Here is a 59828-nt window from a genome sequence, read left to right as displayed (position 1 = left end):
AGTGGGGTCCCTGAGGGCTCTCGGTGGAGAAGCGGGGACTCTGAGAAGAATGCATGTACTGCGGAGAAGTAGGGGGTGCAAGCCTCAGAAGCCTAAAGGAGCCGGAGTTGCACTAACTCAGATTGGAAGAGGGTGAGAGTGGGAAGTGCCTCCGCAACACCCGAGCACGTCCTGGGCGGTTGGCAGGGGTCAGTTCGGGGCGTGTCATGGGGGCGGTGCACGGAGCCTGGTTGGCTGACAGGGACGTGGAGGCGTGTCTTCAAGGTGCGCAGCGGTATGTGGTTGGCTGCCAGCGAAGGGGGCGGAGTCCATAGGCAGCGGCGGTTGGCTGCGCCGCCCGCGCGAGCGCTCTAGGCCCGGCGGCTCCTCCTCAGCTCCCCCCTGGCCGCGCCGCCCATGGACGCCCCGCTGCGCTCGCCTAGCCCCGCGCAGCCACCACCTGCCCCGCGCCACCCGCCTCCCGGGCCTCCGCCAGGCCCTGACACGAGCGACGTCCTGCAGCAGATCATGGCCATCACTGACCAGAGCCTGGACGAGGCGCAGGCCAGGTGCTCCTTGCGGGCTTGTCGGGGGCCACTGAACGGGGCGGGCCGACGAGGAGGACTGGGGCAACTAGGGCGAGAAGGGGACTGGGACCAACATCTGGGTGCGGAGGAGGTGCAGACAAATATGGGGGCTTGAGAAGGCCTGAAGGTTTCCAAGGACGAGGGATGTAGGGGAATAAAATGGAATGGGTTGGACGGGCCTTATGGGACTAAGCAGAGGGTGAAGGGTTTAAGGAGCTGGGTCCTGGAGCGAGAGGGATGTGTATAGTGAAAGAGAGTTTAGGGGTTACTGGAGGGAGGGAAGGGCCGAGAGATGGGTACACTCCGGATTGTTGAAGGGCGAACGAACGTCTAAATGGATCGGTTGGTGGGATTTAACAGGATGGCAAATTTGGAGGGCAGATAATGGTGGGGAAAGGGGTTCAGAAAGTCTGTGTAGAAGACTGAAGTTAAACTGGGGTGAATTTGTGTGGGAACCATTCAGAGCTTTGGGGAGAAGGATTTGTGAGGGAGATGGGTGGAGATGGAGGACCCCGCCTTTTTTTTAAAATGAATTTGGCAAATATTTATTGGACATTTACTAAGTGCAGGTCACTAAACCAGGTGCTGACATAATCTTTGCTTTCAAGTTCATGGTTTGGGGGAGAGAAAGTAAGTATAAAGAAGTATATATTCTGGTAAAGCTGTAAGGAAAGGAAGGCATATTGTGGGATGCCAGATGGAGAAGGCAGGCCCTGGAGAAGGGATGGAACCTTCAGAGGTCCTGGGATCCAGGGAGAGAAAGTTCCTGGTCAAGGAGAGCCAGGGAAAGAGTTGAGTTTGGAAAAAGACTGGAACCTGATTATAGCTGGAGCCTACAAGTCTCAGTAAGGACTTTGGATTTTATTCCAGTTGCAATGGGAAAAATCAAAGCAAGTTTTAAGACCACCTGCCCATTTACCCCATCCACCACTTGTCAGACAGAATTGGTGAAGTCAGCTTCACAAGATAGTTCACTGTGTTTGGGGCTTGCTGGAATTATTAGAAAATAGGAAAGGACTGAAGTCATTTTGGAAGATGAGACTGTAATTCTAAGGGGCCTGTTTTGAGGTGAAGGTTGTTCCTTAGGGATGGAACTAGGATCTGTAGGGCAGACTGTACAGCCACCAAAGTCATTCATAAAGATGGATTATAAAGCCAGGTAAACAGCAGCCCCAGGGGCTGGAAGGTGTAGCACAATAGTAGAGGGATATGCAAGGCCCTGGGTTCCATTCCCAGCACTGCAAAAAAAAAAATAAATAATAATAATAATAATACAAAAACAAAAAATCCAACAGCTTCAGGAAGAATGAGGCAAAGAAAAAGATGCAATATGCATTTGGGTTTTGTTGTTTAGTACCAGGGATTGAACCCAGTGTCTCTTTTTTTAATATTTTATTTTGAGACAGGGTCTTGCTGAGTTGCTGAGGTGGGTGTTTTTTTTTTTTTTTTTTTAAGAGAGAGAGAGAGAGAACTTTTTTTTAATATTTATTTTTTAGTTTTCGGCGGACACAGCATCTTTGTTTTTGTATGTGGTGCTGCACGCATGCCAGACGAGCGCGCTACTGCTTGAGCCACATCCCCAGCCCTGAGGTGGGTTTTGAACTCACAATCTTCCTGCCTCAGCCTCCTGAGTTGCTGGGATTACAGGTAACGTGCCACCATGCCCAGCCATGCATTTGTTTTTCAAACTTTATTTTCTTTTCCTCTTGTGGAATGTTGACTCTGCAGTTGTATAGCTTCTATCTGCAAAGTTAGGAGTACTCTCATCCTCCAACTATGTTCATTCTACTTTTTGGAGCACTGCCAGGTGCTAGAAAAACCAAGATGGCTAAGATGTTCTTTGCAGAAAAGTAGGGGGTACAAGCCTCAGAAGCCTAAAGAGCCGGAGTTGCACTAACTCCTCTTGGAGTTAATTCGGAAATAAGGCATATGATAGACTTGACATAACAGGAGTGCACAGTTTAGAGGTAATTCACAGGCTAAGCCAGAAGAGAGTACCTTACTGTGATGACCTAACAAAGTTTAGGCTTTGTTATACTTTTTCCCTTTTATTCCCAGGGCTATGCACAATGCCTGGCACCTAGCAGTAAAGTGTCATGGCACTGAAGAGATTCTGGAAGGATTAGAAGGAGCTGGGGAGATATATGCTCTTCACACCTAGGAACTGTTACCACAGAAGCAACACTGGTTTCCTGGGAGCTGCTTATGCTCCTTCCAGTCTGGGAGGGGAGCTGCATGAGGGGAGAGCTCTGCCCAGGTGTGATCTTCCTTAGGTTTTTCAGGCATCTGTGGACCCAGCACAGCCCCAAGGCCGCTGTATTTTCCTTGCAGTAATCCCTTGAGATTCTAGTTGCCCTAGAGAGTCTTTAGAAGGGAATGTAGTCACTCAACTCTTCTTTGCTGTTTTAGAAGGCAGTTTTTTGTTGTTATTGTTTGTTTGTTTGCAGCATGAGAGATTGAAGCCAGGAACACCTTGAAATATCTTCTAGAGCTTTTTTTCCCCCTAGACAGGATCTCATAAAGTTCCTTAGGCTGTCCTTGAACTTGTGATCCTCCAGCCTCAGCCTCTTAAGTAGCTGGAATTACAGGCATGCACACTATCCCCAGCTTGTTTGTTTTTTTTAAGGCTAAGAAATTAAATGGGGGTGGAGAGTATTATTCATGCTTTACTTGATAATATAGTTGTTACTTAGCTGTTTGCTCATTCCTGGCTTCTTTCTGAAGTAGAAAGACCCCTGGAGTTTTTATTTTGAAATTTCAAAATTTTCAGATTCCTTACTTCATTGAACCTAGCTTGTAGACAAACTCTACAGTTTCTGAGGGTCACCCAAGTCCCAACAACAATCTTTAGTCCTTAGATGAGTCACTTACTCCAATGTGAAAAAAACACAGCTGGATGGAATCTCTTCCTCACCGTATCCAAGCTCTCTGTACCCAAGGATTCTGCATCCACAAGATCTAACCAACCTCAGATTGAAATATGTTGAAAAATATATTGAAAAAATTGCATCTGAACAAATTACATTTATACTGTATTAGGTGTTATAAATAATCTTGAGATGATTTAGAGTATATGGGAGGATACATAAAGGTATATGTAAATACTGTGCCATTTTACAAAGGAAATTGTGATAGGGCAACCCATTCTAGTCCTGGACCTTGAAAAAAGAGGACTTCCGAGAGTCCAGAGGAAGGAGAGTCAGAGAGAACTGGGATAGAGCCTCAAACACTCTACTAAGGGGTTAGAGAGGGTGTTTTTGAGGCAGGCCATGAAATGCCATTTCATATTTCTGATCAGTAGACAAGAAGTTGTGGTTTGTTTGTTTGTTGGTTGGTTTTTATTTGTTCTAATTGGTCATACCTGACAGTAGAATGCATTTTGACATATTGTACACAAATGGAGCACAACTTCTCGATTTTCTGGCTAAAACATGGTGCAGAAACACTCAGGGTTATGGTTTTGATAAGAAATATAGTTGTGTTAGTTGGACCCGTCAATGGACAAATTAGGAAATGACATTGTAGTGAGCTTTTTACAGACTTACATTTGTTCTGTCTGAAAGATGCTGTTGTTGTTTTTTCCAGTCCTGCAGATTTTTTCTTGTGTCATGTTAAACAATTTTTCTTCTTTCTTGGTTCCAAATCTAGTTCCTGGTCCAAAGCTTTATTTTGCTTAAATTACTGTAATAACGCCAATAATTGAATTTGAGAATCCCTACATGTTCTCAGTCTTTGTTTGCTGTCTTTCTTTCATTATGGGTTTGTTTTTAAAGTGACCACTGCAGTTGATTTATGGCATTTATTACACATTGATCCTTCCCAATTTCACTATTATTAAGAACCTTATTTTGAAATGACAGGGCATCTGCCTCCTGAGCTATATTCCTTCCTGAAGTTTAGGGTCCTCTGTGACAATCTAGGCTTTATATCAAGGTTTTTTGTTGTTTTTATTTTATTTTATTTTGGTGCTGGGAATCGAACCCAGGGCCTTGTGCATGCAAGACAAGCACTCTACCAACTGAGTTATATCCCCCAGCCCTTCTATCAAGGTTTTATTTCTTCATTTCTCTATTTTTTTTTTTCCTTTTGTATCAGGGATTGAACCCAGGGTCACTTAATCACTAAACCACATCCCCAGCCCTTTTTGTTTGTTTGTTTTTGTTTTGATGCTGGGGATTGAACCCAGGGCCTGTGTATGCAGGCATGCACTCTACCAACTGAGCTATATCCCCAGCATCCCCAGCCCTTTTTAAACTTATTTTTAAAATTTGTAAACATTTTTTTTTAATTGTAAATGAACACAATACCTTTATTTTATTTATTTATTTTTATGTGGTGCTAAGGATCAAACCCAGTACCTCCTACATGCTAGGCAAGTGCTCTACCACTAAGCTACAACCCTAGCCCTATTTTTCAAAATTTTGAACAGGATCTCACTAAGTTGCTTAGGACATTGCTAAGTTGCTCAGGCTGGCTTTGAAACTGTGATCCTCCTGCCTCAGCCTCCCAAACTTTTGGGATTACAAATGTGCACCACTTCTCCCAGAAAGGTTTTATTTCTTAAGGGTAGAGAACATGTCTTCTAATTTTTGTTTTGTAAAAGAGATGCATAATGTTATTAGGTTCTTTATAATAAAAATAACCTTTCTAGAAATTAGAGTAATTATAGAGGTTTGATTCTATCTTTGGTTCAGGTGTTAGATCATTGATGTCAAGGAAATTTTTTTCAAGAAGTATACTGTTCTACAGAGACAAGGTCTCTGAATATATCTCATATGCCTATGTAATTTAAAATTATACCTGTGGGCTGGGGTTGTGGCTCAATGGTAGAGCATAGAGCGCTTGCCTAGCACATGTGAGGCACTGGGTTCAATCTCCAGCACCACAAAAAAAAAAAAAAAAAAAAAAACAAACAAACTAAATAAAGATATTGTGTCCATCTAAAACTAAAAAAAAAAAAAAAAGTTTAAAAAAACTAAACTAAAATTATACCTTGCTAAGTAAAACAAGTTGCTTCATAATTGCTTGGAACTGCTCAGAAATTATAGCCTAAATTAGAAGCTATAACATATTGTTAGTAGACTACAGAATGTGGATTATGTTCTATTCATTTCTGGGTTCCTTGTTCCTGAACAGTGACCAGAATATAGTAGTTGCTCAATATTGTTTGTCTCATTAATATCCATTAAATTAGACTAGCAGAAATACAGTTCATTACTTTCATTTTCTGGCATTATTCTGTGTGATTCTCAATATTTCAGAAGTCTTGGGGTTTTTTTCTTTTAATTTGGTTGTTTTGTTAATTTAGAAGCATCCTCAAAATCTATTTATTTAAATGATTTATTATTTCTCATTGATTGAATTTTTTTTAAAGAAATAATTTTCTCCACATTTTTTATTGGTCATTGATTGAAATTGTGTGTGTGTGTGTGTGTGTGTGTGTGTGTGTGTATGTGTGTGTGTGTGAGTGATGCTGGGGATTGAACTCAGGGTGATGCCTGTGCTAGGCAAGTGCTACCGTTGAGCCACACCCCTGGCCCTTATTGTTACTATTGATTTAATGCTGATGCATGGATTTAATAGAGTACGTTTATATATTTGTTAGCAGGGCCACTATCAGCACTCTTTTTCTCCTAGTCGCCAATCATTGATTTATAATCACTTAAGTAGTAACAGCTGTCTATTGCTATGTAACAAATTACCATAAACTAGGGGCTTAAAATAACACACTTATGATCTCAACATTTCCTTAGGTGAGGAATCTGGGCACAGCTTAACTGGGTCCTCTTCCCGGTGTCTCAGAAGGCAGGCTGTGTTCCTATCTCAATCTCATGTGGTTGTTGACAGAATTCAGTTCCTTCCAGTTGGAGGACTGGGGTCCTTGTATAATTCCTGGCTGTCAGCTGTGGGCTGCTATTAGCTTCTAGAGGCCACCCAGAGTTTCCCTATCACCAGCCCTTACTGCGTGGCACATGGCTTCAAGGCTAGCAGGTGACTTTTCAGTCAGCTAAGGTTTGAAGTCATAGGTAATGTCACATAACCACAGGAGAGACTGTACCATCACCTTTGCCACATTGCAAATCACAGGTTCTGCCTGAACTTAAGGAAATAGCATTATATAAGGGCCTGACTCATTGGTGGTTACCTTAGGGTGTGTCCACCAAGTAGGTGACTTCATCCCCTTGGTAACCTTCTGGACTCACTGGTCAGTAACAGTTTGTTTAAGCAGTGCAGTCAGCTCCTCAGTCTACTCTAGGCCAAGAACAAGTTCAAAATTTAGGCAATTTTCTTTTCATCATAAGTTGTAGAAACACTGTGAAATTATTTTGCATGCATTAAAATTTTCTTTATACTGTATTTAAAGTAAGATGTTTTATAAATAGAAAATTGATGAAAAATAGTCTTAGAGTCTGCTTTAGGGAAGCAGAATAGCCAACTTCACTCTCTTTCCTCTTCTTGTTAGAATGAAATTTATAGGGAGGAAAAAGAAACTCCAACTGGAGTCCATTCTAATTAATGGCAATACTGCTTCTGTGGCTTGAGCCTAACATTTTAGGCTCAGTATCCTCGGTGGTCGACTACTGCATACTACATCAGAAAAACTAACACTTACGTTTAGATTTACAGAAGGTAAATCTCATCCCCCACATTCTCATATTTGGAGTTCAGAGACATGGATTTTCATGCTGTACCCCAGCCTTTTGAAAAGCATCCCACAGGGTGCATGGTAAATTTAAAAGGCCCTTGAAAAATCAGAAGACTCATAGCAGCATAGGGTACTATGGTAATGTTTGACCTTCCTCATGATGTTAATCACATCTGATTTCCATTATGAAATTATTGATTTTCAGATGTATTATCCATTCAGCCGTGGGCAGTAGTTTTGTTTTTTGTTTTTTGTTTGTCTGTTATTGTTGTTGAACAGAGTTGGGGATTGACTCAGGGCCTGCCACTTGCTAGGCAAGTGTTCTACCACTGAGCTACACATTCAGTATCTTTTTTTCAGTGATAGTCCTGGGTATTGAACCCATGGGCACTTTTTCCATTGAACTGCATCCCCGCCCCATTTTTTATTTTTTATTTTGATATAGGGTCTCACTAAATTTCCCTGTCTGATTCTCCTGCCTCAGATTCCTGAGTTGCTGGGATTGTAGTCATGCACCACTGTGCCTGGCCTGCAGTATCTCTCTCTCTTTTTTTTTTTTTTTTTTTTTTGTACTAGGGATTGAACTCAGAGGTACTTAAACACTGAGCCACATCCTTAGCTTCTTTTACTTTTTATTTTTGGGATAGGGTCTTGCTAATTTGCTCAGGGCCTTGCTAATTTACTGAGGCTAGCTTTGAACTTGTGATCTTATGATCCTCCTGCCTCAGCCTCCCAAACTGCTGGGATTACAGGCATGTGTCACTGCGCCTGGCTGCAGTATCTTTTAATATTGAGTGCTTGGATGACAGAGGTACGGAATTTAAACTTATCATAATAGTAAATATTAAAATAATGGCATAGTATTCATCAAACTTGCTCACAGAAGTTCTGCTACATGTACACACCATTGCAATTTCAGTTACCCTCACTGCCTCTTTTTCATTATCATGTTCTCCCTCTAGACTGGCTGTTTGGCATATAAACATGTGTTAATGTCTCCTACCTTTAAAAATGCACACACACACACACAAAAAAAAAGCCAGGTGTATTGGCATACTCCTATAATCCCAACTACTAAAGAGGCTGAGGCAGAGGATCACAAGCTCAAGGCCAACCTGGGCAACTTAATGAAAACCTATCTCAAAATAAAATTAAAAAGTCTAAGGACGTAGCTCAGTAGTAGAGTGCTTGTCTAGCATTTGTGAGGGCCTGGATCATCCCCAGCACTATAAAAAAACCAAATGAATGAACCAATTAAAAACACAAGGAAGCTACAGCCTTCCCTTGACTCACCTTGTCTTGATTTGTACCTGGGATTTGTTTTAACCAGGCATGGCAAGGTGAGAGAAATGGAGACAGCTGCCTTTGAAAGAAGAGTTAATTTCTTATAGTTTTCAAGAAGAGGGGGCACACTGTGCCACACAAGGCCATGTGGAGAAGCTTCTGGTTCAATCAGGAGGCAAAAGGAACAAGGGGAAAGAATGGCCCAGAGACTTTGTAGTGATTTCCGCAAGAAGAAATGGACGAGTCAGGGTAGGCCAGTTTGAGCAAGCTTGGAATTGAATAGTGTGAATAATTTCAGCAAGCTCTGGGTATCGGGGTGGCCCTAGTCATCCAGGCCCTGGCCCTGGGGTGATTCAGGACAGGGGAAATATTGGCTTGCTGTGTGAGTTAAAGGAGGTGGTTGGGGATGTGAGCTTTGGATTGGTTGGCTTGCATGTGAAAGGCAAGGCGTGTTCACCACAAGTTATTATCTCATGGGAGTAGATAACTGGGAGGAGCAGTCTCGTTCTCAGGCTGTCACATTTAAAAAACAGAATATAAAAAACATTATTTATACACCATTTCTTTTAGCACCTGCTGTACTTCTTTGCTCTCCTTCATGATAAGACGTCACAGAGTTTGTGGTTGCTGCTTCTACTTCCTCTCCATTTCCTCTCTAACCTTCTCCCTCCATGAGTCACCCTTGGCCTCTCATTTCTCAAAGATTATGCCTCTCTCCTAAAATCCTTTTTCTTGGTTCCCCAGTTTGGTCCCAGTCTCCTTTATGGATGTTTGTTTTGCTTGACATTTACAAGTCAAGTCCCTGTTCCTGGGCTGGGTCCCGATCCCCCCAATTCACATTCTCCTGTGGCGATTCCTGCAAGTCTTGGGGTTTTAAGTACCATCTCTAAGCTAGCAACTCCTCACTGTATATTGTATATTTCCAGTGTAGAGTCCACATCCATGTACCCAGCTACCTATCTGAGTCCTCCTCTTGAGTAACTCAAGGAATCTCAAATGTAACCTGATCAAAACACAGTTCTGCTTTCCAAACCTTCCTCCTGAATCTGAACCACTACAGTGTCTCCACTATCACGGTTAATAGGCCCACCATCCACTTGCTCAGACCTAAAACTGGTCTTTATACCCAAATCTCCTTTTTCCCTAAAACCTGATACCAGTTTATGGGAAATTCCTGTTGACTCCACTTCCAAAATAAAAGGTCTATTTTTTTTTTTAATGTCTACTATCATAAATCTAAGCTAGCAGCATTTCTGTCCTACTCAGGCTATAATAGCCTCGTCTGACTATTATTTTTGGTTCCACTCTTGCCTTCCTTTACTCTAATCTCCAAAGAGTGACCACAGTGATCTTTTTAAGATGCATTTTAGCCGGACTTGGTGGCCCACACCTAAAGACCCAGCTACCCAGGAAGCTGAGATGGGAGAATCACTGGAGCACAAGAATTTGAAGCTAGCCTGATCAATATAATAAGACCCTGTCTCAAAAGTAAATAAACTAAAATTAAAAGTAAGTAAATATGTAAAAATGCATTTCAATGAGAATAGGCAAACTGATCAATAGAATAGAATTGAAAATACAGAAATGAACCCAAACATCTGTGGCAAATTGATTTTTGACCAGTGTGTCAAGACCTTCAATGGGGAAAGAATAATCTCTTCAATAGTTGGTGCTGGGACAGCTGGATATTCGTGTGCAAAAGAATGAATTTGGGGGATTGGGGATGTAGCTCAGGGATAGAACGCTTACCTGGTATGCGCAAGGCCCTGGGTTCCATCTCCAGCATCACACACGAAGGAAGGAAGGAAGGAAAGAAGGAAGGGAGGGAGGAAGGGAGGAAGGGGAAGGAAGGAAGGAAGTTAGTTGGAGCCCTACCTCACACCATACAAAAATGTACTCAAACATTGGGCTGGGGGTGTACTTTAATGATAGAGAATTTGCCTAGCTTGCAGGAGATCCTGGGTTCGAAAACACTGGGGAGAGGGGATAAGGAATTGAAAAGACATTTCTCCAAAGAAGATATACAGATGGCTGATAAGCACTTGAAAAGATGCTCAACATCATTAGTCGATAGGGAAATGCAAATCAAAAACATAATGAGAGGGCTGGGGATGTGGCTCAAGCAGTAGCGTGTCTGCCTGGCATGCCTGTGGCCCAGGTTTGATCCTCAGCACCACATACAAAAACAAAGATGTTGTGTCCGCCGATAACTAAAAAATAAATATTAAAATTCTCTCTCTCTCTGTCTCTCTCTCTCTCTCTCTCTCTCTCTCTCTCTCTAAAAAAAATAAATAAATAAAATAATGAGAACTTTTTGGCCAGAACCACCATCTTTCAGTAATTCGCCAAAATGACAAACACAAAGGGAAAGAGGATAGGAACCCGATATATGTTCTCCAGGCCTTTTAAAAAACATGGAGTTGTTCCTTTGGCCACATATATGCGAATCTACAAGAAGGGTGATATTGTAGACATCAAGGGAATGGGTACTGTTCAAAAAAGGAATGCCCCACAAATGTTATGGCAAAACTGGGAGAGTCTACAATATTACCCAGCATGCAGTTGGCATTGTTGTGAATAAGCAAGTTAAGGGCAAGATTCTTGCCAAGAGAATCAATGTGTGTATTGAGCATATTAAGCACTCTAAGAGCCGAGACAGCTTCCTGAAATGTGTGAAGGAAAATGATCAGAAAAAGAAGGAAGCCAAAGAGAAAGGTACCTGGGTTCATCTGAAGCGCCAGCCTGCCCCAGAGAAGCACATTTTGTGAGAACAAATGGAAAGGAGCCTGAACTGCTGGAAACTTTTCCCTATGAATTCATGGCATAATAAATGTTAAAAAAAATAATAATAATGAGATACTACCTCACACCCACGAGAATGGCTATAATAAAAAAGTAGACAATAACAAGTATTATTGATGATATTGATAAATTGGAACTCTCATACATATTTAGTGAAAATGTAAAATGGTATAAATACTGTGCAGAGCGTTTTGGTATTTCCTCATGAAATTACTACGATTTGACTTTCTAGTTGTGTATGTATACAAAACCTTTTACCTGTATGTTCATAGCAGCATTACTCATAATAAACGGAAAGTGGGAACAACTCATATGTCCATCAAAAGATGAATGGGGGGGGGCTGGGGTTGTAGCTCAGTGGTAGAGCACTTGCCTTGCATGCATAGGGTCCTGGGTTTGATCCTCAGCACCATGTAAATAAATAAAAAATAAAGATATTGTGTTCATCTACAACCAAAAAAAATATTTTAAAAAAATGGATGAATGGGCCAGGCGCTGTGGTGCACACTTATAATCCCAGTGGTTCTGGAGGCTGTGACTGGAGGATCGAGAATTCAAAGCCAGCCTCAGCAACTTAACAAGGCACTAAGCAACTCAGTGAGATCTTGTCTCTAAATAAAATACAAAATAAGGCTGGGGATGTGGCTCAGTGGTTGAGTGCCCCTGAGTTCAATTCCAGGTACTAAAAAAAAAAAAAAAAAAAAAAAAGAGAGAGAGAGAGAGAGATGAATGGGCAAACTGTGTTCCATCCAATATAATGGAATAAAAAGGAATGAAATACTGATACATGCTACAACTTAGATGCTTAGATGAACCTTAAAATATTCTGTGGGTGAAAAGTCCAATATGAACTCAGTGGGCTGAAATCAAAGTATCGACATAGGGCTATTTTCTTTCTGGAAACTGGGGGGAATCTGTTTCCTTACTGTTCTCAGCATATTGAGGTTGTCTGCATTCCTTGGCTCAGAGTCCTTTTCTCCATGTTCAGGGCCAGGAACATAACATCTCTCTGATCTTTACATCATCACAGCTCTTCCTCCAACCACAACCAGGAAAGATTCTCCATCTTTAAGGGCTCATCTGATACATTGGGCCCACTGGGTAATCCAGGTCATTCTCCCTTTCCCAAGGTTTTTAACCTTAATCATATCTACAGAGTTATTTGTTCCATGAAGGTAACGTATTCAGAGTTCTGAAGATTAGCATGTGGACATCTTTGGGGGCCATTATCCTGCCAACGAGTTTCTGTCACAGGCAAGCGAAAGTTAGGTTTGTCCTCACAACTTACAAGAGTTAGCTCCTACTTGTCTCTTTAACTTTCCTCATAACTCACTCCCTCACCCATTACCCTGGCCTCAAATAGCCAGGAGTTCTCACAGGGCCTTTGCACTTTTTTGTCTTATAATTTCTCATTAAATTATATCTTTCTTCAGCCTTTTTTCTTTGTTGACTTAATGTCATTCCAATCTCAGATTTGATGTCACCTCAAAGACACACAAACTTCAATAAGCCACCCAACCATTACTCTGTCATGACCCCAATTAAAGTCACCACAAGGTACCTGCTACAGCTGATGGATTTCTTGTTTGTGTATTTGCTCTTAGCCCATCCGTCTTAAATGTCACATGAGTAGAAACTCAATTGCCTGTGTCTATGTGACATTGGAATGGTGTGGCACATAGTAGGTACTTAGTAAACACCTGCTCAGCTAATGTCATGACACTGGGGTAGGATGGCTAATGTTTCTGCTTATAGTGTAAATACATTTTTCAAATTATTGGACCTTGAAATTTCATAGTTTTTAATGAGTTGAATATTTAGACTTGCATTGTTTAAATATCTACCTATAAAGGGGAATGTTTGACTATTTGTACAGTTGTCCTTCAGATGTTCAATTACTTTATGTAAAATGATATGTGGTATCTGTATATAATCTACACACATCCTCCTGTAGACTTTAAATCATCTCTTGATAACTTATGATACCTAATATATTATAAATGCTATGTAAATAATTGTATTATTTAGGGAATAATGACAGTTTACGAGAGGTCACAAAATGACTATATTTTTGAAGCCAAAGACTGTACATGTTCACTACAAATGAAAATATTTTTTCAACTATTTTCCACCTTCAGTTAGTTTAATCTACAGATGCAGAAACCACAGATCTAGAGAGCCAACTATACATTGCTTTATTTTAATATTGCACAAAACAAATTCATATGAAGTGCTTTTGCCAAGTATCTTCACAAGAGGAGTTTTTAGTGGTCAGAACTGGCAGGATGGGTTTGATTTCTCAGTATGGAGAATCTTTGCTCTCATGGACAACCTGACCACTCTCTTGTTCTCACATGTACCTCTTGCTAGGAGCCACAAGCAAATATACAATGTATGGCACCTTTGGTTGTAAAGTGACGCCAGCTAGCCACTGAGATGATTATGTTAAGATTTACATTCATATGCAAATTGGACTCCCGCTGTTCACCTTGGCCTGCTACCGGACTCATGTTACGGACTCATGTTACCAGACTCTTGGAGAGTTCCCATTGGTTGGGGAAGGATAGTAGGAGGAAATTCCGGGGGAGGTCCGGGGGACCCCGGGGTTCCGGTCGGCGCGCGGTTCCGGTCGGACACCCTCGTGGGAGGATCGGTTTTTGACTTGCTGGCGCTGAGAGTGTTAGCGGCTTTTTCAAAATAAAGTTTTGTTCCTGCTTGATTGGCTCGTGATTCTGTGCCCAGCCAAGACTGCGGCATTTGGCGGCCCGTGCGGGGAACGCCTGAAGCTTAGAGGTGAGTAAATTGCTCGCCCCTGAGGGAAGGCGACAGGATGGATGACCTTCTCAGAAAACAATGTGTTCTTGTTTTGATTTATTTTGTTTTTATTTCGAGCTCCCTAGCCCTAGAATTTTCTCAGGCGAACTGGAAAAAATGGTTGGCTCAAGGTTTGAAGTTATTCAGCCCTGAGAAAGAGAAAATTGATACAACCATTGTCTGCTCCGTCTTTGTTTCATTCTGCTTCGGCTTTGTTTTATCCTACCTTATTGGGTTAGGTTATAGTAGATTAGAATCCAATAAAAAACAAACCGAAAAACTGTTAAGTAAATTGTTAGAGGTCCAGACTATGGTAGAAAAAACGCTAGGTCAAGCAAAAGAGAAGGTCTCTCAAGCTAGTCAGACAGAGGAAAATTTAAAAAAAGCAAGCTTAGAGGACAAGCAGCCATCAGGTGGAGAATTACAACAGGAGGTTGCTACCAACTCCGTTCTATCACCAGAGGGCGTAACTCAGCCAACAGCTCCATCTACCGCTGAGCGGCCCTCAATTCCCGTAGTTGATGGACGGAATTCTGAGGCAGGACCCCAAAGATTAGCATGCCCTGTACTTGAGCAGGCAGGAGGGCAACGAATTCACCGTGCTTTAGATTTCAAAACAATAAAGCAATTAAAGGAGGCTGTAACGACCTATGGGCCGCAAGCTCCCTTCACAATAAGCATGGTCGAATCTGTTACCAACTTGGACATGACACCAGCAGATTGGGCTAACATGTGTCGATCTGTGCTAAACGGAGGACAATATTTGTTATGGAAGGTTGCCAATGAGGAATTTTGCATGGAGACAGCTAGGCGAAATGCAGAAGCTGGTTATCCTCAAAGAAATATAGAAATGCTTTTGGGGAAGGGACCTTATGAGGGTCAAAGACAACAAATTGAATATGACCCTGGTGTGTACGCACAAATTGCTGTAGATGCAGTTAGGGCATGGAAAACTTTACAGGGGCATGGAGACTTACAAGGTCAATTATCTAAGGTAATACAAGGAACTAATGAACCTTATGCTGAATTTGTAGATAGACTTATTCAGTCAGCCTCTAGGATATTTGGAAATACAGAACAGGTAATGCCATTTATAAAACAACTGGCTTATGACCAAGCAAATCGTTGCTGCAGAGAGGTCATTAGACCATGGAGACATGAGGATTTAAACACATATATTAAATTATGTAGAGACATTAATGAACAGGGGCAAGTCTTAGCAGCAGTACAACAGGCTTTAGATGCCAGGCCAAGAACATGCTATAATTGTAATCAAACAGGACATTTTAAAAGGAGTTGCCCCATAAGAGGAGGGTTTAACAAAGCTGGATATCAAAGGAATAGAATACCAGGTATTTGCCCACGATGCCGTAGAGGGAGACATTGGGCTAATGAATGCCGTTCTCAAACCACCATAGAGGGTATTCCGTTATCAAAAAACGGACAAGGACCAAGTGTTTACCCACGATATCGTGGAGAAAGGTATCAAGCTCCATTGCCAAAAAACGGACTAGAGGGCCCAATGCCCCGGGGCCCCAAACCACAAATATATGGGGCAATGGAGGAACCCAACAGCCCCATCAAGGTAGTGCCCAGGACGCATTATCCATTAAATCCCTCATCAGACAAACTAGAGGGAGCGCAGGGCTGGACATCTGCGCCTCTGCCAGAGCAGTACTAACCCCAGAGATGGGAATTCAAATCATTCCCACAGGAGTAAAAGGACCTCTTCCCCAGGGAACAGTAGGCTTATTATTGGGACGCAGTTCTTCTACACTAAAAGGACTTATGATAAGTCCTGGGGTAATTGATCCCGATTATGAAGGTGAAATAAAAATTATAGCTAGTTCTCCAAGAGGTATATCAGTAATTTCACCAGGAGATAGAATAGCACAGTTATTAATAATACCCAGCCTGCATGATAAATTTTCCAGTTGTAATGTAGAAAGAGGTTCCAAGGGATTAGGCTCCACAGGTGTAGATTGGGCTATGCTGTCTTTGAATTTAGATTCTCGCCCAATGCTAAAATTAAATATTCAAGGACATGACTTTAATGGGCTGCTGGACACAGGAGCTGACCTTAGTGTCATCTCTCGTCAAGAATGGCCAAAATATTGGCCATTACAACAAGCCACTCAAACGCTTCGAGGCCTAGGAGTGGCAACAAATCCCCATAGAAGTGCTATGGTATTAGATTGGAGGGATCCTGAAGGATGTGAAGGAACTATACAGCCCTATGTATTGGATCATCTTCCTGTAAATTTATGGGGACGAGATGTCCTAGATCAATTAGGATTGACATTAACAAATAACATCAATCCTAACGCGCCCACTACTAGGGCTAAACAAGGCTTTAGGAAAGAAAAAAGATTAAGAGAACAAGAACAAGGTATGACAGCACCTATTCAAATAGATCAAGAAATAAATAGACATGAATTGGGTTTTCAGAAAGGGCCACTGAGACAATCAAAATTACTTGGAAATCAGAAAGACCAGTGTGGGTTCCTCAGTGGCCCTTGACTAAAGAAAAGATACAAGTAGCCCATGACTTGGTCAGACAACAGTTAGCGGAAGGACATATACAACCTTCCGTATCCCCCTATAATACTCCCATTTTTGTCATTAAAAAGAAATCTGGTAAATGGAGATTATTACAAGATTTAAGAGCCATTAATAATGAGATGGTTATTATGGGACCTGCTCAATCAGGGATTCCTCAATTGTCTGCTTTACCAAAAACCTGGCATGTTTTAGTTATAGATATTAAAGATTGTTTCTTTTCAATTCCAATTCATCCCGAGGATAGTCCACATTTTGCATTTTCTATCCCTGCACTGAATCATGAAGGTCCTGATCAGAGATATGAATGGAAAGTACTCCCTCAAGGGATGGCTAACAGCCCAACTATGTGTCAAATTTATGTTAATAAAGCAATCCAGCCACTTAGAAACCAAAATCCTGAACTACAAATATTTCACTATATGGATGATGTGTTATTGGCACATAAAGATAAAAACACATTACTAGAATGTTATGCCACACTTACAAACTTATTGAAAAACTATAATCTAGAGATAGCAATAGATAAAGTACAATTAAATCTTCCAATTAATTATTTAGGAGTTCTATTATCCTCAACCATGGTCCGTCCACCAAAAATTCAAATACGAGTAGATCAACTCAAATCACTTAATGACTTTCAAAAGTTATTGGGAGACATAAATTGGATAAGGCCTTATCTAGGCATACCAACAGGAGAGTTAGGACCTTTATTTGATATTCTAAAAGGTCCATCAGATCCAAATTCACCCCGCATGTTAACGCCTGAAGCAAGAAAAGTATTAAAAATCATTGAAACATATATGGAAAATATGCATTTGGATAGAATTGATATAAGTTTGCCTTTATTATTTATTGTACTACCAACAAAAAATATTCCTACAGGAGTATTTTGGCAAGAAGGTCCATTATTGTGGATACATTTATCTTATTCCCCTAACACTATTCTTACTAGATATCCTGAGGCTGTAGGACAATTAATACTCAAAGGAATAAAAGCAGCTAAGGGAGTGTTTGGGATTTCTCCCAATAAAATTATTACTCCATATACTATGGATCAAATTGATGAGTTAGCTAATGAGTTAAATACTTGGGCAATAATCCTGTGTAAAACTAGTGTTTCATTTGATAATCACTTACCATCTAATCCTTTGTTGTCTTTTTGGTCTAAGCATCCTGTAGTTTTTCCAAAAATGACAAGAAAAACCCCTATCATAAATGCTCCAAATATATTCACTGATGGGTCAAATAATGGTACAGCAGCAGTAGTTACTCCTGATCAAACTTTTACATTTTTAGTACCCAAACAATCAGCTCAAAAGGTAGAGCTTAATGCAGTATTACAAGCTTTTATGATGTTTAAAGATTCTGTATTTAATTTATTTTCTGATAGTCAGTATGTAGTTAATGCTATTAATTCCCTTGAAGATGCTGGTAGGATTTCCCCTTCCTCTACTGTTTTCTCTTTGTTTTCCGATATACAAAGTCTAATCTGGGACCGAAAAGATCCATTCTTCATAGGTCATATCAGGGCACATACAGGATTGCCTGGAGCCCTTAGTATGGGCAATGAACTAGCAGATAAATCTACACATGACATACATATTTTCTCCACAATAGAAGAAGCTATAAATTTTCATAAAAGGTTCCATGTCAATGCTAATACTTTACAAAAGCGTTTTAAAATAACTAAAGAACAGGCCAGACATATAATAAAACAATGTCAAAATTGTGTGACATTTTTACCACAAGTTAATCTTGGAGTCAATCCTAGAGGACTAATACCTAACCATATTTGGCAGATGGACGTCACACACTTGCCAGAATTTGGAAAATTAAAATATTTACATGTTACAGTTGATACCTCTTCCGGATTTTTGATGGGCTCCCTTCATGCCGGAGAAAAAACTAAAGATGTTATAGCTCATTGCTTACAAAATTTTGCCACTGTGGGCGTTCCAAAACAGTTAAAAACGGACAACGGTCCTGGTTATACTTCCTCCTCTTTTAAACAATTTTGCTCATCATTTGGTATTACTCACATAACAGGAATTCCATACAATCCACAAGGACAAGGCATAGTTGAAAGAGCTCATCAAACTATTAAAATGTACTTATTAAAACAAAAGGAGGGAATTGGAAAGGGGTATATATCCCCCAAAGATAAACTTAAAATAACCCTTTTTACTCTAAACTTTTTAAATTTAGATTCATCGGGACTTAGTGCTGCGGAAAGACATTTGTACCCCAAAAATGTACATAAGCCTAAGGTACTTTGGAAAGATATTCTAACAGGACAATGGAAAGGCCCGGATCCAGTGATAGTCTGGAATCGGGGCGCTGTCTGTGTTTTCCCACAGGATGAACAGCAACCGATTTGGATTCCAGAGAGATTAACTAAAACAATTTCTACAGAAAAAGAAGATGATTTGACTCAAATCCATAACAGCTGACATCCAGAGCTCCAGCTTGGCTATTCTTACATCTGCGACAGTGATTAACCAAGGTTTTTTTTTTTCAGTATCTATTTTATTATTGCATTTTTCCACATCATAAAGTTCTATTTTATTTTTGAGCTCATACAAACCTAGGTTAATGTTTTTCTGATCAGTTTTATTTTTTGACTGTGTTTTATTTTTTATTTATTTATTTATTTATTTATTTATTTTTTTTTTTTTTTTTTTTTGACTGTGGAGTTTTTAAACATTGCAATGGAGATTTCACCTAAGTATAGTTACAAGGCCTTTATTTACTATTGTCTTATGTGTTGTATGTTGTGTGCACACTTCTGTTTTGTGTTGTATGTCTGTATGTGTGTATGTCCATATTTCTTATATGAGGAGCGCTCATGAAAAAATGGATCCGAATTTTTTCTTTATTCACGTGATTTATATGGTTTAATTTAAATTAGGTGAACAGCTGTTTATGATTGTTGTTAAAGATGGTTAACAGATCTGTTTGTTTACTAATTTAAATTTGGTAAACGGCTGTTAAGGATTGTTTTTAAAGGAGTTTAACAGATCTGTTTGTTTACTTTCACCTTTTCTTTTTATTATATTTAATAATTCTGTTCAGGATAATGTCTCTTTACCATCATTGCCAGAATTTCCATCTCCATCCCAATTCCAGTGAAGACTGAGATAAAACCAAACTACAGCTTCTATGATAGCTATCACAGTAAACTGTATAAACTGATGCATCAATGAATATAACTCAACAAGTAATGCTATCAAGGACTTGATTTACTTTGGGAGGATATGGACATATTGATAGACTCCTCCAATTTGAACTGCTTGCAGAACTTGCCTGGACTATATATCAGTTGCATACATTGTGAAATATCATCTGGTGCACCGAATTGTGGTACTGCTGGCATATTTTTGCTGATGGTGTCACCAGTGATGCAATTTCCTTGCCAGCTCACCCCATGTTTATTGTGGTAATACTGGCATATCTTTGCTGATGGTGTCACCAGTGACGCAATTTTTCCAAAGGAGCCGTCAATTGGCTTGGTGTCGTGGCATTTCTGTATCCTCCTCCCTTCTACTAGTGATGGTCTAAATTTGGGGGCCAACAGAGGTGAGGCAAAGAACCTCACCCCCCCACTGGCACCAAGGCTAAATTTGGGGGCCAACAGAGGTGAGGCAAGAACCTCACCCCCCCACTGGTGCATAGGCCTATCCACAAGCATGGCTGAATGCTGGACCGGTAGTCAGCGACGGGTTGCTCTGATTACAGTGGATTCAACCTAAGACAGGAAGCTGACGCCTAAAGGTCAGTTCTCCCATGACGGGTAAGAACCATATGTTAAATTGGACAACCTACCAGGCACGGTCCCTAGCCACATTGCTTGTTGCTTAATTAAACAGAAGGGGGCAGATGCTAGGAGCCACAAGCAAATATACAATGTATGGCACCTTTGGTTGTAAAGTGACGCCAGCTAGCCACTGAGATGATTATGTTAAGATTTACATTCATATGCAAATTGGACTCCCGCTGTTCACCTTGGCCTGCTACCGGACTCATGTTACGGACTCATGTTACCAGACTCTTGGAGAGTTCCCATTGGTTGGGGAAGGATAGTAGGAGGAAATTCCGGGGGAGGTCCGGGGGACCCCGGGGTTCCGGTCGGCGCGCGGTTCCGGTCGGACACCCTCGTGGGAGGATCGGTTTTTGACTTGCTGGCGCTGAGAGTGTTAGCGGCTTTTTCAAAATAAAGTTTTGTTCCTGCTTGATTGGCTCGTGATTCTGTGCCCAGCCAAGACTGCGGCACCTCTGTTACCTATCTTTCAGAAAGTATGCTCTGAATTGCCATCGGATGAAGCCTGCCCTCTTCAGTGTGCTCTGTGAGATCAAGGAAAAGACAGGTAGGCCATTTCAAAGACACTTCTGTGTGAATCCAGGACCACAACAAGCATGAGCCTCAGGTTCTGGCTTATGTGTGTGGTAGGCAGTTTTACTCATTACATCTCTGGCAGCAGATGGTGGGTATGTTTTGTTTCTGCCTTATGGGTAGCTGGTCTCTGGTACATCACGGATTTATTTTGCAGTTTTTAACTAGAGAAATACTGTTACAAATAAGTAACAAGCAGCAGTGTTCTAGGAACTAAGAGGTACTATGACCTTCATTTGTATAGAAAAAAGAAAGATGGCAGAATTAGAAAAGTAGAATAATAACATTTTTTTTGCCTTTTTTAAGCATCCAAGATAATCCCCATGGAAGACTTTCACCACTGCAGATTGTTTTATTTAATATATATATATATATATATATATATCAGGGGCTGGGTTTGTAGCTCAGTGGTAGAGCTCTTGCCTCATACACATAAGGCACTGGATTCAATCCTCAGCACCACATAAAAATAAATAAATAAATAAAATATATTAATTAAAAAATTAAAAATTTTTTTTTGTTTTGAAGTTTTTACAGACTTACAGAAAAGTTGAAAAAATAATACAAAGAGGTATTGTGTACTCTTTTCCTAGCTTCCTTTAATGTCATCCCTTTAGAAATCATAGTATAATTAATGAAACCAGGAATTAACCTTTGGTACAGTAAATACTCTTTAACTAAACACAGACTTCATTCATAGTTACTCTTTTTTTTTTTTTTTTTTTGTGATACGGGGGATTGAACTCAGGAGTACTTTACCATGAGCTGCATCCCTACCCCTATTTATTTTTGAGACAGGGTCTTGCTAAGTTGCTTAGGACCTTGCTAAATTGCAGAGATCAGCCTCAAACTTGTGATCCTCCTGACTCAGCCTCTTGAGTCATTGGGATTATAGGCACAGACTATCACACCCACCTAATACTTACCTCTTTGGGCCCAGGATCCTGCCCAGCATCCCATATTGCATTTAGCCATGTCTCCTCTGATCTGTGACAGTTCCTTAGTTTTTCCCTCCATGATGGAGGGATATTGGATGAGAGCTGCTCAGCGATTTTGTAGAATGCCCCTCAAAGTGGTTTTCTCATGATTAGAATGAGGTTGTATATTCTTTGGCAGGAATTCCATGCTTCTTCAGTGCCTTGGGAGTAAGTGCTGTCAATATTTCCTGTCACTGATGGTGTTGACCTTGATCACTTGGTCAAGTTTAATTCTAATTTGAAGTTAGTTTATAAGAGAGATCACAGAATAAGATGAATATGTTATTGAAGCCAGAGTTCACTGCAGAAAGGTTGTCACTTGATTTCTTAGAATGAGTTCATCTCTTGAGGTCAGCTATTTGAATTTTGTATGTTAACTTAAAGCATGGCATTTCAGGTATCCTGGGGCTAATAGAAATGTGTACATTATACAAAAAAGTATTTTTTTTTTCTCTGAACACAATTTTAATGCAAGATTGACATGTACTTAACAGGTACAGTGGCTAAGAGCAATGATAGGGCCTGAATTTTGGCTTTGCCTTTAGCTGCATGATCCTCACATGTGACTGAACCTTTCTCTGTCCTTGCTCTTCCTTTTTGATTTGGGAACAGTGATTATAGTTTGCTCATAGTTGCGGAGAACTGTTGAGGATTGTGTAAGGTAACCTATGAAGAAATTCAGTTTTAAACCTGCATTTAAGTTTTCCTTAAATGCTACAAGGACATTATATTCTTTTAACCCCACATTTCAAGTATTCTTGGCGGGGTAAAGTGTACATTACATGCAATTTACCATTATAGCTATTTTTTTACTGTGTTTTAAGCACTCTATGCATACTAATTTGTTTAATAACTCTAGAAGTTACATAAATTATACAGATAGGGAGACTTGAAATAAGAATGGTACTTGCCCAAAAGCACATAATTAGTAAAAGGGGAGGGTCTAGAATTTCCACTCATTCAGTCTGTGACCAGAGTTGCACCCTTTGTGTGTGTGTGTGTGTGTATGTGTGTGGTACTGAGAATTGAACCCAGGGGTACTTTACCACTGAGCTACATCCCCAGCCCTTTTAACTTTTTTAAATTTTTGAGACAGGATCTTGCAGAGTTGCTTAGGTCCTCACTAAATTGCTAAAGCTGGCCTTGAATTTGCAATTCTCCTACCTCAGCCTCCCAAGTTGCTAGGATTGCAGGTATACACCACTGCACCTGTCTCAGAGTTGCACTCTTGACTAATTTCTCTCATTCTTGAATAAATATTCCTTTCAAGGAGAAAAAGCCAATAATTCAAAAGTTAATTAAACCAGTCAATTCTTAATCTAATTCTGATTAGATTAATATTGTGGGGGCTGGGGATGTGGCTCAAGCGGTAGCGCGCTCGCCTGGTTCGATCCTCAGCACCACATACAAACAAAGATGTTGTGTCTGCCGAAAACTAGAAATAAATATTAAAAATTCTATCTCTCTCTCTCCTTCTCTCTCTCTCGCTCTCTCTTAAAAAAAAAAAAAGATTAATATTGTGACATTTAGATAGATGTTCAGTATACAAGAGTAATCCATGAAGTTCAGTAACCAGCACTGAGGGAAGTTGAGCCTCTGTGTTAGTCAGCTTTCCATCACTGTGACAAAATACCTGAGATAAACAGCTTATGAAGAAGAAAGGAGCCAGGCACAGTGGCACATGCCTGTAATCCCAGTGGCTCGGGAGGCTGAGGTAGGAGGATCGAGGGTTCAGAGCCAGCCTCAGCAACAGCAAGGTGCTAAGCAACTCTGTGAGACCCTGTCTCTAAATAAAATACAAAATAGGGCTGGGGATGTAGCTCAATGGTCAAGTGCCCCTGAGTTCAATCCCTGATTCCCCCCCCCCAAAAAAAGAAGAAAGGATTATTTTGGCTCACAGCTTCAGAGGTTTCATTTCATGTTTAGTTGGCCCTGTTGCTTTTGGACCTGTGGCAAAGCAGCACATCATGGTGGGAGAATGTGTCAGAGGAAACCACTTACCTCATAGCAGTTGGCAAGCAGAGAGAAAGGATGGTACAAGATTTCAGTATCCCTTTCAGGGTCACCCTCCCACCTCCATAAGACCAGAAGATTACCAACTAACTCCCATCTCTCCCAGTAGCACCACAGGGGACAAAGCCTTTGGGGGACACTTTCCAAATCATAGCAGCCTCCATAGCCTTATAGGGATGGACAGGAACATGAAGTTCAGCATCTTGTACTTTCAGTCACCTGAAGATGAAAATTTTAACATAGTGGAGAAATATCATATGCTGCTAATATTGTCTGCTTTGCAATGTAGAGTTGATGTAATCCCAAAATGACAGTTGGGCTAAAGTAAGGCTTTTAAGGTGTACAGTTGTCGCCTGAATAAATGAAAGAGCGCTCTAGATGAATTCACTAATGCTATTTCTGTAACCCATTGAATGCCAAATATTTCCACTGTATTCTATCCAAAATTAGCTGATTAGGAATTGAGAATTTAAACTAATTGCTTAAGGGTACTATTGGCAAGTCCAGGAAAAAAATATTTTCCTCCTCTCTTGTCCAAAGCACAAGAAAAGTAAGAGGCTTTGCACCATTCTGTCCTTAGCTCCAGCTCAAAGCCGTCAGTCAGGAATGTTGATACAGCAAAACAATTATCCATTATTTACTTCATGTCCAGCTCACAATTCCAGATGTAGACATCTGCCTTCCTCCATCCTGTTTCCCCAGAGACCACAAGATCTAAACTGGAAATTTGCAGAATTCCTTTTTATTTGCTTTTCATTTCTGTGTGTGTGTGTGTGTGCGCGCGCGTGTGCACACCTGCACGTACTTTACTGGCAATTGAATCCAGGGCTTTGCACATGCTAGGCAAGTGCTCTACCACTGGGCTACATCCCCAGTCCTTTTTATTAATTTGAGACAGGGTCGTACTAAGTTGCTGAGGCTGACCTTGAATTTGCAGTCCTTCTGCCTCAGCCTCCAAAGTAGCTGGGATTATAGGTGTGTGCCACCATACCTGGCCAGACTTCTTTTTAAAGTTTTTCCTTTTTCTTTGTAATAGGTGTTCTGTTGGAAGCTCTGAGACGATGTAAATACTCCATTCCTCATTAACTTTTTTGTTTAATCATTTATTTTGTATCAGGATGGATTCAGAGTCCTGTTTTTTCAGTCAGGTACCATCATCATTTACTTTGATGCTCAAATTGTCCCACATTTGACTAGTGGGAGCCCCTTCAAGATGGCTTCTTGTCCTTCTGACCCGTCTGCAACATCCTTTGAGCACTTCCTTACTGGTGGCCATTACATTTGCCAGGCTCCTATTTTCTGTTTTCTCTGACCCAACTGGCATCAGCTAGTTCTCCAAGGAGCCCTGGCTACATTTAGAGTAGATCTTGGTCCTGTATGTGCTTATTGTTCTCAGGGTGTCGCTACTTCCAGACACAGGATACAGAGCTGAGGAGTATTGTGGGTGATATGTATATGTACACACATCTATTTTTATATATCTGTATACATTGAAACCTGTATTTGTTCTAATATCTTTAATTCTGGTTCACCACTGTAGTGTTCATTCTGTTTTTCCTCTTTTCCAGTCTGTAACTCCTTTCTCTAGCAGAGAGAACCCCAGTTCTCTTATCCTCAGTGTATTTGCTTAATTGGTCTCCCTCCCACCCTCACCCCTAGGTATACCTCTACTCACATATCCCTCTCTCTGGCCCCATGCCCACCTCCAGGCCACAGCTACTGATAGCTTCCTTGTGACCCCTTTTGGAATGACACCCAGCACCAACTTGTCCTCCACAGACACCCCCTAGTCTGCTAGGCTGTGATGCTTGGAACTTCTCTACCCCTACTCAGATGCCTGTCTCATGTGTATGAATGTCTGGTGACCTAGGAACAAATGTTATAGCTTCCAGCAAATGGAAACACAAAAATTCAGCTTTCTTAGGGACACACACACAAGCCTCTCACTAGCAATAACTTGTTTTTTTTTTTTTTAAAGATAGAGTGAGAGAGGAGAGAGAGAGAGAGAATTTTTTTTAATATTTATTTTTTAGCTATCGGCGGACACAACATCCCTGTTTTTGTATGTGGTGCTGAGGATCGAACCCGGGCTGCACGCATGCCAGGTGAGCGCGCTACCGCTTGAGCCACATCCCCAGCCCCAATAACTTGGTTTTAAGCAAGTTTGCCTTCAAGCCACTGACAGCACTCGCTGCTAGTGCTTCAGCATTCTGCATGATGGCCTGCAGACAGTGGTCCTGTACCTACATGAGCCTTGTCTCCCAAATCCTCCTTCCCAGAAACAGCTCTCCTTCTAGGTATCCAGGGAACACCAAAAAGTTCTCCTTGTGAGAGAACTTCAAATATAGTTAAGAGGACCAGATGCTGGCCACAGTCTCTGCCGAAACCTTGGGGCCAGGTGCCTTGCAGAATTCAGAAGTGTTGGACTTGAGGTTGACAATCACATTGTTGTTCCTTCTGAGGACTGAGGCAAGGTCTGAATTCAAACAGTGGTGTTTGGCATGAGAACAGGAACACTCTCACATGTTGGTGCAGGTCAGGCTTTCCCTCCATATGAACTTAGGTGCCACTTTGTGTGGGGCTGAATACCAGAGGCCCCTTTAAGAGCTATCAACTACTCTGCAGACTGCTTTGTCTTCCTGTGCTGTGACTGCCCCCTGTACTGATCCCAAGCGTACAACCAGGTTTCAGTTGGGTCAGTTCTGTGTTCATCCTGTCTTGCTATGAACCCTTGCTATGCTGTGGGAGCCAAGTAAGCTCCTTGCAGAGAAGTGTAAATAGTTCATAACAGGGAACACCCTGTTACTTCCTGACTGCTGGTGCTGGCCTTGTTAGTGGTTGGCAGGCACAAGCAACCTATCTCGCTTCCCTTCCTCATCAGCTAGTCAGATCTATTGCAGCTGCAAGCTTGTGATCTGTAGGTTCAGCCTCCTGATGGAGATCTCGCGGTGCTCATAGGGCCTTCTTCCTGTCCCAGTAGTTACGCTTTGGGCCAGCATGTGACTTCTGATACTCAGATCCCTTTCTTATTGGCTGTATCCATTTTATTTAGGACTTTTCTAAGAGTGGATTCCCTGGAGCTGGGGAGTTATTTTCCAGATGTCCTTTCCTGGCCCCCAGTCTAATGACTCATAATTCAAGACTCTGATATAATCTGCCAAGTAGCTCAGGGGATTTGTAGACTGGAGCAGTGGTCCCTCCAGGCAGCAGTTAAGCCACCCCATCCAGGAAGGTGGATGTGTCAGATGGTGGTGACAGCAGTCTTGCAAATAAGGTAAAAGGCTTTTTTTAAGGTTATTTGCTTTAAGTGGGAGGCTGTGTAGCATGTATATCTCAGTAAAGGTGTTATCAGCTTAAGGACTAATGGTGTTAATAGAGGCCCTCTCTAGGATTTGTTTTTGCCTTAAGGCCATAGTACACACTAATTGTACTGGGAACTACTTTGTTGTATCCCACCATGTTTTGGAGCTGGGATTTTACCACTGCTACATCCCCAACCCCCTCTTTTTTTTTTTTTTTTTGTTTGTTTTGAGACAGTGTCTTACTAAGTTGCCAAGGCGTCCCTCAAACTTGTGATTCTCTACCTCAGCCCTCCCTGTCACTGGGATTATAGGCGTGCACCACTGCACCCAGCTGGAACTACTTTGTTCTTGTAAAGTAACATTTTCTGGCAGCACACACCATGTCCCTGATCTATCATGTGCTTGGCACACAGTGGATACCAGTGAATTTATCAGAAAATACTCAGCAGTCCAATTCAGAACATCATTCACATCAGGTCCTTGGACAGTTTCCTTAGGAGTTGTGAGGGTATCAGCTGACCTGAAGACCTTTAATTCACAGACTGGAGATTGGAAGGACAGGGTTACTGTGTCTGCTGCTGGCCTCTCACTCTCTCCACCCCCAAAAGACTCAGCTAAATAAAGGCCACACCTTATAGTGACTATAGCCCAGTTTGTGAAGCTTCTAGACTTTTTCTCATGGCTCCCATTAGTTTTCTTTCTTTCTTTTTTGGTGGTACTGGGGATGAACCGTGGAGTGCTCTACCACTGGGCTATATCCCCAGCCCATTTCATTTTTAATTTTTACATAGGGTCTCACTAAATTGCTCAGACTGGCCTTGAACTTGTGATCCTCATTCTGCCTCAGCCTCCCGAGTCACTGGGATTAAAGATGTGTGCCACTGTGTTCAGCAGTGCTGCTCTTCTTTTCTGTGGCTCTTAAAAGTTTGCAAATCCCCCATGAGAGGATGGACTCATTTTTCCAGTTATTTGACCCGGCTGTGTTTTCTGTTACTGCACCTTGATGTCTTTTCCTTTTCCCTTGAAGCTGACACAAGCAAGGAAAACAGCCCAGGAAAACCAGCCTAAAAAACTGCACATCATTTTTACTCTGTCAGCAGTTCATGTGGTAGTTTATACTTGATTTTAGCCAAAAGACCAAGAAGTGATCATGTAGTTTATTACAGAATTGCAGACCTTTAATTATCAAACATGCAAGAATATTAAGATGAAAATAATTTGCATACTTTGTTCTAATTCTAGCACCTTGAGTTGTGTTGTATTTTAATTAAGGATTAATTTGATATAACTTTGTATATATGATAATACTTTGATTTGATGAGGGTCTAGTGTGTGGCAGCCATGATTTCAGAAACTGATGGGTGTTTGCTAAAGAAATATCTTTTCAGTTGGGTGTAGTGGCACATCTGTAATCCCAGGGACTTGGGAGGCTGAGGCATGAGGATCACAAATTATAGGCCATCCTGGGCAATTTATTAATCTCAAAATTAAAAGGGACTGGAGATATAGTTCAGTGGTAGCACACCACTGGGGTCAATCTTCAGAATGACAAAAAACAATACAAAACAAAACAAACAAAAAAAACCCAGAATCCCTTGAAGAATTAATTGTCTTTTTACCTTTGGTTCTTTGAGGACAAGGGAAGCTAGAGCTGATGAAAGTTGAGCTAACATTCTGAGCCTTCTACTTTTCCCAGTATCTTTGTTTCACTAGGAGAGAAAAATTAAAAACAACTTAGGTTATGTTCCTGTGTTAGTTTCCTGGGCTGCCATAACAAATGCCACCTACAGAGCTGAGCCTCCCTGCGGCTTCCCTAGCCTGCCAGTCAGGAGCCCTGGGGGAGCTGAGAGGCACATCTGAAATGCTCTTGAACGAGCCACAGGTAATGAGCTTGCTATAATCGATGGCAACAAATGTCTAATGAACACAATTATGCCAACATTGGTGCACTGGGAAGACGAACAACGCTGAGGGAGGGAGCTGTGGGCTGGAGGAGCAGTGACAAAGGGCAGATGACACTGTCCATACAGGTCCAGTGAAGTCCAAGTGCATGTGCTTGGGATATTAAGTTTTGCTCTGACTAATGCATTTATGCTGCAAAAATATATAACTATAAGGAAATAAGGCATGTAGCATGTGATTGCCTCTCCTATGGCACACTTAGGAGATGCACACAGTTAACTACACAGGGCCCCAGAGTGACAGGTGTGTTGTCAGTGCCTGAATTCATTCATATCTGGGCAGTTCAGGTCTTTCACAACTAAAATGCTGTGGAAGTATGTGTCCTAGAAATACGTCTTTGTTTATAGGTGTCCTTGTATGATAAGTTCTCAGAACAGAAATTTGAAGATCAAGTTATGCACGTATTCAGTATCAATCAGCATTTCAAAATTATCCTCCAGAAAGGAGAAATATGTGTGTGTGTGTGGGGGGGGTGTATGTGTGTGTGTGTAATTTTTTGGGGTACTTGGGGATTTAACCTAGGGGTAATTTACCACTAAGTCATATCCCCAGCCCTTTCTTTTCTTTTTTAATTCTTCTCAGCCCTTTTTATTTTTTATTTTAAGACAGAGTCTCAGCTGGGCACAGCAGCGCATGCCTGTAATCCCATCATCTTGGGAGGCTAAGGCAGGAGGATCACAAGTTCAAAGTCAGCCTCAGCAACAATGAGGCGCTAAGCAACTCAGTGAGACCCTGTCTCTAAGTAAAATACAAAAGAGGACTGGGGGGGCTGGGGATGTGGCTCAAGCGGTAGCGTGCTCGCCTGGCATGCGTGCGGCCCAGGTTCGATCCTCAGCACCACATACCAACAAAGATGTTGTGTCCGCCTAGAACTAAAAAAAAAATAAATATTAAAAATTCTCTCTCTCTCCCCTCTCTCTCCTCTCTCACTCTCTCTTTAAAAAAAACAACAAAAAAAAAAACAAAAAAACAAAAAAAAAAGAGGACTGGGGATGGGGCTCAGTGGTTGAGTACCCTTGAATTCAATCCCCAGTACCTGGCCCCCACAAAAATAAAGAATCTCACTAAGTCACTGAATTGCTTAAGGCCTCTCTAAGTTGCTAAGGCTGGCTTTGAACTTGTGATCCTCCTGCCTCAGCTCCCGAACCACTGGGATTACAGGCATGTGCCACCAAGCCTAGCAGAAAGTCTATATTTTTTTAAGTCCTCAACATCTAGTGTGGTACCTGATTGTGATGAATCCCTAGATATTTGCTGTTGGATAAATAAATAAATAGATAAATATCTAAACAGATAAGTAATAATCCATGTGCCTAGCAGCAGCTCTTTATCACACACAGGGACACACACTTTCATTAAGCCACATTTTCCATGATTGACAACTCCTTTCCTTAATTTAGTCAAACCTGTAATGGAAAATAGGAAAGTGGCTTCTCATTTGTTTGACCTTCAGATGGGAAGACTATTCTAGATTGCCCTAGTAGGCCCAGACATTTCACAAGGGCACAGAAAAGTGGAAGAGGAAGGCAGGAGAAGGGCCAGATAATGGGCCCTTATCATGAGAAGGACTCGTGCTTCTGATGTGGCTTTGAGATAAAAGAAGATAGCCAGAAGGAAAGGAAGAAGACCAGGGAGGGCTTGGAAAAGCCAAAAAAGGCAAGGAAACAGACTTTCCCAGAGCCTCAAAGTAAGTCAGCCCTGCTGGCACTCTGACTTCAGCCCAGTGAGACCTGTATCAGACTTCCGACCCACAGAGCTAGGAGATAATGCAGTTACATTGTTTTGTTTTTCAATATTTTTTTTAGTTGTAGTTGGACACAGTACCTTTATTATTATTTATTTATTTATTTTTATGTGGTGCCGAGGTTCGAACCCAGGGCCCCACACTTGCTAGGTGAGCACTCTATTGCTTAGCTACGACTCCAGCCCTGCAGTTACATCATTTTAATCTACCAACTTTGTGGTAGTTTGTCACAGCAACAAGAAGAACCTCATCACTTTAATGTTATTAAAAAGTCTTTGAAAACATGGTTGTTGGTGGACTCATAAGATTATCTTATGAATTTTCCTGTGGATCTACCATAATTTACTTAACCAATTCCATGATCCCATGCATTAGCTGTTTTGGCCACTTCTAATTTGCGTAATTGTTGAACAGACAATTCGTGTGGCTAATTTGCACCATGGATGTTCCCTGCTGAGTGCTTGTTAGGTAAATCTGCACCGTCTCTGTTGCTGTGTTCCACCATCCATTCTGCTTTGAAAATTTAACCGAGTGTATAGATGCTTCTTGCAGTCTTCTAACTTTTTTTAATATTGCTTATTGAAACCTTGAGTAAAGCATAATTTGAGAGAGGATAGTTGCTATTCTATATTAAGTTTTAGTTTTCTGCAGGGTATGTTATAGTTAAAGCATCGTCCCAGGGTTTCATAAATTGACTTCCAGACCACTCACATATAATCGAATCAAGCCTTTATTGAAGCACACCGGTGGTGACTGACCAGAACATAAAGCTGTTCCTCTGATCAGCCCTGCACAATTGCAAGGGCACTCCGTATAAGCCTGAAAACCACAAAAGGGACATTTGGGGGTATAGCCAATGCAAGCAAGCCAAGTTACAGAAGAAGGAGAGTGCAGTCAGGTGGCGGGACACTTAGCCAATCACAATTAGCCCAGTCACCCCAGTTCCAGAAACAGAGCCCCGATACCCTAGTTACAGAAACAATGCCCCATCAGGTAGTTCCGTGTTCTTAAAGATTTCTATAGCAAAAGGGAAAGAACATATTGCCCCAGTCATGACTCTTCTACTTGGCATGGTTGTTTTATAAAATGCAGTTACAAAATGGAGTCACTTTGGCTTGACTATCACAGGTATGGTGGCACATGCCTGGAATCCCTGCAGCTCCAGAGGCTGAGGCAGGAGGATTTCAGGTTCAAAGCCAGCCTTAGCCACTTAGCAAGGTTGTAAGCAACCTAGTGAGACCCTGTCTCAAAATAAAATTAAAAAGGGCTAGGGATGTGGCTCAGTGGTTAAATGCCCTTGAGTTCAATCCCTGGTACCCATAAAAAAAAATCAGTTTTGTGATCTGACCTTAGATATGCTAATTTTTTCCTTTTATAATCTGTTGTATGTGTACTTAGCACTAAGTGTTGAAGTGACTATCTCTAAGGAAAATTCCTATTCTATATCCCTTGTGCTCCTTCAGTTTTAACTAGTGAGTTTTTAACAGAAATATTCTTCAGGTCTTTGGGAAATAAGAAAGATACTTGAAAGTTACTAAATATCTATATGATATGATTAAACTGAATTGTTGTTTGATTACTTGTCAGTCAGCAGTTGATAGTAGTAAGAAAGCCCATTTCCAAGAAAACATATTTGTTTTTTTGGAAAGGCAAAACTCGCTTGATATTACCATCTCCTTCCCCCATGGGAAGGTAGGGGTCTCCCATCCCTTCAGGAAACACCTGTGCCCTACTCTTCCACCTCTTTCTCTGTAGCCACAGACATTTCTCTGTCATCAAGAAGCAAAGAGCCAGGCATGGTGGCACTGCCTGTATCCCTGCTACCTGTGCGGTAGAGACAAGAGGATCTCTTGAGCCCAGGAGTTGGGGGCCAGCCTGAGCAATGTAGCCAGATCCCGTCTCTTTAAAAACAAAAAGACAAATAAGACCCAGATGGCCCAAAGACTACCCTCCTCAGGCCTGACCCTCACTCTGTAGCTCCTGCCATGGTGTCTCCCTCCCCCCCACTGCATTGCTTTCACATTTCTCTGGAACTTTCTAGACAGATGCTATCCCCACCTACCTCAGCAATTGCTTTTGCAGAAGTTAGTGATACTCTCCTAATGACTAAGTCCACTTTTTGGTTTTGTTCTCGTTTTTATTTTGAGCCATATCCGCAGCCCTTTTTAATTTTTTTTTTTTTTTTTTTTTTTAAATTTAGAGACAGGGTCTCACTGAGTTGCTTAGGGCCTTGCTAACTTGCAATCCTCCTACTTCAGCCTCCCAAGCTACTGGGATTACAGGTGGGTGCCACTGTGCCTGGCTGATTAAACTTGCTTTTTCACCTTCTGACTTTTTCTGTATTTTTCTTAACCTATCTGATAATTTTCTTTCTGTCTCCTTTTTTTCTATCCCTTAAAAGTCAGTTTTCCAGCTAGTCCAGATCAGATAGCTAAGGAGACAGATGTGTATGTATAGATTCCAAACACACCTACATGCTGGTCACCCCAAGTACACACCCCCAACCCAGACTGCCCTGTTCAACCCCCAAGTTAGGGAAGAGCTGCCTCCCAGCCACTGGGACATCTGTACTTGGCTCAGTCACAGGACCAGCTGAAGCCTCATATTGACCCAGCCCTTCCTGTGTGACCTGCTGTTCTTCACTCTCTGACCCCTTGCATCCACCCAGCTGGCTGCCACTTTTCAACAGCTTCCCCTGTAGTCCAGCCCTTCACTAGTACAGGTCCACTCTCTGCAGAGTGAGCTGGCTTTTCCAGATTACAGGGCCAGTTGTCTTGTTTCCCTGCTTAAAATCTTCCTGTAGGGGGCTGGGGTTGGGGCTCAGTGGTAGAGTGCCAGTCTCGCACGTGTCGGGCGGGGCACTGGGTTTGAGTCTCGGCAACACATAAAAATAAATAAAGATATTATGTCCATCTATAACTAAAAACATATATTTTTAAAAATCTTCCTGTAGGTTATTCCATCTTTGTTGGGATCATCTTCTTTTTTTTTTTAAGTGGTTCTGGGGATTAAACTTCAGGGGTGCTCTACCAGTGAGCCATACCCACAGTCCCCCACCTTTTTTTTTAGATAGAATCTTTCTGAGTTGCTGAGGTTGGCCTCAAACTTGCAATTCTTCTGCCTCAGCCTCCCAGGTAACTGGGATTTCAGGTGGGTGCCAGGACCTTCTTTTTGTTGTTGTTATTGTATTTATTATACCTTTATTTTATTTCTTTTTTTTTTTTTTTTATGTGGTGCTGAGTATGGAACCCAGTGCTTCACATATGCTAGGCAAGTGGTCTATCCCTGAGGTACAACCACAGCCCCTACTGGGACCTTCTTTTTTTTTTTTTTTTTTAATTAGTGATACATGACAGTAGAATACACTTTGATACATCATATATAATGGAGTATAATTTCTCATTCATCTGGTTATACATGATGCAGAATCCCACCGGTCACTTAGCTATATGTGTACATAGAGTAATAATGTCTGATTCATTCTACTACCCTATTGCTGGGACCTTCTTGATCAGGCATTTCTTCTCCAGCTTTATAAGAGCAGTCCACATAGAGGCACACAACAGGCCCCACCAACACAGTTTTATGTCTGAATCCAACCACACTGCCAATGCCAGACTGCCACTTGCCTTTATATTCATGTCAACATCCAGAATGCATTCTCCTGCCAAGTACTTTGGAGACTTGGCTCAGGAGTTCAGACCTCCTCAGTACCAGGCACCTTCCCCACCTACCCTGCTCAGCTCTGACCCTGTGCTCTCAGCGGAGTTCCGCCTACGCAGGCTGCACTGAGCTGATCTGCCTCTCCCCAGCCCATGCTCTATTACTGAAGATGGCATTTAGACCACTGTCACCAGGGGTTACTAGGTGTCTGTTATCAAATTTGATAATAAAACAAAGTGTTTCTTTTCCCCAAAGGGATATGTTTTGCCATGGCACCAGTGCTGCCTACTTGTGGTTTGTTTTCTCTGCAGGGAACATATTCTGATCTGTTCTGTCTCTCTTATCTAGTGGTAAGCATCCGTGGCATTCAGGAAGAGGATCCCCCCGATGCTCAGCTCATGAGGCTGGATAACATGCTGCTGGCTGAGGGTGTGTCCAGACCGGAGAAGAGAGGAAGAAGAGGATCAGCAGCGGTGGCCAGCACAGCAACACCAGGTGGCTGCCCAAATGACAATAACATTGAGCACTCTGACTACAGGGCCAAGCTGTCCCAGATCCGACAGATTTACCACTCTGAGCTAGAGAAATATGAACAGGTGATCTTTCTGCATGGAAGAGTTTCTATCATGTGAATGCGCATTTGTCAAAGCAAAACATGGGACATTAACCTCCTTTCTTTTGTGGCACAGAACAGGGAGAACACACAGTTGGTCACTACAGTAGTGGCTGATTTTACTTAAAGCCCTTTTCATTTACTTCTCAGAAACCAGCCTGTATATGACCATGGGGGTTGGCAGGTGGCTGATCAGGTGTGGAACCTGCCACCCCACACCATCCTGCTGCTCAGTCATAGGCTGGCATGTCTGTGTCCCCATCCCAGGCCTGCCGTGAATTCACTACACATGTCACCAACCTTCTCCGGGAGCAGAGCAGGATGAGGCCTGTGTCCACCAAGGAGATCGAGCACATGGTTGGCGTCATACATGGCAAATTCAGTGCCATCCAGATGCAACTGAAGCAGAGCACCTGTGAGGCCTTGATGACCCTACGCTCATGGTTCCTTGATGCCAGGTCAGGGATTCCAGCTGCCCAAGACCCTGTGGGTTCATCCTCAAGAAGATGAGTGGAATCTGTGCACGTTTGGATTTTTCCAGTTTTTTCTTTTTCTTTTTTCCTGTGTGTGTGTGTGTTCACATGTGTGTGGTGCTGGAGATAGAATCCAGGGCCCTGCAGAGGTAGAGCAAGTGCTCTACCACTGAGCCACACCCCCAGCCCCTGGTTTGAATATAAGACCATTCTGGAGGTTCTGGCTGCAGACTGTGGGTACAGGCCTCATATCACCTCTTTGGAAGAAGACCCAAAGTATTGATTGCTGTTTGTAAATTGCTAGAAGCATAGTTAGGAATAGGGGCTGTTATCAATGCAGACTGAGACTGTCTGTCTTTACAGGCGTAAGCGGCGGAATTTCAGCAAGCAGGCAACAGAAGTGCTGAATGAATATTTTTATTCCCATTTGAGCAACCCTTACCCCAGTGAAGAAGCCAAAGAAGACCTAGCCAGGAAGGGTGGCATCACAGTATCCCAGGTGATGTCCTCCCCTGCATGGCCTACCACACCTGGAAGGTGTGGAAAGTTTAGTCCCATTGGAAGGACACAAAGGGAAGTCAATCAAATGTGTGGATCAGGAGTTGAGGGACCAGACTCAAGGTCACTCTGGATGGGCTTAGATCCCAGCTCTGCACTACTGAATGTGGGACTTGGGCAGGTGCTCTTCCCCCTCATGTGTGAGACAGGGATGCAAATGCACCCATTGCAAGGCATAGGGACCCCTGAGGAATGCCAGTGGGGTATGAGCCATCTTAATTGATAGCTGGTAGAATGTGAGGTTCCCGAGGGGTGGGACTGAATGTTCTTTGGGCTGGGGGTATAGCTTGGTAGTTAAGTGCTTGCCTAGCATGTGTGAGGCCCCCAATTCCATCCAGCACCACAAAAAAAAAGTACAAGAGGTCCCTGATGTAATACAAGAAGAATATGAGGTCTTTAAGGTGATGCTGTGGAGTATACCCCTGACCCTGTGCCCTGGCATTTGGCCAACTGTCTCCTCTGTGGAATTGAGGACAGAGGAGGCCAAGAAAGACTTTATAGTGGGAAAAGTTAGTCCAGCAGCCTATGAGCAGTGAATGTGACCAGACCACACTCACTGGCAGCATGAGTGTGCAGAGTGGGACCTTCCACGGCATTCCTGCTCATGCAGGCACCACCCCACTGCCACTATGGCAGCAGTGATGACAGACAGCTGGCACTTGGCTCACTGAATGTCCCCACAGTCCTCTGACATTGGGACCCCCTCTCCCTGCTTTGCAGTTAGAGGGGTTAAGTTTTTAGCCCTTAGCCACCACACTCAGACCCCAATTCAGACTAAGTCTATCTCCATCTCTGTGACAGAGCACTCAGGAACCCCTCAAGGTCATTTAGGTAGCAAAACATCACAGGGGTCCCAGCCACATTGGACTGCTAACCTGGGTGCTGTTGTGGCGTCCTCAGAAACAAGCCCAGAGCTGAAGTAGAAGGCTGTGCCACTGGGTCTTCAAGGCCCCAAAAGAAGCTTGATGTCTGGCTGCTGCTTGGCCAGCCACCAGAAGCAGTAGTCTAAGAAGTATCAGGTGACCTCAGAGCCACTCCAGTTGATGCCCAGGGAAAGGGAATAGTCTCAGGTCTAAATAAGCAGAAGTGTGGAAAGCATTAGCCTGACATGCCAGGGACTCTCCTGCCTGCAGTCTGGACCTTGAGACCCCCCTGCCAGTGGCAGAATTCTGTTCTAGGAGCCTCTTCCCACTTTGGTGCACTCACCAAGTATCAGTGCATCCCCAAATGGCTGACAATTAGTTGAAGGGGGGTTTTGAATTTGGGCAGTCAGGAGAAGTTAAAGGGAGGGAGAGAGAGCATCATTAAGGCAGGTGACGTCATGGCTGAGGCCCATGGATGTCTTCAGGACAGAATCAGCTCTACCTCAGGCTAGGGAGGTCTGAGGGAGGAAGGGCTTAGGGTTAGGGGAAAAGGGGAAAAGAGCTGAGCTGAAGGAGAGGGAGGTGGTAGCCTGGACAGCAGAGCTGGCTCAACCAGAGGGGGCTGGATTCTAGGCAGGGATGGTCCATGGCTTCTGAGGTACAGCAGGTAGAGAGGACCTCTAGAGTTGATGCCACACCTGTACCTACAACAGAGTGCCCACATGGGGTATGCCCTATGGAGAAGACAGACCCTGGCCAGGGACCTGCTTTTCCCCAGTCACTGTGCCCTCTGTCCCTACCTAGCAAGAGGTTCAATCTCCCTAATTCACCCACACTGAAAATTTGCTCTTTGTCTCTCTAAAATGCCAATTTGGAACTGGGTGTGGTTCAGGTAAGGGCCCAGGAGTTCAAGGCCAACCTGAGCCACATAGTAAGACCACATCTCAAAAAATAAATTAAAAAAAAATAAGTTAAAGCTGGGCACAGTGGCACATGCCTGTAATCTCAGTGGCTCAAAAAGCTGAGGCAGGAGTGTCATGAGTTTAAAGCTAGCCTCAGGGGGCTGGGATAGCTCAGTGGTAGAGTGCTTGCCTCATACTTGTGAGGTACTGGGTTCAATCCTCAGCACCACATTAAAAAATAACGAATAAATAAATAAATAAAGATATTGTGTAAAAAAAAAAAAAAAAGCCAACCTCAGATTTTAGCAAGGCCCTAAGCAACTTAGTCAGACTCTGTCTCAAAAATAATAAGGGCTGGGAATATAGCTCAATGGTTAAGCACCCCTGGGTTCAGTCTCTGGTACCAAAAAAAAGTTAAAATGGGGACAACATGAGAAAGTGTTTACTGCCATTCTCTGCAAGCCTTGTTCCACAAAGAAGTTCTGGAACATTCCCAGTAGATAGGTGGAAGCCAAGTGCTCACTCAAGGCTGGATCAAGAGAAGACTACCCCCGCTCCCAGGGGAGGCAAAGAAGTGGTAATGTTTTAGAAGCAGGGAGCACATGCATACAGGTTTGTTTTATTTGTTTTAATAATTTGGTGATTTTTTTTTTTTAGTTTTATTGAACTACTTACTTACTTTGGTACCAGGGTTTGAATCTAGGGGTACTTAACTATTGAGCCACATCCCCAGTCCTTTTTATTTTTTTATTTAGAGACAGGATCTCATTAAGTTACTTAGGGCCTTGCTAAATTGCTGAGGCTGAACCTTGAACTTTCGACTCTCATACCTCAGCCTCCTGGGTTGCTGGGATTACAGGTGTGCACCACAATCCCTGGCTGCATAAAGGTTTTATAGTTAATAATGAGAAGGTAATACTGAGTCATTAAATAAAATATTCTTAAAGGAGTAAAAGTCATCCATAATCCCACCACGGCCACTCACCTGTAGTGGGAGTAACAGGCACTTCAGAGGCAGCACCCACACAGTCCGTTCCCATCATGTCTCACTCTGAGCAACTTTTTGGCAGCTTCCGTGTATATCCACAGGTCTCTAACTGGTTTGGCAACAAAAGGATCCGATATAAAAAGAACATGGGGAAATTTCAAGAAGAGGCTACCATTTACACGGGTAAATCAGCTATGGATGCCACCAAGGCCAGGGCCCTGGAGAGCCAAGCTAGCTGCCTGTCAATGCCTAGCCCCGGTGAGTGTTGGCTGGGCCCTGCACCCCTCAGCAGCATCTGGGGAGCCCCCTACCCAGCTGGTCACGAATTACCTCTTTCTCTCTTTGAATTATGAAATTTCTGTTTTCATTGGCCAAGATCCCAACTAACAGCCTGTGCCAATGCTGTGGGACGCAGACACTGATACCAGTAAGAAAGGACAAGAGCTGTGTGGCAAGGAGCCCCACCTGCCTCACGGACCTGTGTCCTCACCACACAGAGGCAGGGAGACCGATGCCATGTGGGGACTGCCTTCACGGTCTCTTCTGACCGCGGGGATGGGCAAATGCCACCTGGGGCCTCACTGTGACTTCAGCTGACCCAGGCCCTGCTCTGATCCTCAGCCTGAACCCCTACCACTTCTTCCAGGTTCCTCTGGTCCCTTCCCACTGACCAGTGCTGGGGATACATTCCTCACCCTGCGGACCCTGGCCTTTCTCCAGCCCCCTCCTGGGGGCAACTGCCTGCAGTCCCAGGTAGGTTGGGGCACAGTCCCAGGGAGCCCTGGTAGCTGTGGGTCCTCAGAATGGGGCCGACTTTCCAGCCACCTCCCGCTTCCACTCATCTCCTACAGCAGTGCCCCAACCACATGGTCTCCGTTGTGAGGATCGCAGGGCCCGGCTCCTCAGGGTCCGTGTTGTACACACTGTTCCTTTGGGCTCCCAAGGGCTCCCACCTCTGCCCATTGCAGGATGTTAATTCACAGCAGCCACCAAAACCAGTCAATGGGCATGAGGACCCGCTGTAAGGGTTTTGGTGTGGAGGGGAAGGAGCCTCCCTCCTGGAGGAGTGTGGGGAAAGGTGGCAGGCGGCGTCAGAGGAGGCCTGGAAGAAAGATGGGCTCTTCCCCTTGAGAACATGCTCCCTCCTAGGCTCAGGCCCACCAGTGTCTACCTGGAGGCCTAGCCAGGACAGAGGGCCTCTCACCAGCACCACTTTCCTCTTGCCCTGATGAGGTGTTAGTGCCCAGTATGGCCACACTGAAGATCCATTTGGTGATTGGGAAGAAAATAAGCCAAGGACCTTGAGTGGCCACAGTACCCTCCAAAACTTTCTTGAGGTGTTACCTGCCCCTTTCTCAGGTCCTGGGGCCTCCCCAGTCTGCCCTAATGGCCACAGGGTCCTGACCCCTGACCTAGAAGAGGGTTCAAGTGGGGCTGATTGGCCCACTGTGTGTAGGTTTTCCAGAAGATGCCACATAGACACAGGAGGACGAGCCCACCAAGGAGGCATCATCCGGGGCCTTACAAAGCCCATGAGTTTTTCCTTTTTTTCGGTACTAAGGATGGAACCCAGGGGCACAGTTACCACTGAGTTTCATCCCCAACCCTTTTTATTTCTAAAGCAGTGCTAGTTTTGTTTGTTTTTAATATTTTTTAGTTGCCAATGGACCTTTATTTTACTTAATGTGGTGCTGAGAATTGAACCCAGTGCCTCACACATACTAAGCAGCACTACACCACTGAGCCAGACCTTCTTTATTTTGAGACAGAGTCCCACTGATTTGCCCAGGCTGCCCTTGAATTTGCAGTCTTCCCATCTTGGCTTCCCAAGTTGCTGGGATTGTAGGCGTGCCGTGAGTTTTCTTCACAGAAGTGTCCTGCAAGGCTGGGATACAGCTCGTGGGTGGAGCACTTGTCTTGCATGCGCAAGGCCCTGAGTTCATCCCCAACATCACCCAAAAAAAGTTGTCTACACAGCTTCTCTGATTTTCACCACTCCCAGTTCCTGGGGACTCAGACAGGATGCCTACCAGCATGGAGTCTGCCCTGGCACCAAATGGCACATACCCCACTGTGGCCCTGCAGGGGCAGCTGCCTTCTATTGCCATGGCAACGCTCAGCCAGAGGCACATGAGACAGGGCCTTGTTTTGCTCTTTATACTCCTGAGGCTCAGTCCTGTGTCTTGGACACAGTGTGAATATGTTTAAGGGGTCCCAGGCTTCGATTTAGGAGGCCAGGTCCTCTCAGCCCCCATGTAAACAGGGAATGCTGGTCCTGGTGTGGAGCCATACCCTACCAGCACCTCCACCTCTGCCTGCCTGCATCCTAGTTAGCATGGCCACAGCCCCCTGCCCACACCCCTCACAGCACACAGAGGTAAGGACCTGTCTCACTCAGGCACCTTCTACACCCTGCCCCGTCATCCCCCTGTGTGGGTACATAGGCCTCCATTTATCACCCTGAGGAAATGCCGGGTGCTGTATGTCCTTCTGAAGGTAGAGTGTCCCTCTGAGGCAAGTGCTCCCCTCTGGCTGCTCTCAGACTAAAGGGCAGAGCAGCCCCCCAGCGTGTGGTGCATCCATTCAAATGAGGGCGAGGCTGACAGGCAAATGTACAGTTGGGTGGGCTCAATGCTGTCCTTGCACCACAGATGATGCCTCCAACCCCTTGTGATGAGGGGACAGCCCCTGCCCATCAGCCATGGGCCCTACCCACCTGGCTGCCCATCCAGGCCAGTGTTCTGACCAGGTTCCTGAGTTCCTCTCACTGAATCTTGCCATGACATTTCAGGGACCATGCTCAGCTCCAGGCCTGACCTTGTCCCCCTCTCCCTCAGAGCATAGGGATCGCAGCATCACCTTGATGCCATGTATTCCTTTACCATAGGCCCTAGAGGCAGCCCACAGAGGCCAGCTCTCCCCCTGGGAGAGCATCTGTAGCACAGCTCAGGTGATGAGCTGGCCATGACCCTGGGCTGACCCCTCCATTCCTTCCCCCACCTCCTGGATCTTTGAGGTTATTGCCAGCACATTCTAAACCTTCCTGGGGACGTGGGGACTGGGTGGTCACCAGCTTTATGGCAGCCCCCCCTGATGCTCAGTCTTTGTGTTTTCAGGCCAGGAGCAGCTGGCAGGGGGCCATCCCCCCACAGTCAATTGCCTCACCCACCGGAGACCCCAGCAGCACCAACTCAGATGCCTCTAATTAAGTTTTGGGGATATGCAGAAGGGTACCAGGTGAACCCCCATGGGTGGCCAGCACTCGTATTCTTCTGCACATGCAGTTGATTACCTCAGAAACTTGGGGCCCCAGGTGACAGTGCTCCCTGCTCCTAGGCCATGCAGCCAATGACCGACTCACTCGTCTGCTGGGACTTGAAATGGGCTGAACGCTGCTCATTTTCCCACCTCAGTTTGACTTTTTTAAAAATAGTAATGTTATGTTAAGACTGTGAATTGTCTCTTCTAGGACTTGTCTCAAATTTTCTCATTAAAATTTTCGACTTATTTTAATTTTAATGTTTTTAGTACCCGATTTGTTTCAGGTGATACTTGACAGCATGGGTGCCATGTCATAGCTACCAGGGTCTTGTGAGGGGACTCCGTGGCCACCTCTGCCCTTTGTGTGCCAGCCCTCCCCCCTCCCCCTGGGTGTGCTTGTGTTCGGGTCTGACTTAAATCTGTCCTGATCCCTGAATTCTGCTGAGAGTTGGTTTGGTGGTTTTGTTTGTTTGTTTTTGTTTCTTTCTGTTGTTGCTTTTGTTTTCAACTGAAATGTCATTAAAAAGGATAAACCGGGCTGGGGTTGTGGCTCATAGTGGAGCGCTCGCCTAGCATGTGTAGGGCACTGGGTTCGATCCTTGGCACCACATAAAACTGAATAAATAAAATAAAGGTATTATGTCCATCTACAACTAAAAAATATTTAAAAAAATAAAATAAAAAAATAAGCTTCCTGAGCTGTTTTCGTCCATGTGCCATAAAGTCCTGCTGGCCCAAGACTTCACCCTTGGCATCAAACTCCTGAAAGTCCCTCTCTATCTCCTCAGCCTGGCTCTTTCCCAGCTCCACCCCGCACCAGGCCTTGGCTTCCTCACCTACCACTGAAGAGCAACAATGGGGTTGAGCCGAGCTATGAGGATCAAAATATGCTGCTAGGCCTGGAGCAAATACTGTAACCATGTATCAGATAGTGTCACAGTATCATGGTGGCCCTAACTCCACTTTGTCTGCTGCCACCATAACCAGTAACTGAGCCTCTATCCAGAGTGTTCTATCTGTCCACACATCCCAGGAGAACTCCTGTGGGCCTCTGCCTCAGCTTACCCCAGGTTTTTGCCTCAGTGGCCCTCAAGGTCCCTCTATTCTAATTCTGTTCCCTGAGCGTAAAAGTCCTACAGGCATCAACACCAAGGTGCTGGTGTGTGGCTGAGCTGCTTTGGACATCCCGATGGCCTGTGAAAGAGACAGGGAGGATGAAAGACAGTGGTCATAACTGGAGGTTCAGCCCCTGCCACTAAGACAGGGGCACCCCAGCTGTACCATGAAAGCAGTGACTGCTACAGATGAGAGGGGCTTGCCCTGCCTCTGGTCCTCAGTGGAGTCCTGCCCAGCCCCCAGGAACCCTGGCTGCCCTCAGACTGCCCTCTGCCAGGACTCCCCAGACTTGGCTGGGCACCGCCTCCAGGTCTCAGGTTGCTCTTGCCCAGCTGTACCCCCACACTGTCCTTCTCCACACCTTCTATTTGTTGTTTCTAAAAGACAAGAAATTAGCCAGGCATGGTGGTGCATGCCTATAATCCCAGCTACTTGGAAGACTGAGGCAGGAGGATCACAAGTTGAGGCCAGCTTGGACAACCTAATGAGACTCTGTCTCAAAATTAAAAAATAAAAAGGGCTGGGAATGCCGGGTGCAGTGGTGCACACCTGTAATCCTAGTGGCTCAGGAGGCTGAGGCAGGGGGATTGTGAATTCCAAGCCAGCCTTGGCAATTTAGGAAGGCTCTAAGCAACTGAGTGAGACCCTGTCTCTAAATAAAATATATAAAAAAAAAAAAAAAAAGGGCTGGGGATGTGGCTCAGTGGTTAAGCGCCCTGGGTTCAATCCTTAGTACCAAAAAATAAATAAATAAAAGTCAAGAAATGGGTTTCAAACATGGGCAATATAGAGGGCATTCGGGGATTACTTGGGAAGCTAAAGCAGTAGGATAGGAAATTTTGAGGCCAGACTGGAGAATTTAGCAGGATCCTGTCTCAAAAAAAAAAAAAAAAAAAAAAAGGCTGGGATATCCAGGTATGCCCAGGTAGATGCATCCCCACTTTGACCCAAGATGTCCTGCCACACACATTGCCTTTCTCCACAAGACACATCCTAGAGGTCACTCCTCATCTATTCCTGAGCGCCAAGCCACTAGGATGGGACAGCCCGGGCTTCTCCACAGGCTGGGGACAGGTCAGGCCAGGGCACAACTCACAGGACATCTGGGGATTAGAGACAGAAAGACAATGGTCCCTCTGCTGCCCCCGGTCACAGCTGGGTCTGTTTGTGGTGGCTGTAGTGGTTTCCTCCTCGCAGCAGAGGATCTCCATGCCCTGAGTCCCTATTGTCATGGCATCCTGTCTGCCTGCCATGGGGTGCCTGCAGCCCAGGATTCAGACCCCCTGCTCTAGTGAGTCAGGTTCCAGAGAGAAAGATCATCAACACAGGAAAAGTCGAGGGGTGGGTGAGGGCCAGCCTCAGGGGGAAGCTTCTTTTCCTTTCTATTTTTATTGTAATAAAATACATATAGTTTGCCATTTTTTAAAATATTATTTTAGTTGTAGATGGACACGATAACTTCATTTTGTTTATTTTTATGTGATGCCGGAATCGAACTCAATGCCTCATGCATCTCGACAAGCGCTCTACCACTGAGTCACAACCCCGGCCCATAAAGTTGGTCATTTTTTTCAGGTTTTTTTTTTTAATTCTAATTAGATATACATGACAGAAGAATACCTTTTGACATATTGTACACAAATGGGGCACAACTTATTCCTCTGGCTGTACATGGTGCAGGGTCACTCCATAGCATAATTATACACGTATATAGGGTAATAATGTCTGTCTCATTCTACCATTCTTCCAATTCCCACAGCCCCACCCTTCCCCCCACACCCCTTTACACAAACTGAAGCTCCTTCATTCTTCCTTACCTACCCCTCCCACCCCACTATGGATCTTCATCCGCTTATCAGAGAAAACATTCAGTTTTTGGTTTGCGGGGATTGGCTTATTTCACTTACCATGATATTCTCTAGTTCCATCCATTTATCTGCAAATGCCATTATTTCATTCATCTTTAAGGCTGAATGATATTCCATTGTGTACATGTACCACATTTTCTTTATCCATTCATCTGTTGAAGGGCATCTAGGTTGGTTCCATGGTTTAGCTATTGTGAATTGAGCTGTTATAAATATTGATGTGGCTGCATCACTGTAGTATGCTGGTTTTAAGTCCTTTGGGTATAAACCAAGGAGTGGGATAGCTGGGTCAAATAGTGGTTCCATTCCAAATTTTCTGAGGTATCTCCATACTGCTTTCCAAAGTGGTTGCACCAATTTGCAGTCCCACCAGCAATGTATGAGTGTACCTTTCCCCACATCCTCACCAACACTTATTATTGCTTGTATTCTTGATAATTGCCATTCTGACTGGAGTGAGATGAAATCTTAGAGTAGTTTTGATTTGCATTTCTCTAATTGCTAGAGATGATAAACATTTTTTCATGTTTGTTGATTGATTGTGTTTCTTCTTCTGTGAAGTGTCTGGTCAGCTCCTTAGCCCATTTATTGATTGGGTTATTTGGATTTTTTTTCTTGTGTTAAGTTTTTTGAGTTTTTTATATATCTTGAATATTAGTGCTGTATCTGAGGTATGTATGGTAAAGATTTTTCCCATTCTATAGGCTCTCTCATTATGTTATTGGTTATTTCCTTTGCTGAGAAGCAGCTTTTTAGTTTGAATCTATCCCATTTATTGATTTTGATTTTACTTCTTGCACCTTAGGAGTCTTGTTAAGGAAGTCAAGTCCTAAGCCAACATGATGATTGGGCCTACTTTTTCTTCTGTTAGGTGCAAGGTCTCTGTTCTAGTGTCTAAGTCTTTGATCCACTTTGAGTTGATTTCTGTGCAGGGTGAGAGATAGAGGTTTAATTTCATTTTGCTACATATGGATTTCCAGTTTCCCCAGCACCATTTGTTGAATAGGCTGTCTTTTCTCCAATGTAAGTTTTTGGCACCTTTATCTAGTATGAGATAACCATATTTTTGTGGGTTTGTCTCTGTGTCTTCTATTTCGTACCATTGGTCTACATGTCTATTTTGGTACCAATACCATGCTGTTTTTGTTACTATTGCTCTGTACGATAGATGAAGATCTGTGGTATTGTAATACCTCCTGCTTCACTCTTCTCGCTGAGGATTACTTTAGCTATTCTGGGTCTTTTATTTTTCCAAATGAATTTCATGATCGCTTTTTCTAGTTCTATGAAGAATTTAATTGGGAGTTTAATAGGAATTGCATTAAATCTGTAAGCAATTTTGGTAGAATGGCCATTTTGGCTATATTAGTTCTGCCTATCCAAGAACATGAGAGATCTTTCCATCTTCTAAGATCTTTAATTTCTTTCTTTAGTATTCTGTAGTTTTCATTGTAGAGGTCTTTCACCTCTTTTGTTAGATTTATTCCCAAGTATTTTTTTTGAGGCTATTGTGAATGGGATGGTTTTCCTAATTTCTCTTGCAGTGGATTCATTGCTTATGTATTTGATTTTATTAATTTGATTTATGGGTATTGATTTTATATCCTGCTACTTTACTGAATTCACTTACTATTTCTAGACTTTTCTTTTTTTTTTAAAGAGAGAGTGAGAGAGGAGAGAGAGAGAGAATTTTTAATATTTATTTTTTAGTTTTCGGCGGACACAACATCTTTGTTGGTATGTGGTGCTGAGGATCAAACTCGGGCTGCACGCATGCCAGGTGAGCGCGCTACCGCTTGAGCCACATCCCCAGCCCTCTAGACTTTTCTTGTGGAATATTTTTGGATCTTCTAAATATAGAATCATGTCATCAGCAAATAATGATAAATTGACATGCTTTATTTTCTCTGATTGCTCTAGCTAGAGTTTCAAGGACTATGTTGAATAGAATTGGTAAAAGGGACATCCTTGCCTGGTTCCAGTTTTTAGAGGGAATGCTTTCAATTTTTCTCCTTTTAGAATGATGTTGGCCTTGGGCTTAGCATATATAGCTTTTACAATGTTGAGGTATGTTCCTACTATCCTTAGTTTTTCTAGCGTTTTGAAGATAAAGAGGTACTGTATTTTGTCAAATGTTTTCTCTGCATCTATTGAGATAATTATATGAATCTTGCCTTCAAGTCTATTGGTGTGATGAATTACTTTTATTGATTTCTGTATGTTAAACCAACCTTGCATCCCTGGGGTGAACCCTACTTGATCATGGTGCACTATCTTTTTAATATGTTTTTGTATGTGATTTGCCAGAATCTTCTTGAGAATTTTTGTGTCTATGTTCATCAAGGATATTGATCTGAAGTTTTCTTTCCTTGATGTGTCAGGGTGATACTAGCTTCATAGAATGAGTTTGGAAGGTTCCTTCCTTTTCTATTTCATGGAGTAATTTGAGGAGTATTGATGTTAGTTCTTCTCTGTGGGTCTCATAGAACTTGGCTAAAAGTCTGTCTGGTCCTGGGCTTTTCTTGGTTGGCAGGCTTTTGGTGGTATCTTCTATTTCCTTGCTTGAAACTGGACTGTTTAAGTTGTGTTTGTCCTCCTAATTCAGTTTAGGCACACATCTGCTCTCTGTCCCTGTGGATCTACCTGTTGAGAACATTTCTCATTCCTGGAACAGCACTGTGTGGCCTTTTGTGTCTGGCATCTTCCAGCTTCAAGTTGTCAGTTAGAAGGTGTCAGTGCTTCATTCCTTTTTATGGCTGAGCAGTGTCCCATTGAGGTAGGTGCACAGAAGCCGGAGCCCACACAGTGGGTGCTTTGGGAACTGTGGCCTCGGTGGGTGCCCCCTCAGCTTGGCATCATGGCTCCCGTGATGCATGGAGGAAAGATGGCAGGAGATGGGAGAGGAAAGTGATCAAGGGCAGCAGGCTGGCTGGGGAGATGTCACTGAGCTGGATGTGCCTGAAGGTGGAGCCACAGGACTCCAATGAGTGAGAGTGGCTTGGGTCTTGGGCAGGATAGACAGACAATGGAAGGTCAGTTCAACATGGGTGTTGCCACACAAGTGAACATGAGTCACATTCAGGGAAGAGATCTGCTCTGCAGAGGGGAATTTGGAAGCCAGGACAGGCCAGAATATGGGCTAAAGTGAAAAGACAGATTTCAGAAGTAGAAAGGATGCTCCATCAGGATCAAAAAGTGACCGCAGACCCTGCAGAGCAGGCGGACACTAGGTGGAGAGACTTGGAGACTCCAGTAGTCCACTCCAGAGGAGACTCAGAGCCAAGAGGTTTCCTGGGATGTGGGATACGGGAGGAAACTGAGGCAGCGAGTGGAGGAGAGCTGCAGGCAGGTCCCGAGGGAGGGAAAGGTGGGATGCACGGGGCCAAGACCCTGGGCCCTGGAGACACACCAAGGACTAGGCTGGCGCTGGGCTGCAGCTTTTCCTCCCAATCACTGGCTCCCTCCTGAGGCCATGGCGTGAATGCCCATCGTGGTTCCGAGATTCCAAGCTTGGAATATTTTAATTCAAGGAAATCCTCCCAGGTCAAGCTCTGTACATAAAGTCACATGTCACTAACATTCTGTGTTGCATCACGCTGCTCAAATACGCCAAAGACTAGCCAAATAGCAGCAAGCAAAGGAGTCTCCTGGGACATCCCTCAACTCATCCTGCTAGCCAAGTGGACACTAAAGAAGTCTCCATGCCCCAGGGGAGGACACTGGGGCTTGGAGGCTGACCTGCACCCCAAGCCCATGTTACGAGAGAGAAGCAGACCCTGAAGGCAGTGCTAAGAGGACTGTCCATGAGTACAGCTGCCCAGAATCTTTTCATATGAAAAATGCACATATTCTTTATACCCCAGTCCCCTTGTAGGAACTTTTCTTAAGGTATATGTGTATGAATGCAAAATTACGAGGCACCTATTGCCGTATATTGTAGTTGCAAAAAAAATGGAAACAAATATTCATCAAGTCAGTGGGTGGAGCACAAACAGTAGCTAAAGGCTGGGCCAGCTTCCGTGGTGGGTTAGTGTAAAGAGCAGGGAGATTTTACCTTCATTTTCTGGAAGAAGACACTGATCACAGCCCTGGTCTCTGGGGAGGGAAACAAGGGCTAGGGGCTAGCAGGGGCAATAGTCTCACCCTTGGACTGCATGCATTCTAAAACCTCTAAGAAGTGGACCTAGTGGACAAGGCCAGGGTTTCATCCTCAGCACAAAAAAAAAAAAAAAAAAAAAAAAAACTCGTAAGTCTGATGTAGGGAGGAACATGGGAGCCTGGAAATTCTTTTAATTTTTTTGGGGGGAGGTGGGTACTAGGGATTGAACTCAGGGGCACTCAGCCACTGAGCCACATCCCAGCCCTATTCTGTATTTTATTTAGAGACAAGGTCTCACTGAGTTGCTTAGCACCTTACTTTTGCTGAGGTTGGCTTTGAACTCTGGATCCTCCTGCCTTAGCCTCCCAAGCTGCTGGCATTACAGGCTTGCGCCTCCACGCCTGGCATAAGCCTCTGGAATTCTGATCTCTCCCCCCATAGATTTGGGGCTTAGAGGTGCATGACCAGTGGTTTCCCCTGAGAGGAAGCCCACCTGAAGAAGGCACTGCAGGAGATGAAGGTGAGGGTGGCTTGAGAGGTCCTGCTGGAACTGGCAGCAGTGGTGCACACCTGTAATCCCTGCAGCTCTGGAGCCTGAGGCAGGAGGATCACAGGTTCAAAGCCAGCCTCAGCAATTTAGCGAAACCCTGTCTCAAAATAAAATAAATAAAAAGGGCTGGGAATGTGTCTCAGTAGTTAAGCATCCCTGGGTTCAATCCCTGGTACCAAAAAAATAAGAGGTCTACTTGGTGCTAGAACTGTAGCTCAGTGGAAGTACTTGTCTAGCATGTGTGAGGCACTGGGTTCGATCTTCAGCACCACATAAAGATAAACAGAATAAAGGCATTCTGTCAATCTACAACTACAAAAAATAAATAAGAGGTCCATTTGTTGCATCCCACCATTGGCCACCAGGGGACCCCTCCACACACCTGGAAAGCCCTGCTGAGAACACAGATCTGAAGACCTAACTATTTTTATGTGGTGCCTCACACATGCTAGGTAGGTAAGCACTCTACCACTGATCTATAACCTCAGCTCCTGAAGACCTGCCTCTTTTAGGCTCAGGTCACAAGAAAGTGAAGCTCCCTCCTCCCTGTGGGGTCCCAGGGCCTGGTTCAGGTCAGGAACAGCCTCCATCATCATTACTAGTATATGCATCTGACTTCCCGAGGCCCAGCACCCCTCCTGTGATATTTGCTACTAGGTGTTATTTGCATATGATTTGCATGATCCACTTCATTAGATTTAAATTTGTATGTGTGGCTCTTAGATTTGTCATGCTTCTGTGAGGCAGTTTGGTGGGTGGCAGTGACTGGGCATCTGGGTCCTCCTGGGCAGCCTCTGTGAGGTGGGTGGAGACTGTGCCTCTCTCCCAATCAGATTCCAAGAAATCACATCTCAATTCTCAATTAATTGAGGCAAAAACCACGGTGATGCAGGCAGGGTTCTAAGAGCCAGTCACAGGCCATCACCGGAGTACCAGGGGAGCTACTCGGAGGGGTCTGCCGGGGCACCTGCATTTCCACCAGCTCCCAGAACATGCTGAAGCCCTGGCCAGGCGTGTTCTTCATCCACACATCCTAACCTGGCTCCCAAATGCCTGTCACACTAACTGGCCAAGGTCTGTGACCCTTTGGAGATCAAAGGGGCTGGGCTTTCCGTTAGAGTTTTTCCAGCTCTAAATACCTGAACGTGATCTGATTGGTGTAACTGCCCCTGCCCTAGGGTGGACCACACTGAGGCACCAGTCACACCCACCACAAAATGAAGTTTCCTCATTTTGGAATAGCAAGAAATTAGAAAATGACCTCAAAACACACAGCCCACCCCATTTTTAGGTGCTTGAGTTCAGTCAGGAATTTCCACTGGCTGAGGATGGCAGTGATTCACACAACGGTCACCAGAGGGCACCAAATTGAACAAGGGAAAGTAGGAGGGAGTTGGCACTGGCCCCTCCCCTCCCTCCACTGAGGAACTGGAGAAACTGAGGCACAGATGCAGACCGTCCTCCAGACATTCTGGATTCCCCAGCCCCTATCCTGCCCACCTGCTCTTTATGGCTCCTCCAGCTCCAGACACCCCCGGCCTGGTCCAGCTGCCTGGACCTGGCAGAGCCCCAAACAAGGACTGGGGGCTCCAGGATCAAGGTCTGCCATCTGGACCTCAGTTTCCTCCTCTGTGAAATGGGAACAGCAGTAGCTCCCACCCCCAAAAGGCTTGATGGGAATCACATGGGCTCAGCAAAGCTCTGAGGGTTGTGTCCACGTAGGGCATGCTCTAGAGGGCCTGGGGTTATTTGGCCCATAAGGACAGCCAGAATGAAAGAGGGAGGCCACTCATCTGCCAGATAATGAGGGCCCCAGGATAGACACAAAGGTGGACTGGCCCATCTCCCAGACCCTTCTCTATGGGGCCACCAGGGGGCGATCCTACAACATGAATAGGATCCAAGCATGTTTATTTCGGGCCCTGGCTTCCCTTCCAAATCCAACACCACAATCCCCCACTTTCCCACTCCTCCTTGAAGTCATTTCTTTCTTCCCGGCCCCCTCACTGCCCTTCCCACGACGCTTTCCTGTGCAGGGCCTTTGCCCTGGCCGTGCCCTCTGCCTGTGGCCTTCCCCCAGCTCTTTGCCAGGCTAACCGCTCTACCCCTCCCCAAGGCCCCTCTTCTGCGTCTCTGCTTCTCCTACAGAGTCTGGACTCTACCACCCCTGCCTGGCTCTCTTCTCCCCCCACTGCCCCTTCCTCACAGGCCTCTGCCTCCCGAGGCTTCAACCAAGGGGCCAGCGCACCACTTCCGGCAGCTGCAGGCCTGGCCCTTGCTGCTGTCCTCTAGGTCTGTCTCCACCCCCACCTGGGCCCAGAATTATCCCTTCCTCCAGTTACTGTGGGGGGGGGGGAGCAGTGTGTCCTTGGGGACAAGGCTGCTCCTCTCTGGGTAAGTCTTACACCTGCCTGGCCAGGGGATTTTTCTGGATGGAAGCAGATCCTGGGGAGGTTCCAGGAGCAGGAGAAGAATGGCTTGGGGGAGGGGTATCTGTCACTTCAGTCACCCCTCATGGGTGGTTGGTAGAAATTTCCTGCAGCATCAAGTTGAACTGTCCATCTCTCCTAGACAGGGGCAGAGCAGGGCACAAGGAAGGCATGTGGCCTCTCTCTACCTGGACCTCCATCAGACCTTGACTCTGGCTGCTCCCTTCCGGCTTACCCCTTCAGCCCCCTGTCTGGACACACCCTATTGGGATTTGGGTCAGGCTCAGGATCCCAGCCTCGCCCCTCCATACCCTGAAGCTCCTTCACTGCTGAGCTGAGCCTTCTCTACCTCCAGGTACACCATCGGGTACGCCATCGCGTCACCTTGGACAGAGGGGAGGGTCAGAAGCGAGGTTGGGGGATATGGGAGTTTCCAACCTTGAAAAATGGCCACCAGGATGCACCCTCCCAGGGCCATTAAGTGTGTGAGCCTTTTGGGGGGGACGAGGCAGGGGCTCGGGAAGGGAGATGGTTAGGACCGGAGATTGAACCCAGCTGCACTTAACCACTGAGCTACACCCCAGCTCATTTTTTTGTATTATTTAGAGACAGGGGTCTCCCTGAGTTGCTTAGGGCCTCGCTAAGTTGCCTAGACTGGCTTTGAACTCACAATCCTCAACCTCCCAGAGCTGCTGGGATTACAGGTGTGAGCCACTGTGCCCTGCTAAGTGTGTGATCCTTGAAATAGTTTTGAGCACCCTCTTTCTCTCTCTCTGTCTCTCTCTGTCTCTCTCTCTCTCTCTCTCTCTCTCTCTCTCTCACACACACACACACACACACACACACACACACACACCACACATGAAAATTTGGAAACTCTCCATACCCAAACTCTACCAGAAATTTGCAGATCCCCTAGACCATGCATGAGATTTTTTTTTTTTTTTTACATTTTGTGAATGTGTCTAGTGGAAAAATTTAGAGGGCTCCAAGTCCAGCTCACAGAGGTTATATCCAGACCCAGGTCAGGCATGCAGTGATAGTTTCAAGGTCCCCCCACATATATTTTCAGTATCTCCCACATCAAGTTTCAAAGTGGAAAGTCCAAGTTTGCCTTCGTCAGCACCTGCTAAGGCCCCACACCCTAGCCCTAGGAAATAGTTTCCTTTATTTTTATTTTTGTAGCTCTGGGAATGGAACTCGGGGCCTGGCACATGCTGGCCAAGTGCTCTGCCACTGAGCTACGTCCCCAGCAGCGCCCCCCTCCAACCCCATAACAAGTAAACATTTCTGTTCCCCGAAGATTCCAGGTCATGTTTCACGTCCCAACGCACAGGATCCTGGAGAAAGTTTGGAGCCCCCCAAATCCTTGTAAGGAAATTGCAATTGTGATTTGGATGCCTTGGGGAGTCTTAGCTGTCTTCACCCAGAACCAGAGCAAAGCCTCCTGGAGGGTGGCAGAAGCTGAGGGAGGGGACCCTCTGCCACGCAGGACACCCCAACTCAACCCTTCTCTTACCTGTTCCCTGGGGGGGGGGGGGGCAATTGCAGTTACTGAACACCTACTGCATACCAGTCTCAGGCACTCAGCAAGGCCTGGAGCAGCCGAGTTGGTTTAGTCCTCAGCTAACAAACTTTATTGAGGATAGGACCTGGCTCTTACTCAAGAGGCCGGGTTTTCCACTCGGAGGTTCTCTGTGTTCACCCAGGACCCCTCCTCCTGACCAAGGGACATGGAAGCCATGGAGGATGTATGAACTGGAGAGAAGTAACCTAAGACAGTTCTTAAAGCCACTGCCGCCTGTGTGGCCCCAGATGCAGTTCTCTATTTTGCCACTAGGGGGCGCGCCCAGCATGGAAAAAAACGAGATTTCCCCAGGGCCCTTGTCCAGGCATCGGAAGAGAATTTGCTCCTATTTCCAGAATTTGCCCGTGCAGTCTCTGGAGACAAATTCAACTCTCATAGCCTCAGTTTACCTATATGTAAAATGAGGCAGGAGCAGGACCAGCCTCACTGGAGAGGCCAGTGAGTAGTGCAATAAAATCCCTCAGCATCCATTTGGTGCTCAATAGATGTATGGAATACATGGATAATGCCAAAACATGGCTACCAGGCAAGGAGTGCGTTTGGGGATGAGATGCTTCTGGAACATACTGAGCCCAAGGAGCTGAGAGGACATCTTCAGGACCTGGAGGTGGCTAGACCCCAGGAAGAGAGGGATTTCTCAGGGTGCATTGACCTCCCCTCTGTGAAGCCGAGGGAGTCAGAGCCTCCCGTGGAATCAGCTCAACTCCAGGCTTCTGATGGCTTGGCATGGCAGCTGTAAAGGGGTGAGCTCCCCTCAGCAGGGGTGTGCAAGCAGAGAAAGGGTCTCTCACAACAGCCAGTCCAGGAGGCCCAGCCAAGAGACCTGATTCTCAAGGACACCCCAGGAGGCAAGTCACAGTCTGATGACAGCGGACTGAGGGTGGCACTGCCCAGAGGCCGGATTCCCAGGTCAGAGAGCAGGTTCCAAAGGGCCAGAGAGCAGACATTCCTCTGCTCTGGGCGCCAGGCAGGCCACTCCTGCTGTGAAACGTAAGCCGGGCCTGGCCCCGTGGGCTGCGTGTTTTTCCAGTGGCTTCTTCAGCCACGGCCTGACCACAACCTAGATTCCGTTGGGTCGGCCATTTCCAAGTGTTTGTGTTCAGCTGGGCCAGACGGCAGGCAGGGGCCCAGGCTTCCCAGAGAGCCAGTCAAAGCACCGCGGGCCGCACACACGTCCCTCTCCCTAGAAGCCCACCCCACTCTGAGACCCTTTGCAGCCAAGGAACAAGGGGTGGGGTGATCTTGCTGAAAAGACCCAGGGGGCCTTGTGTGTCCCATGAGGGGGGCCTGACACCCTACCAGGGTCCCAGGTGCACAGCATGGCCCTTGCCAGAGCTGACTTATTTGAGCTTTACTGTTCTGGTCTTCAAACTTTGGAGTCAGCTTAGGACCAGGTTGGTAGCCACAGCTGTAGGTCCGATCCGAGGTTGTGTGCGAACAGCTCTGCCTCCCTGTGTGACCCTGGGCAAAACACTTCCCTCCCTCAGTGTCAGTCTCCTCAGCTGTAAAATAGGACTAAGAACAGCCCTCGCCTTAAAGGACTGTCGACAGGATCCAACCTGTGGCAGATCCAACCTTGTGTCCTCCTTGCTGAGTCTGGCTCGGGCCCTCCCATCTGACTGAAAACTCCCTGGAGACAGAGGCTGAGCCCCCAGTGGGGAGGAGGGAGGCCAGGTCTCATTAGTGAGGCCTAATTCCAGCTACTCGGGAGGCTGAGGCAGGAGGATTGCAAGTTCAAGGCCAGCCTCAGCAACTTAGCAGGACCCTGTCTCAAAATAAAAAGGGTTGGGGGTGTTGGGAGTGCAGCTCAGTGTTTGCCTAATATGGATGAAGCCTTGGGTTCAATCCCCAGTAGTACAAAAAAAAAAAAAAATAGAAATAAAAAGAGGAAGTCAGGAATTGAGATTTGTCTGTTTCCCTTCTCTGCTCACAATCCTCACAGACAAAAAGAAAAATCACAAAACCAGTGTTCAAACCAGGCAGTAACAAATGCCTGTAATCCCAGTGACCTGGGAGGCTGAGGCAGGAGGATCATGAGTTCAAAGCCAGCCTCAGCAAAAAGCGAGGCATCAAGCAACTCAGTGAGACCCTGTCTCTAAATAAAATACAAAATAGGGCTGGGGATGTGGCTCAGGGGTCGAGTGTCCCTGAGTTCAATTCCCAGTACCTACCTCCCCTGCAAAAAAAAAAAAAAAAAGCATTCAAGACTTTTGGACATCTGGACTGTTGGACATCAGGCTTTCAGACTCACTCACTTTGCAATGCCCATATGAAAATGTCCCCTCCTCCAGAAAACCTTCCCTGGCCCTCCTCCAGCCCCCGGCCCTCTCGCTAACCCAGACTTGACCTTTCGGGCTGGCATATCTGGGCCTAGTCCTGCTTTGCCCTTCTGACCGGGGTTCCATGAAGGCCCGTCCTGGGGCTGGGTTTGTCCGTCATTTGTCACATCTGTACCCCAGGTCTGCATGGACAGCCCATGGGAGCACTGTGTCCATTTGTGTTCAGGTCCCTGTGCGGGGCCCCAGGCCAGGCAGCCAGGCCAGCTGCCACCAGACAGTGACGTCTTTACTGGGCAGGAAGAGTGAGCTAAGCGGGGCCCCTTCATACGTCACTCTGGGGCACCTTGGCTCCACTGGGGGTTCATTTCTCCACCAACCTTCCGCTGGGAAGAACAGGGACGTGAGCAGTGGCCTCAGCCCGCCACCAGGTTGGCCCCCTGCCTTGAGCTCCACCTTGAAACTCAGCCCCATCTGGGATGAGGGGGAGGCCGGGCCCAGGGGAAGCCTGAGTCTGAGTGGGAGCCCCCTCCCCGCCCTCACTGGACCCGCCAGACAGACTTCGAGGACATACCTGAGGTTTGGCAGACCTGCGGCCTGAGTCAGCAGGAGGAAGGGATCAGGACTTCCCTGGCAACGCTGCCTGGACCCGGAGGCCCCCAGTCCCCCGCCCCCACACTCCTCTCCAGGGCTCCAAGGGGTGGGACGTGCCTCATGCACCGAGCTGGGGCCAGGGCGCTCAGTGGGGCTGAACCTTGGGGGTCGTGGGTGTTGGAACCAACGCTGGCCCAGGCCATCTGGGAGTCAAAGGCGCCCCAACACGTGGCTTCCCACATCGGGGTGCATCTGACTGCACCCGCCACTGTGAGGGGTGGCATCCTTTGCATCTAGCAGGTCCCACCTCATGCACTTTGCAGGCGTAACTGCCTGTGTGACTGAGGGTGACAGTGTCACCTGTTGAGTGACAGGAAGGCAACCAGGTTGTAAAAGGAAATACCTGATTGCAGGGAACAGGGACCAAGCATGGTGAAGACAGTGTGGCCTCAGGACTGGTGACAGTCACATCTGGCTGTGACACACAGTGGTGCTTTCCCATGGTGGTGACCCTGAGGAGTGCTATGTGTGTCCCCCTGCATCTTGGGTCTCCTGCTCCTCTGAGCCCTGGGTCTCCTTCCGACCTGCCCAGAACCTGGGGTCTGGCCTCCATTCCTGCCCTGAAGGGGTCAGGCAGCCAGGCGCCAGCGTTCCCTGGACGGCTCACTCGGCTGGCCTCCTGCCTTCCTTTCCACCATTAACGCTCCAGCACCCCCCACCTGACAGAAGCCAGGTCACTACGCCAGGCTGGCTCCCGCCTTTGGGGTCTGAGACTGGGTCCTACCCAACTCTGACCGCTGATGAGAGAGACAGACGGGGGAAGTGGTGGGTGGCCACGCCAGTCCACGAGGCCCTGATGGAGGAGCCAGGGACGTTCAGCCAGGACAGGAGGCAGCTGTGGGGAGGGGGCGCTGGGCTGCAGGATTTGGATTCTGCAAGAGCCACCATGTGGGAGGGAAGAGACTCCAGTTCCATGAAACACTTCCCAATAAGCTGAATCCAGTTCCAGGGGAGTCTGTCATGAGAAATTGTGTGCCCCCCTTCTGTTCCAGCACCTTCTATGGCTCCCCATTGCCCATTGCAGGTTCCCAAATCAGCATCTGAGCTCTGTTTACCTCCCCTCAGTGTCTGCTGCTGCCTGCCTAAGGCTTCCTTCATTTGGCCTTGGCATACACGTTTCCAGCCATCCAGAAGGTCTTTCCTTCCTTCCCCACCCGGCAAACTCCTACACATCCTTCAAAACCCATGCTTGTGTCTCCTCCTTTCAGAAGCATTGCTCTTACCTTTAGCCTATAATGTTTCCATGTGCTTTGTGACTCTGGGCAAAGTGTTTCAGCCACGAAATGGGGAGGAGAAATCATTCTCCCTAAAAGCATGTTTTGGGGCCTCAAGACAATATTCATTAAATGGCCTTAAAGTAAGTTCAATCATGGCGGGGTGGAGTGGCTGCATCCATTCAGAGCTTAATGTGTGTTCATTTTTTTATTTTCTTCCTCTTGGATTCTGTGGTTTTAGACTCTTGTTTTAAGCATTTTACTGTTCCAAGATTCTTCTCTCCACCGTGGTGTTAGGAATTTTAAGAACCCCTGGTTCTAAAATTATAAAAGTCTAAAATGCCGTGGGCGGGACTAAGGGCCTCCTCATGCCCTGAGCTGACCCCAAGATGGCTGGAGCCAGGGTCTCTGGGGTCTCACGCCCTCCAGCCCCCAGGTTGTGCAGATGTGCTCTGGCAGCCCCAGTTTGGCAGAGGGGAGGTGGGCAATGGATTTTCCAGAAGGCAAATGGCCCCTGTCCTAAGAGGGCAGGGTGGGACTCCTCGTGGAAACTAGAATGAGGGGACTCAAGGCGTGGGCCTGTGAGCTCAGGGCAACGGCTTTCTCCTCGCAGAGCCTCAGTATCCTCCTCCAGAAGCTGGGGACAAATGATCCCATTTTACAGAATCATCTCAAGGCTGAGGAGGAGACGGGGCTGCAGCCCACCCTGGACCCAGCATCGCTGGTCCTCAGATGCCCTCCCTGGCCTGCTTTCCCTGGCCCCCTGCCACTCCTTGGCCCAGTCAGGTGGAGAGGGGGCTTCAGGAGGATGCCCACCGACCCTACCCCATCCTAAGAAAAGGTGCTGAGCCAGGCTGGCCATTCGCCCCACCGGGCCGGCTGCCCTGGGCTTGGCAGCAGCCAAGGCCCCAACACTTCCTCAATGAAAGGTATTTGGCCACGAAGCAGGACACCTCATCACCCCAGGCCTGGAGTCTGCAGCGGGCTTTGCCTGCCGGCCGCCAGGACAACCCCCCCATGCCCGCCACTCCCCATGACCCCGCCGGGCCGCTCTGAGCAGGGCCCCGGGCAAGCCGGGAGTCTGGATTGCCTTGGGCAGGGACCTGCCCCTTGAAACATCCCGGTCAGCTGGGGTGCGGATGTAGTAAATTCTGGATAAACACACATGTCCCTTGCCTCTGGCTTCCATGCGCTCCCAAGCAACTTTCCATCACAGTCCACCCTGGCCACAGTTAGAGTCCTGGGGCCTGCCTCCCAAACCAGGCTCCAGGGGCGTCCCGGACTGCGGCTGGTACACTTGGGCCTGTTAGCATCTCCTAGTCCCTCCAGGCCCCAGCTCCACCCTTGGGACACAGGAAGGTGTTCCAAGGAGAAGTGGCCTAAGCGAACCAGTGAGGGCTGAAGAGCTTCGGAGTTACCAGGGGCTGAGCCAAGAGCCTGGCGCGGGATGGGAAGCAGGGGCATCTGGGGTGTGGTCACGTGGAGAGGAGCCAAGGGAGTGGGCCCCAGGGGTGTGTCAGGGACTGCATGTGTGAGCCCCTCTCTCCCTTTCTCCTCAAGGCTGGGCTCTCTAAGGGACCCCAGGGTTGGCACAGAGATGACATGGCTGCAGCTGCATAAGCAGATCATGGAAGTGGGTGACCAGGTGTTC

General features: G+C 45.4%; 1 protein-coding gene and 1 pseudogene across 3 annotated transcripts; both read left to right on the top strand.

Annotated features, from left to right (window-relative positions):
• The first annotated feature begins 224 nt into the window (after positions 1-224).
• PBX4 (PBX homeobox 4) lies at positions 225-42631 on the top strand. 2 transcript variants are annotated; one of them, XM_081285188.1, is made up of 9 exons: positions 425-548; positions 2063-2213; positions 20965-21038; positions 35074-35321; positions 35606-35796; positions 36175-36310; positions 39224-39380; positions 39769-39875; positions 42239-42631. In XM_081285188.1, exons 3-9 carry the CDS (start codon positions 20990-20992, stop codon positions 42329-42331), a joined length of 981 nt encoding a protein of 326 aa, XP_081141314.1. In that variant the 5' UTR covers positions 425-548; positions 2063-2213; positions 20965-20989; the 3' UTR covers positions 42332-42631. The 2 variants fall into 2 exon arrangements, with proteins under 2 accessions (XP_081141313.1, XP_081141314.1); XM_081285187.1 differs by lacking the exon at positions 2063-2213 and having other exon boundaries at positions 225-548.
• LOC308645193 (large ribosomal subunit protein eL21-like) lies at positions 10805-11323 on the top strand (annotated as a pseudogene). The gene has a single exon. The product of its transcript is annotated as a large ribosomal subunit protein eL21-like (transcript).
• Positions 42632-59828: the final 17197 nt, after the last annotated feature.

The sequence above is a fragment of the Spermophilus citellus genome (assembly GCF_964194105.1).
Source record: "Spermophilus citellus genome assembly, chromosome: 3".
Lineage (NCBI taxonomy): Eukaryota > Metazoa > Chordata > Mammalia > Rodentia > Sciuridae > Spermophilus > Spermophilus citellus.
This window is presented reverse-complemented; position numbering and strand designations above follow the sequence as displayed.

Coding starts and splice junctions, on each gene's coding strand:
- PBX4 (XM_081285187.1), top strand. CDS start 397: ATGGACGCCCCGCTGCGCTCGCCTAGCCCCGCGCAGCCACCACCTGCC. Junction 549..20,964: donor CTGGACGAGGCGCAGGCCAG/GTGCTCCTTGCG, acceptor CCTATCTTTCAG/AAAGTATGCTCTGAATTGCC. Junction 39,381..39,768: donor CCTGTCAATGCCTAGCCCCG/GTGAGTGTTGGC, acceptor CACTTCTTCCAG/GTTCCTCTGGTCCCTTCCCA.